Source organism: Perognathus longimembris, chromosome 18 (assembly GCF_023159225.1).
Source record: "Perognathus longimembris pacificus isolate PPM17 chromosome 18, ASM2315922v1, whole genome shotgun sequence".
Classification (NCBI taxonomy): Eukaryota; Metazoa; Chordata; class Mammalia; order Rodentia; family Heteromyidae; genus Perognathus; species Perognathus longimembris.
The window spans coordinates 38,077,892-38,149,980 of NC_063178.1; the positions used below are offsets into that span (position 1 = coordinate 38,077,892).

The following is a 72,089-nucleotide window of genomic DNA, read 5'->3' on the forward strand; positions in this document are numbered from 1 at the left end:
CACCAGGTTTCCAATATTCATTCACCTGAAAATGAAAGACACAAAAAAGGAAGGCCTCCATTGGCCTGTCCTACAGAACGGCCTATCTCCATCCTACTCCTCAGAGCTTGATGAACTGTCTTGGTGCCGGAGTATCCTGTTCTACCATGATGGAAGCCCCCTTTTGGCTGCCCCACCACGTGGATTCCCTCCAGGACCTGTGTCACCACGTGGACTGGTTAAGCTGTACCTTTGCCAGAACACCCCTCACCCCTGTGGATAGGCCTGTCCTAGGTTTTTCCTGTCCTTTCCTATTGGACTCTAACTGAGAAACCCAAGCAGTTTTTTTTTTTATTAAGTGACAAACCTTTACATCCAAATTTCTGACACTCAGCCCTGATTATTTTTTTTAATTAAAGAAACATTTTCAACTATAGTTCCTCAGCTGCACCTTTGCCCTATCAACACTCACTCCCGTGGGTAGAGACAGAGGCCTGTCTTAGGATTTTCCTGTCCTTTCCTATTGGTCTCTGACTGAGAAACCCAAGCAGTTTTTTTTAAAGTACAGAAACATTTTTTAACTATAGTTCCTCTTTAAAACAATGCAATAATCCTTTAGAGCATTTGGTAATGCCCAAACTTGATGAGCATTTGAAATTAACTTAAACTCACTCAATTTTACATCATACTAACAGTCCTGAACATGTTCACACTCACACATGCACACACACACACATATTCAAAAGATCTTAAAGCACGCAAAATAAACATCGGCCATACATTTTTCCATTGACAAGAGGTATTTTTACCAATCTTACTTCTGCAGCACCCAAATTTTAAGACAAAACTTTTAACAAATGATTTTAGCATTCTCCAGCCTCAATTTCCAGGGGTGGATAGTTTTAGCAAAATATTTTAGCACACCAAATAATTTTCTGCTAAAGAAGGCTGGGTGGGGGTCCCCCAGAGTTCTTTTTGCGGACACTCATACTCTGTGAGCTGTCACCTGTACATCTTTCCAATGAGATAAACATAAATCCAGGGGGTTAGAGGAATTTTGTCCCATTTTGTTCGTCACAGTCAGGAGATACAGAAAACAGGGAAGAACAGTCCAGACCAGTCCTGTAACATTACAGGCAATTTTTCCTTTTCTGCAACGCAATCTTTCTTAGTACCTGATTGCATTTACTTTTATTTTCTTTCCTAATTCACCAACGGACCTAGTCACCTCAGTATTCAATCTTGTCCTAGGCCCTTCTGCTTTCAATTTCACTTTCTCTTTTACATCAAAGTCCAACTCAGAGCATTTGACATAGACCAGATGAGCATACAAAAGTGGCAGGAGTAAAAGCAGTTTGACAAATCTGGAGAAGCAACACTGCTAAGAAAAGGAAGGGAGGAGAATTCCGCTGGGGACCTAAAGAGAAATAGAAGTTGGAGTCACTCCTGGAAGTCTTCTGTTTGCCACGTTCTCAGTTCAGGCCCGATCCCTAGGAGGAATTTCTCATGCCAGTGTGGAGGAGGTTAGACACACTTACACACAGACCACATACAAAACACTTAACATAAGCCCATATCACAGCACGGTAGCAAATTGTTCAAAACACAGGTAACAGGCTATGCACGGAACAGACTAAGCACAGATTTCTCCAAAAAATGCCTGTCTCCAAAAATGCCTGTGCTGAGGAACAATTTACTGAAGTCGCAGCGCATGTTAAATTGTTCAAAACGAGGTAACCAACTACACTCAGAGGAACAAACTACACATGGATCCAAAAAATGTTTGTCTCCAAAATGTCTGTACCAAGGAACAATTTACCCACATGGGGGTCTGGGGTTCTCTCCCACAGATCCCATTGGCAGCCCTATAGAGCGTCCACCAAGGCTCTTTTGCCAGCCTCACACACACACATGCACACATACACGTCGGCAATGCCTCACTCAACTTACCTGCCGGATTGTCATGAACCCTTGGTCGGGTATCTGGGTGGGCTTAAGGGGGTATCCAGTACAAGCCCCCACTGCAATGCTCAACTGTGGATCCCCCAAAAGACCACCAGAGACCAAGACCAATGCAAGCAGCAAAAAGGGTGTTTATTTCTGGCTAGCTCAGTCCTCCACACACTCAGTAAACTGATGACGTTAAGAGGCCCTGAGCCTAGGGCTTCCAGCTGTTTTATACATTCTTTGGGGAAGGCAGGGACTTACCATACATCATAGCATCTTTTAATTAGATACTGGAAACCACACCTGGGTGGGAGAGTTCTGGAATAACTCCAAAACTTGTTTTTCTTCTCTGCCAGTCAATCTTATGGGTGTTTATGGTTTCTCTGTGAACTCCCTGTTACAGGGCATTTTATGGTCTTTAATGGGAAGCAAGGGGTGTGGGGTAGGGCTTACAGTAAGGTCAGTCAGGTACAAAATGGGGTCTTAGTACAATGTGAAGTTACTCTGGTCCTTCACTGTTCCTCTACAGCCTTTCTATAGAGCTGTGCACTCATCTCCAGCCTATTTGTGTACTATGCAAATCTGTGCAATAAATATCTGTTCCTGGTTATCATGGCACTTTTGGATTTCCTGATAAAAAAAAAAAAGGGTTGTTCACCCTTATTAAGCTGGGCCAAATTTTAAGGTGCAGCAAATTTTGGAATATCATGCTAAAAAGGAAGAATCATGATGAAACCCTGATTCAAGTTGAAAGAGATGGAAAAAGGAGTCACAGAAAGGAAAAAATTGTCAAAGTGAAGCATCTAGAAAACAAAACCAAGCCAGATGCAGGGGTTCTTGGTGCAGATTTGAGAGAAGGATTATGGGTACTAAGCAGGTCCTAACACACTGCAGGACAAATTTCCCCACAACACCCAACACTACCTTCAGCTTCATTTTTATCCCCAGGACCAGAGATAAAGGAGGATGAAATGCTCTCAGGATGGTCCCCAACAGAACACTAAATGCCAGAATTTCCCACTTGAGTCCTACTGACCTGAGAAAGGAATATCTCCTCCTTTGCATTTTCTATGTGTATCAAGAGTAGTCCAGTTGACTTAACATATGGCTTTTTTGGTGCTCCAAATCTGTGTTGCTGAGGAGGGATAAGGTACAGAGGGCTGTGGACAGAGAGTTCTGGCTCAGGGCTTTGCCACATGAATCAGGCTCATAAGGAAGGCAATCTCAAATCACCCAGCTGACCAGAGACAGGCAAAGGTGGTGGTCCTGGGAGGGAGGTGGATCTTACCATACTACATTAAAAAATGCTGGGCACTAGTGTTGCTGTTTTCAAGCTGCTGCCGCTGCTTCTGTTACTAAAGGGAAAACTGTGGGGGTAAGGATAGTGTGCGAAAAATGTGAAAAGAAATTTGGTACTGTCATCACTCCTGATACATGGAAGGATGGTGCAAGGAATACCACAGAAAGTGGTGGAAGAAAACGGAATGAAAATAAAGCTTTGACTTCAAAGAAAGCAAGATTTGATCCATATGGAAAGAACAAATTCTCCACTTGCAGAATTTGTAAAAGTTCTGTAAACCAACCAGGTTCTCATTATTTCCAGGGCTGTGCCTACAAAAAGGCATCTGTGCAATGTGTGGCAAAAAGGTTTTGGATACCAAAAACTACAAGCAAACCTCTGTCTAATTTATTTATGGATATTGCAAGGTGAGGTGGAGATTATTGATGTTTTATTCTGAACTTGTCATTTAGACAAAATTCTTCTCTAACTCTCTTAGTTCTTAGAATCCACAGTCTTAATCATAATTTCACTGGATACTTAAATATTGAAAGCCATTATTGCAAAATAATTCTTAAGTAATTACTCCAGACACCGATCAAAGACTAGTTGAATTTCTGATTGCTTTTCGTTTGTTCTTGAAGCCAAACTGCCAGTTCCTTTCATGCATTAATAAGAACATAAAGAACATTGATTTGGCCAATGAATGTACTAGATTTCAGTAAGACATATATTATGCCTGTTACCTTTAATTCAAATTGTTATGAAAACCAGAGAAAAGTGTCCATCCATGTTCATGTGTAATGAAAATGAATCCACTCTCTGGGAAAACTCCTTAAAGCAGAAAGCTCTTTTTTTTTTCTTTTTAACCATTTCTTTCCCACACTCCCCTAGCCCCATTAAATAAAAAAAACAAACCAAAAAAAAAAATGCTGGGCATGAGTAGCTCACAGTTGACTTCCTAGCAACTCAGGAATCTAACATCGAATATCAAGTTCAAAGCTAGCCCAGGCAGAAATGTTCTACTCAGAAAAAGCTGGAAGTGGTGCTGCTGAGAGACCTAGGACTGAACAAGGGAAGCTCAGGAACATCACTCAGGACCAGGGTGCCAGCCTCAGAACTGGAAGACACACACACACACACACACACACACACACACACACACACACACACACACACACTAGAGAAAGGCTGCAATTTACCATGTCACCTTGTGAGTGCAAGGCATCTTGATCCATGTCTCCACTTCAATCTTTCTCCCCCATCTCTCCCAACCCACGTTCTCATGTGTGCTAGTTTCATTTCCGCATTTAAGCATCAAATATTAGGAATTCATTTGCCCACCCTCCTTCTGTCCATTCATTTACCCTGATTGCCCTTGACCTCCTTCCTCTCCCCCACACCACAAGTCCTGGTATAGTGTGTGTGAGTGTGTGACTGTCCTGGGTCTTGAACACAAGGCCTGTGCATTATTATTAAGCAATTATGCTTAAGGCTAGTATTCTACAACTTGAGACACAGCTCCGCTTCCAGCTTTTGTGTGCAGGATTATTGATCATGGAGTAACAGAGACTTTTCCTGCTGGGGCTGGCTTTGAACTGTGGTCCTCAAATCGCAGTCGGCTTTCTGAGCTGCAAGGATTTGAGGAGTGACAGTATGCCAAGGGATGATATACTTTGTTTTTCTTCAAATACCTCTGAACCATCAGAAAATTGGGACTAAGTACATAGTAAATAGAAAGAACCAAAAATATATGAAATGAAATTCCAATTGACCTGTCTCTAGCTACAATTTCTGACTGTGCCATTACTAGAAAAAGGAGTAAAAGTTGCTTATTTGTTGAAATGATTCCAACTATGTAAACTAATATCTAATGCAAGAGAAACCACTTGAACACATATGTAAGTTTCATCTTAGGAGGGCTTAATATTCCCAGGGCATTTTCTGTCCCTAATGCCATGCACACAATTTATATCAGGCCTTATCAAGATGTTGTAGCACTTGGGGACAAAGATGCAGCCCAGGAGCCCTGCACTGGAGGCCAAGATGGAGAATACCTCCACAGCCACCATGACCATACCCTTGGCACTGTGGTAGACAGGCAGGAAGGTGAGCCACACACTGAAGAACACCAGCATGCTGAAGGTCAGGAACTTGGCTTCATTGAAGGTGTCAGGCAGTTTTCTGGCCAGGAAAGCCACAGTGAAGCTGGCCAGGGCCAGGGAGCCCAGGTATGCCAAGACAGAGTAGAAGGCAATGAGGGAGCCCTTGTTACACAGGATGATGAGATGGCCATGTTCAGAGTGTATGTCTGTGTCAATGAAGGGAGGAGAGGTACCCAGCCAGATTCCACAGAGAGTCACCTGGATCAGAGTGCAGATGGGAATGATGAAGTTAGTAGCCCCTGACACCAGCAGCCACCTCATCCTTCTCCCTGGAGAAGTGATCTTGAAGGCCAGAACCACAGTTACTGTTTTGGCCAAAACAGCAGAAACAGCGACAGTGAATACAACCCCAAATGTGGTTTGCCATAGAATGCAGGTGATTTTGTTTGGACAGCCAATAAAGAGCAAGGAACAGAGGAAACAGAAGATGAGGAGAGGAGCAGGATGTAGCTGAGAGCCTGGTTATTCGCCTTGACAATGGGGGTGTTGTGATGTTTCACAAAGACCCCAAGAACAGCTGCTGTGAGTGTAGATAAACCAAGAGCCATGCAGGCCAAGGCCATCCCCAAGGGCTCGCCATAAGCCAGGAAGCTTGCAGCTCTTGGGAGGCACTGGTTTCTCTGTGTGTTGGCATACTGGTGATCTGGACACTTCACACACTGCTCCATGTCTGGTGAGGAAATGAAATAACCATTAGTTCCTTTCCAGTACTTAAAATGAAATTAGGAAATACTTACCTAGAAAATTTTTTTTGACATATTGATAATTACTAGCATCAACTTCATATGACGAAGTGTTACTAGACATATTTCATATTATTTTTATAATTTCATCATGTTCCTACACTTGGCTCCAAACTCTAGTTGGAACTATTAATTTACAATTAAAATCATTCATTTTCTTCTTTCCCATTCCTAATATCCTAACAATAATTTAGACATCTCTTCATACTTCCATAATATTTTTCAGCCTTTTTTGTACACAACTCAATGTGCTTATTTAAAATGGAGACTAAAAGATGTCCTCTGCTGTGAACTTACCTGTCCCATTAGCCATCTCATTCTCTGAGCAAGGGGTACAATCAAAGCAACAGGCAGCCTTTCCTTCCTGAATTGATTTCCTGAATCCAGGACCACAACTCTCACTGCAGACAGAATGAATTGGCTGAAGAACATAAGATACGTGTCAGAAACTGTTTAGGCTTTTCCTAACATTGCCAAAGTTTCCTTATTTAGACAACTTTGATTCCTTAGAGTAGTATATCAATACACATAAATCCAGTCAGTGAATTGAATGCTGCTATGGATTCCACATCCTGTCACCACGAAAGCTTTATGTGCTACTTCATTTAATTATTCCTCTCATGAAAGAGATTTAAGTAGCAGCTCAACTAATCAGTAAATGTAACCACTAGCAAAGGGAAGTAAGTAAACCTTTCAAATACATAAAGCAATTCCTTTGGTACTTCATTGGTGTTAGAACCCTACTAAGAAAAGCGCAATTTGTATTTTATGACAATATTCAAAATTCACATTTAGACACAAACTGAATTTTTATTGGAGGGTGCTGATTCTGGAGCTTGAACTCAGTGTTCTAGCAATGTCCTTGAGCTATTTTGTTTTCAAGATAAATGATCAGCTGCTTGATCCACAGCTCTAGCTTAGTTTTGAGGTGTTTTAGTGACAGATTCTCACAAAATTTTTCCCTGGTTGGGCTCTAAAATGAGCTATAATCGGAGATCTGAGAAAGTCAGCCTCCCAAGTAGAGAGGATTAGAAGCATCAGCCAGAACACAGGACCTCTTTTGTGGTGCTTTAATGAAGATAAGAGTCTCACAGGGATTCCTGCTGGGCCTGAATTCAAACTATGACATTCAGAACTGAATAGGTACTATTACAGGAGTCAGTGCTGGCATTCAATCAGGTATAAATTTGACTTACTTCTATGCTCTTAAAAATCATTACAATTACATGACAACTCACCTCTGTAGTTCCTATGGCCCACTCTACCAAATCTTCAGATAAGGATAGTTGATGACCATGTAGAGCAAATGGAGAAAAGTGTCCTATTTTCACCTTAAGATCAAGACCTTGTGGAAAATTCCAAATGTTCACAATGTCATACTCTGCCTCCAATTTTCTTTTGCTATCTAAAATCACCTGGTCTCCAGCAGGATTCTGAAATTGGGTGTTCTTCAGAAAAGGGTGCAGCTACAAGAGACACATCATCTTTTGTTGAAGTACATTCCAGTGGTTAGACAGAAAAGCTGAATTAAGAATAGCTCCTGAGAGGGTTGGGGCTCTCGATTCAGAACCGCTGCACCACTGATGAGTGTGAGCCCAGGCTTGAGCTTGCAATACAGACTCACATGTGATTACCAAAAAAAAAAAAAAAAAAAAAAAAAAAAAAATAGAAACGCTCCTGAATTTCTTTAATCTCTGATTCTGAATTCAAGTAAAGCAGACACCTGATAAAGCACTCCAGAAGAAAGTCTTTGGAGGCATAAGAATAATTTTCCTGAAAGCTGGTCACACAGCAAAGTGCTAGAAGGACTCTTTTCAAGAGAAATCTATTTCATTTAAATAAGCATAAATGCAGTGTTTCTCCAGTGGCTAAAGTTTTCCACAACAACTGATTCTATGGATGTCAATAGTTATAGCTTGAGCTTGTTCAAGTTTTAATACCTAAAGAAGAATGAATCTAGATTACTTATGAAAAATAGAGATGCTTGTGCTCAGCAGGTCATCCTTAGAAACTCATAGGGAAAAGGTGATTATACTCCTTTCACACCATTACCTATGTGTATGTGGAAGTTATTAGTTACTAGAAGAAAGTATAGAAGCATGGAATTGATTTCTTTCTTGCCTGGCCTGTTTTCCATAAGAAAACAGGAGCACATGTCTAGAAAATCTCACAGACATTTATAGAAATTTAATTTCTTTAGTTTGGGGAACATAACTAAAATATTTAATTTCATGTGGTAAGAAAGTCCTCTAGGAATTGACTGTGCTTATTGTGCTTGCCATTCGAAATAGAAGGCCCTACCTGTGCAGGGGAAGGCACAGTCTCTTTCCTGTTTTCTACTGTTTGTACTTCTGTTTGATGTAGCAGCATCTCATGGAGAGCCTGGACCACAGCATACACAGCGTTGTGTATATTGTAACTGTCTCCAGACATAGTCATGTCAAAAATGTGCCCAGGCAACCAATCCAAGGAGGCCTCATGAAGACAGTTCTCCCATGTTACACAGTCAGACTCAGAATCTGAGCAATTAAAAGAGAGAAACCACAGCCAAGCAAGGAAAAAGTCTTCTGGGTATTTGGAAGGGTTCACTGCCTTGACATAATCTATGAATCCAGAAACATGTGGGTGATGGTGTGAAAAAGCGAGAGGGACATGGAATGAACCTTGCATGAAATAGCTACTCCTCATGGGTAACTCCCACTGTGAGTTCAGGATACAAACTTTACCTTTTATTAAATACTGCTCAATACGCTCCATGAGATTTACTGTGTATTCCCTATCACCGTATATGATGAGGACATTTGCTGAAGATTTGTTAATCTGGTTATACCGTGCCATACTTGCAACTGATATGCCATAGATTGAGAGTGCTAGCTCGAAGGCTACACAAACTTTGTTCTTTTTTTTTTTTTTTTTTTTTTTTTTTGGCCAGTCCTGGGGCTTGGACTCAGGGCCTGAGCACTGTCTCTGTCTTCTTTTTGCTCAAGGCTAGCACTCTGCCACTTGAGCCACAGCGCCCCTTCTGGCCATTTTCTGTATATGTGGTGCTGGGGAATTGAACCCAGGGCCTCATGTATATGAGGCAGGCACTCTTGCCACTAGGCCATATCCCCAGCCCCCACAAACTTTGTTCTTTTCCATCTCTTCTTTCAGTAGATGAAGAATCCAAAAGCCATTCTCATCTAGAAAGGTTAAAAGTCCCACCCAGTTCCATCTGAAGTAAAGCAGTAAGGAGACCATGGCAGTGGCTATCAACGTGTCCTTTGCGGCTATCTGATAGAGAGTAGGGAACTTCCTGTGGTCATTCAGGGCCTGATCAAAAGGCCCAATGGTGAGCTGAAAGGCATGAAAATTGGTTGCTCCATGAATGAGAAGACTCCTATCCATCACAATCTCAGCCATGATGTATATTAAATAACCTGTCGAACTAGGTGACAGGATTTTCTTTTACTTTTTGAAATAACATTAAAAATTCTAATATATGTGCAACATGTCAATTTGTTATTAAATTGTCTCTTTATCACTGCTTCTAATATATACTCCTTTCTTTTACAATCCCAGCCATATATTCCTAGATCCATTTTCCCATATGTAACTTGAATAGTATGTTGTATTTTGCAACCCATCTATTTCCTATTCTTGGTCTTTTGAACATCTCTTTAACACCTGCACCCTTCAGGCAATATATGCTATATTTGTCTTGTATTCATTTGTATATTATTTATTATTTGATTAGAGAGATTTTAGCATGGAATTCCTCATTTATGTTTAACCTACTTTATAAATTAATCATATATATATAATTGATATGTGTTCTATCCTTATATAATATTTCATATTCATATGTTAGATTTAATATTTATATATGAGAAAACAATTGCCTCTTTTGTCTTCCAGAGCCTGACTTACTTCTTTCAACATAATATCTATCACTTACTGGTGGGAAGGGGTGCTTGTGTGTGCATTTGTGTGTGCGTGTGTGTGTGTGTGTGTGTGTGTGTGTGTGTGATTGTATAGGATTATTTACTGTCAGAGCCCCATGCACTTTCTTTGATTTTTCCTCAAGACTTGAACCACATGTTACTTCCTGATTTTTTCAGGGTAATTAGAGATATGTTTCTTAAGTAGCTAGGTTTACAGGTGTGAGACACCAACACCCAGCTCAGCATAAGCTTATACTTTGAAGTCATTTTCCATTTCCTGAACTAAAAAAAATTATTGATAATTTTTAAAACTCCAACTAGTCCCTTTTCATGCTTTAAATTTTTAATGCATTTCCAAATGATGGTAGCATAGATAGCCAATTTTCTTGAATACTTATTCTTTGATATCACAAAATTTGATAAAATCATGAATGCAGGCACTGTTTCTCATTTTCTTCTAAACACCTGAAATGGCATGAATTTAGACACTCCTCCCAACCTCACTTGTGGAAACCTGTAGAGGTCCAGCAATGTGCCTACCTGGGCAGATGTTACTCCTGATGGTCCTGTAAGTGCTCCTATAGACTTGCTGCCATGTATACATGCGTAGTTAGGAACCATGTAGCTCCAAAAAAAGCAAATGAAGGAATTTTTAAATAATGTTGTTAATCCATCTTCAACATTACAGATATCAAATCCCAGAGTCAAGTTATGTAAAAGAGCAGGAGTTTTGTTGATCTCTTCCATAGCAAAAGTCAAGGCGAAAACAAACTGATAGTTCTTGAAGGTAAGCCTGTGTAGTTAGCATAGAAATTTCAGAGTATTTGAAACTTATTGTTTTGGTGGACTGAGTCCTTGCTTTTCTGCCAAGAAATATGTAAAAACATCACTGATAATGGAGATGGAATGTGTATATAGTGTCTAATGCTTGCATATAAGATTAGATAAGGATATGTAGGTAATTTGTTATGAATGAGATTCAGAAAGTTACTTATGCCAAGAATAAGAGTTATTTGTTCTCTGTTACTTCATGCACCACAATGAAAACCTCTTGTACACAAAAGATGGAATAGGCTTTCATGAGACACCAAATATTCTTTTTTTGCCCAGCAGACAATATATTTTTTACTAATTTAGTATGTACAAGTTATTATTATTGTAGAGTTGATGTAAAGAGGGATTACACTTACAGAGTTCAGGTAATAAATAATGAGTACAATCCTTTTTGAACCATGTCTCGCCTTCTGTCGTTTTCTGCTGGTATTTTCCTTCTATCCCTACCCACAAGCTATACACTTCATTTTCCATCTACTGTCTAGTGGGCACCACTATTGTACTTGTTCACCTGTCTTCAACCTTTTATGTACACTGCATTATGCACTCAAATACAAACAGGACAAAAGGAAAAGAAAACAAAAATAGCAACAATGGCAACTGAAAATGTCTCCTTTCCTTGGAGTCATTTCATAGAGCAGTATTTTCTATGACCGTCTGCACATAGCTATTAAGGATTTGTCAACCACTCCTACACCTATACTCTTTTGGCCTTGGTATGTGAATGCCTAGAATTCCATATAATTATCAGAGACACCAAATATACTGTTGTGTTTTTCTTGGCGTAACCACCTCCACCTGTGGCAGGGCCAGGCCAACTAACAAATCCTCATTTGAAGAGAATTTTTCAGAAGCAAAGTGTCATTTAAGATTACATAGCAAGCTCTGCTCACAGACCCAATGTATTGAACAGCTTCCTTTGATATTAACCAGGACAAAAGGGCTCAAATATGAGATCAGGGAATTTTATTTTCTCATATCTAACAAAACAAAAGGGATTCATCCAACTCTGAGGACCTCATCTTGGAGAGAGGAGCCTCCAACATGGGGGATGAGGAGAGAATTGTAAGCAAGCTTTACATTGAAATGCCAGTTCTAAGGCCACCATTGTAAAATGCAATGATCACTACTCTCTTCCTAATATAGTTAGAGTGAGAAACTGGAGAGAAAAAATACAGGGGAGTTAGAATGAGCAAAGTAACTTTCTATCTGACCTGTCTGTGAATTTAAAGGTGTGTGTGTGTAAGCACATACATTCTTATGAAATTAAAAACATGTTGTTTTCAGAAGAAAACAATAGAGGAAGGATGGAAATCCAAATGATAGGATGAAGTGATTAAAAAGAAGTGGTTATATATGTCAAATTTCATATTGGAAGCCTATCATGTTAGTTATGTCTTCTCAGGGTGAGAAAATAGTGACCTTGAAAAAAATCTAATTGAACGTACACATATGGAGGATATGTTCATAAAGTTTTGTGAAAAGTTGACAACAGTATTACAAAAAGCAATTAATACCATTTGGGGGGTTCAGTTCTGCTGATGAAATGGATAGGAGGCCAGGGGAGAGGAAAAAGAGAGCATTCATCTAGTGTGCATCTAGAGTTCCCTCAGTGATTTAAAATCCTGAGAACAAAACAGGACAAGGAAGTAAGATGAGATGTTACTTACAGCTTGTCTTCATACTTGGAAGCATCGCTGTTACTGTGATCTGTTCCCAAAGTATAGAGAGGGAAAAACGCAACAATCATCACATCTCCATCCATGTGTGCTCGCTGCCTCATGGTGGAAAAGCAGCTAGTGCCGGCCAAGGAATTGACAGGGAGGAGAAACTGGAGAAAAACGAGTATGAAAATCCAAGGGCACATCCCTGAAGCATCTGCCAAGCTGAAATTCTGGCTGGAAGGGAGACCTACAGTGTCTGGTATGTATAGTTATATATCTTTGTCTAGGTACACATGTGTCTTTTTATTGACAGAGAGATACATTGTTGTCCATCTTTCCTTGTAGCCCCTTGTAAATCCCCAGAGACAATGTGTAAAACCCTTCCCTGAAGCTCTGCATCTGAGGCCTTGCATCCAGGAGAAAAATATTATTTGGAAAATGTGTTTGCCATTCTCCTTCTTCATCGCAGGTGCTGTGATTTCTCTCATATCACAGATAGTGAGGCCCCGGGGATGAAATTATTTTTAATATATTTAGTTCCACATCTGTGTTCAGAAACTTTTTACATGAAAGTTTGCATGAAAGTTTCATCCTTTTAGGATGAAGCAACTGGATTGCATCAGAGGCTGCATGGAAATGGCCAGAAAACAATCTGCGACAGTAAACTATCAAACAAAGTTCTTAGTACATTGTATCCATAGGGTCAGTTCACATCCCAAAGTCCATTCCAGCCACCAGATATTAATGGTGGATTCAAGCAGGTTTCAATAAGAATTCCATGTGCACAGCCCACCACATATGTACCGAGTTACTATTGCCCAAGGAAGCAGCAAAGCCGCCCAAAACAGCTATTTCACTTCAAAACGTCAAGGTCCATGCCAAAATTGAATTGCGCAATTCCATTCTGCACTTTTACCTTTTAACAGGTAATGGGTACTGAACTTTCTAACATAGATCAAGTTATTCCCCTCATATACTTGTCTGAAAACATGTAGTGATGGATGAAATTCCTCTTTATCATAAGGCTTAATCCATATTGAAACCAAGTCTATGTTTTCTGCTTGTTAAAATATATGAGATCCAAATTCCATGCAGATTTTAGTGACCCTGGAGAAGACAGCTACCTCAGGGCACTGAACACACCCTGAATGCCTGCAATGTTGGGTGTGTATTATGGTACACTTGTCCATTGTCATGCAGTGGCTATCACAAAATTCTTATCACAGTTTACAGGAAGGACTTGGCAGTATTAGAAATTTAAAAATGAAGGAGGAAATAAAACCATCTATGTCTCTATGCAATATAAATAGGAGTTCTGTAGCCCTTCCTTGCAGTTGTTACTCTTGTTTCTCCTACTTACCTGTGAGGTGTTTGGCAACAGAAAATCAAATCACTCTTTGAAGCTCTAAAATCATATTGTGCACATCCCCCTTGTGCCTGTTCTTACACAAAACTTAACCCAGAGGTCTTGGTTTGTTGCAAGAACATTTTTCAGCACTAGGAAATAAAGATGTGAAAGATTTCTGTGTTCTTTGTATGCTCAAGTTCATTTTGAAGATAATGAAGACCTTTTATTTAAAAAGGCTTTGTACTTAATATGACAGATATGAAACAATCATCAGTGATTACTTGAATAAAATGAATGTAACAGAGTAGCAATAATTAATCCTTCATGTAATTCAGAGCCCATAATCTATTTTGCAAAGAGCAGTATCACCCATGGTCACAAGGAAATTACTAATGGAAGGCAGAAAAATATGATGCTTCAATCTTAAAACACAAACATTACATTGTATGGATTTGGGGGCACTAGGAGAGAGAATGAATTCCTCCCTGAATCATGAACTTACCTGTCCCATTAGCCATCTCATTCTCTGAGGAAGGGGCGCAATCAAAGCAACAGGCAGCCTTTCCTTCCTGAGAGGATGTCCTGAATTCAGGACCACAACTCATATTGCAGAAAGTATGCGGAGGCTGAGGAAAATCAGATATGTGTCAGTCACAGTTCAGACTTTTATATGTTGAATTATTGAGGAGTGCGAGACCTTTAAAGGTTGGAGATTCATGGTGAGAAAGTAAGTCCTAGAGGCCAATTATGAAGTTTCCTTTAATTCATGTCATTAATCATTATCTCCCACTCCGTTGTTATTGAGGAGGAGTAGAAAGAATCCTCTGTGAAGCTTTAACAGGATGCTCGAAGGTAATACACTAGTCTCCCTTTTGTTAGGGTTATTTGAACCCCAAGCCTATCATATCTTTTTACATTTCCAGTGGTGATACTGTAAGAATTGTCTTGTGGCTCAGTTTCCTTCATTGATTCATCTCACCAATGATGCCTAAGTTGAAGGCAACTAGCCATTGAATGGAACTTCTACAATGGAACAAAATAAACCTTTAAACCATGTAAAGTGATTCCTCTAATACCTTGTCACCTCACAGAAACCTACTAAGAGATGCATTTTGTATCTTATGATGACATCTTCAATAAGTATGGTCCTAGAAATTGAACTCAAAGTATGAGCACCAAACTAGAGATTTATTTATTTATTTTTGTTCAAGATTAGCATCTACCATTTGAGCCAAATCTCAACTTTAGTTTCTTGGTAGGTAATGGAAATAAGTGTCTCCTAGACCTTTCTACCCTTCTGAGCTTTAAACTGGCCAGGATTGTTAGATGAGAGTCAGTCAGCTGCCCAAGTAGACAGGAATACAATTATGAGCCACCAGAGCCCAGCCCTGTTCAATTATTTTGTTTCTTTCCTATCCAACAGTAAATCAATACAATTTCTTAAGTTGTAAATTCTTAAATGTACAATACTTTGTTGTTAGTAAGCACACAGGGTGTGAATTTGTGTGTGTGTGTGTGTGTGTGTGTGTGTGTGTGTTCCAGTCCTAGTGTTGAACTGAGAGGCTAGGCTGTATATCTGAGCTTGATGCTTAAGGGAACACTCTAATTCTCCACTTCCATGTTTATTGATTGTTAATTGGAGATGACACTTACATGATTTCCTACTAGGACTGATTTGAGTACATGATATTCATATCTCAACCAGCTAAGTAGCTAGTATTACAGGAGAAAATTGGTGGCACCCAATAAGATACTAATTTTAAGGGTGAAGTTTGATTACTTATATGTCCTTAAAGTCATTACAAAGAGATCCAACACATCTATGTCAATTCTATGGCCCACTCTACCATATCTTCAGATCCTAAAGAAAGTTGATGGCCAGAAGGAGTATATGGAGAAAATTTTCCTACTTTCACTTTAAGATCAATACCTTCTGGAAAATTCCAAATGTTCACAATGTCATACTCTGCCTCCAATTTCCTTTTCTCTTTGCAAAATCACTCAATCTCCAGCAGGATTGTGAAATTGGATGTTCTTCAGAAAAGGATGCAGCTAAAAGAGATACACCATATTGTGGTGAAGTACATCCAGGGGTTAAGATGGAAAACCTAAACTAAGTGAAGCTCCTGATTGGCTTATATTTCTGATTCAGAATTCAAGAATAGCAGAGACACTTAATGAAGTATCCCAAAAGGAAAGATATGGAGGAATAATGATGTTTCTAAATCTTGGTCACTCAGCAAAGAAATGGCCTCTTTTTAAGAGAACAATTCCACGTAATCAGTTATAAACAAGACAATTGTCATCCCACTAGCTAGTTTTCTACATTTACTAATGTGATTGTCCCTAGTTTAAGTTTGTCACATTTTTCTATGTAAAGTAGAACAAAACTTAATCACTTATGAGACATACAGATAATACCATGCAGGAGGTCCTCATTTGCAATTATTTAAGAAATACAGAGGGAAATGGTGATTTTACAATATTCAAAATATTACCTATTTCTACGCTGAAGTTGTGTGTAAATAAAAGAATTTTTAGAAACACAGAGCACATTTTGTCCTTGTTCATGGCCAGCTTTTCCTGAAGAAGACGTGTACGGAGATCTCACATATAATTAAAGAAGCATAATTTGGGGGGTTTTGGAAAAATACCTGAAATGTTTAATTTCATACCATAAGAAAGTCCTCTATGCACTGATGTTCTTCTTGGTGTGTGCCATCCAAAACAGAAGGATTTACCTCTACAGGAGTAGGCAACATCCCTTTTCAATTTCCCATTATCTGTACTTCTGTTTGGTGAAGAAACATCTTAAGGAGAGCCTGGGCCACAGCGTACACACCGTTGTATATATTGTAACTGTCTGCAGACATAGTCATGTCAAAAATGTGGCAAGGCAACCAATCCAATTAGGCATCACGAGGACAGTTCTCCCATGTTACACAGTCAGACTCAGAATCTGAGCAATTAAAAGAGAGAAACCAAAGCCGAGCAAGGAAAAAGTTTTCTTGGTATTTGGAAGCATTCACTGCCTTGACAAAATCTGTGAATCCAGAAACATCTGGGTGGTGGTGTGAGAAAATGAGAGGTATATGGAATAAACCTCGCATAAAATATCTCCTTGTCATGATGAAATCCCTCTGTGACTACAAGATTCAAACTTTGCCTTTTATGAAATATTTCTCAATACTCACAACAACTATACGAGGGCTTCATTATCACCATATATGATGAGGACATTTGCTGAAGACTTATTAATCTGGTTATAAAGTCTCATTGCATTTAATAAATCTGATAGGGCATACTTTGGAAATTGGATCTCAAAGCCTATACATACTCTGTTCTTGGCCATCTGTCCTTTCAATGCAAGAAGAATGCACAAGCCATTCTCATCTTCTAAGATCAACAGTCCAACCCAGTTCCAGCTGAAGTGAAGCAGTAAGGAGACCATGGCAGTGGCCATAGATGTGTCCTTTGTAGCCATCTGGTAGAGAGCAGGGAACTTCATATGGTTGCTCAAGGCTTGATCAAAAGGCCCAAAGGTAAGCTAAAGGGGATGGAAATTGGATGCTCCATGAATAAGAAGATTTCTATGCAGTAGTCATGTACATTATTAAAGAATCGGTTGGATTGGTGGAAGGCAGATTCTTATTTTAGTTTTATGAAAAAATATCAAATTGGGTTTTTTTTAAAGAACATGACTGATAAGCCATTAATCTCCAAATATTCCCTTTGTCTCATCTAACATTTCCCTTCCAAAAAAATGAGACAATAGACATCCCATTACCTGATCCCTAACTCGTTGTTGTGATAAAATTTGATAGGTTTATAAATCCAGTCTCTTTCCATTTCTATTTTCTAGCGCCTGAAATGGCACCAAATGAGACATTTTTAAATATTCCCCTACTCCTAATACTCTCACCTGTGGAAAACTATAGAGGCCCAATAATGCCTCAAACTGGGCAGATGTTATTCCTGATGGTCCTGTAAGTACTGCTATATTCTTGTGGTGTGTCATACATGTGTAGTTTGGAGTGTTGTACTTCCCAAAGAGGCTAAGCAAGGGATTTTTAAATGCTGTCCAAGCTCCAAATTGAAGATTATAGATATCAAATCCCAGAGTCAAGTTATGCAAAATATCAGGGTTTTTGTTGATCTCTTCAATAGCAAAAATCAGGAACAAAACAAACTGGTACTTCTTGAAGATGAGCCAGTGTAATGAGCAAAGAAATTTAGGAGGAGTATTTCTAACCAAATGACTTTGATGGATTGAATATTTGCTTCTTTGCCAAGGAAGATATTCAAACACTACTCTCAGGATGCAATGGGGTTGTAGTATCTTATGCTTGAATATAGGATTAGGTAAGAACATGATGGGAATTTATCACGAACAAGATTCAAAAACTTACTTAAACTGATCAAGAATTTGCTTATTCTCCAATACCAAGTCCACCACAGCAATAACCTGTGGTCCATTAAACATAGAATAGGCTTTCATGAGACACCAAGTATTGTATTGCCATTCTCTTGGTGTAATCAACCCCACCTGTTTGAAAAATCCGGCATTTGAGTCATCTCATTGATGTTGTGTGGCTACAGGACAGGGAGAGTTAACTAAAGAAGGTTCAATTTAAGAGCATCTTTCCATAGCAAAGTGTCATTTAAGGAAGATCTTACATCCAACTCGGCTCACAGACCCAGTCATATAGAACAACTCTTCCTGCAACATCAACTAGAACAAGGGTTCAAAATGAGGTGAGAGAATTTTATTGTTATTTGTGTAACAAATGAAAGAAATGGTGGGAGAGCCAAATGAATGGTTTAAAATATTGCTAGCTCTTCATCTAACAAGGATTAATAACCTACTGTAAAGCAACTCTTAAAATTTAAATACTAGTAGGAAAGAAGTCCAATCAAAGTACAAACATATGAGCAGAATATTAAAAAATTAAAAATTACAAGTGGAAAATCAGTTCAGAAAAAAAAGATCAACAACCATTTGGGCAATCAGTACAATAGAAATCAAAGGTATAATGAATTACTTGTCACCCAAGACAGGAATTGAAGTTTTACTGGAACTGAAAATGAATTTAGGCAGTGAAGGAATGGAAAATATCAAGCTGTGAAGTCAGGGCCAGAGAAATTAAACTGTTATGCCAGATTTCCAGTCCCCAAAGACCACCAAGGAACCGATACCAATGCAATCGCACGAGAGTCTCTATTGCAAGCTCGAGCCTGGACTCCCAACCATCACTGACACAGCGGATCTGGATTGAGAGTCCCAACCCTCAGATGGCCGGGTTTTTATTGTGATTACAACAGGGGCAGGGTATTTCCAACTTGGCAGATACTTGATTAGATGGCATTTAGCAAGCAAGTCTTGTCCTATTTCTATTGGCTATCTACACTTTCAGTTACCTATTTTGGCTTTGATATCGGGAACTGGCCTCCATATCAGGAATTGACAACAGGTGGTCACATAGCACTGATGCAGGGGGTTAGTGCAGGGGGTAGAGCAAGTCACAAATGGGTTAAGCAAGCCATTTACAGTAGCAGAATATTGCGGTCAGGCTGACCTAGTACCAACTTTATTTTAACAATTGCAACCATGTTTTTCCATTACCACTAAGCAAGCTTGAGCGGGCTAAAACAATCCAGTACTCAATCATAAGTAAACCAACCTGACAGTTACCATGGCATTTCTATTACTATTATGGTTATTTCTATAGTCTATGACTATGATCAATTTTACTGTCCGTTACCATGGTTGTTATCCAGATATAGAGGTGAACAAGTGCTCCCTACATTTTTAAATGTCAAACTACAAGAAACTAGTCTCACAGGTGGGGTGCAGCCCTCTATCATGAAGTCATCACCAGAGTTTAGAAGCTGTTATAATTTTAACACAAAAACATATATTTAGTTACTCCTGTTTTCAGGTCAGCCCTAATTGTCTGTCTTTTTCTACTGGTTACTGAGGGGACCAACCATGGCCTCATTATCATACATTTCTTTTTTTTTTTTTTCATTACAATATGTTTATTTTGAGCACATGTACTTATATATTGTGTTGTTAAATCTGAAACAATGATGTTTATATTCTGGTAGAGACAGAGACAGCCAGCAAACCTTTTTATCCTTGCAAAATAGAAGCAATATACAAAAAAAAGAAAGAAAAAATAATAAGTACAATCTTAAAAGTTCTGTTGAGATACTTAGTAGGAAACAAACATAATATACCCAAATTTTTCAAATTACTTATCTCAGTTATTTTTATAGAAAAGGAAGATATATTTTAAGATATAACACTAAATTGCAAATTTTTAAAACAAAAATATCAATATATAAAATGTTCTTTTCCATGAAGTGTCTCTTTCACATTACCAATTATTGAATATATGGAAATTCTATTTACTTGTTTTAAGACAGATGAGAAAAAACTGGAAAATTCATAATTGTGAGTTATCATATTTTTCTGGCCTACTAAAGTTTCAGATTTAGTAAACTGCTAATTTTAATCTACCTATAATTATTATTCTTATTGAAATAATGATTTTATTCTTATTGAAATAATGATTTATATTTCTTTTTTTTTTCTCAAATTTTTATTATCAAACTGACGTACAGAGAGGTTACAGTATCATACGTTGGGCATTGGATACATTTCTTGTACTGTTTGTTGCCTTGTCCCTCATGTCCCCCTCCCTCCCCCCCTTTCCCTCTTCCCCCCTGGTGTTCAGTTCACTTACACCAAACAGTTTTGCAAGTATTGCTTTTGTAGTTATTTCTCTTTTTTTACCCTGTGTCTCTCGAATTTGGTATTCCCTTTGAATTTCCTACTTCCAATACCAGTAAACACGGTTTCCAATATACTCAGATAAGATTACAGAGATAGTGTAGGTACAAACATAGGACGGTGATACAAAACATTATCTATAATAGAAACTACACATACACATAGGACGTTGAAAGTGGTTACAACTGTGATATATCACTTGTTTCCATAACATGGAGTTCATTTCAATTAGCATCATCTTATGTGTTTCTAAGGGTATAGCTATTGGGCCTTGTGATGCTCTGCTATGGCTTGCCTAAACCTGTACTAATTATTCCCAATAAGGGAGGCCATAGAGTCCATGTTTCTTTGGGTCTGGCTCACTTCACTTAGTATAACTTTTTCCAAGTCCTTCCATTTCCTTACAAATGGAACAATGTCATTCTTTCTGATAGAGGCATAAAATTCCATTGTGTAAATGTACCACATTTTCCTGATCCATTCATCTATGGAGGGGCATCTGGGTTGGTTCCAGCTTCTCGCTATGACAAATTGTGCTGCGATGAACATTGTTGTGCTGGTGGCATTACTGTGATTTTGTATGTGGGCTTTTGGATAGATACCCAACAGTGGGGCTGCTGGGTCATAGGGGAGTTCTATATTGAGCCTTCTGAGGAATCTCCATACTGCTTGCCAGAGTGGCTGAACCAGTTTACATTCCCACCAACAATGAAGTAGGGTTCCCTTTTGGGCACATCCCCTCCAACAATTGTTATTATTACTTTTCTTGATATATGACATTCTTGCTGGGGTGAGATGGAATCTCAATGTTGTTTTGATTTGCATTTCCTTTATGGCCAGTGATGTAGAGCATTTTTTCATATGTCTATTGGCCATTCTCATTTCCTCATCAGAGAAGTTTCTTTGTAAGTTCTTTAGCCCACTTGATGAGGGGGCTATTGGTTCTTTGCAGTTTTGTTTTGGAAGAAGGTAATTTTTTTTAGTTCTGCATATATTTTAGAGATGAGGCCTTTGTCTGTTGAATGTCCGGTAAAGATCTTCTCCCAGTCTGTGGGCTTTCTGTTTATCTTGAGAGCTATGTCCTTTGCCGTGCAGAAGCTCTGGAGTTTGATGCAGTCCCATTTGTCCAACCTTTCTTTGATTTGTAGCCTTTCAGGGTCTTTGTTAAGGAAGTTCTGTCCTGTGCCAAGGAGCCGAAGTGTTTCTCCTACTCCTTCCTTTAGTGTCTTCAGGGTGCCTGTTTTGATTTCAAGGTCTTTAATCCATTTGGAATTGATTTTGGTGCAGGGTGATATATAAGGATCTAGTTTTAGTTTGTTGCATGTGTTGAGCCAGTTTTGCCAGCACCACTTGTTAAAGAGGCTATCTTTCTTCCATACTATTGTTTTAGCTCCTTTATCAAAGATTAAGTAGGCATAGTTCTGTGGGTTTAATTCTGGGTCTTCAATTCTATTCCATTGGTCTTCAGGCCTGTTCCGGTGCCAATACCAAGCTGTTTTTATTACTATAGCTTTATAATACAGCTTGAAGTTGGGTATTGTAATTCCTCCGGCACTGTTCTTTCTGCTTAGGAGTGTTTTTGCTATTCTAGGTCTTTTATTGTTCCATATGAATTTCTGGATTGCTTCCTCTATTTCATTAAACAATGGTGTTGGGATATTAATGGGTATTGCATTGAATTTGTAGATAGCCTTTGGCAATATTGCCATTTTGATTACATTAATCCTCCCAATCCAGGAGCATGGGAGGTTTTTCCATTTTCTTAGTTCTGACTTAATTTCATTTTTCAAGCTTTTAAAGTTCTCTTCAAAGAGGTCTTTCACTTCTTTGGTTAAGGTTATTCCTAGGTATTTTATGTTTTTGGGGGCTATTGCAAAAGGAGTTGCTTTCCTGATTTCAGCCTCGGTCTTCGGGTTGTTAGCATAGAGAAAGGCCGTTGATTTTTGAAGGTTTATTTTATATCCTGCAACTTTGCCAAAGTTTTGTATCAGCTCTAGTAGCTTGGGGGTAGAGTCTATGGGATTCTTTAGGTATAGGATCATGTCATCTGCAAAGAGAGAAAGTTTAACTTCATCTTTTCCTATTTGGATCCCCTTTATATTCTCTTCTTGCCTAATTGCTCTGGCTAGGAATTCTAGTACTATGTTGAAGAGCAGGGGAGAGAGTGGACATCCCTGCCTTGTTCCTGATTTTAAAGGGAATGGCTTTAGTTTTTCACCATTTAGAGTTATGCTTGCTGTTGGTTTGTCATAAACTGCCTTGATTATATTCAGGAATGTTCCCTGGAATCCCAGTTTTTCCAGGGCTTTTAGCATAAATGGGTGCTGGATTTTATCGAACGCTTTTTCCGCATCCAGCGATAAAACCATGTGGTTCTTTACCTTGCTCCGGTTGATGTGGTGGATTACATTAATTGACTTGCGTATATTAAACCAGCTTTGCATCCCTGGAATGAAGCCAGTTTGATCGTGGTGTATGATTTTTTTGATGACCTGTTGAAGTCGATTGGCCAGAATTTTGTTGAGAATTTTTGCATCTATGTTCATCAGGGAGATTGGTCTGTAGTCCTCTTTCCGTGATGAGTCTCTGCCTGGTTTTGGGATGAGGGTTATACTAGCTTCATAAAATGAGTCTGGCAGTGAACGTTCTCTTTCAATTTCATTGAAGAGTTTGAGAAATATTGGAGTGAGTTCTGTTTTGAAGGCCTTGTAGAATTCTGCGGTGAATCCATCTGGACCTGGGCTTTTCTTGGATGGGAGATCATTTATTGCTGTTTCTATTTCAATACTGGATATGGGTCTGTTTAGAAGGTTTAAGTCTTCATAGTTGAGTTTGGGGGTATCAATTTTTTCTAGGAAATCATCCATTTCTTCCAAGTTCTCGAATTTGTTGGCATAAAGGTTTGTAAAATAGTCCCTTATTATTTTCTGAATTTCGGTTATTTCTGTGGTGATGCTACCTGTTTCATCTCTTATCTTGTTTATTTGAGTGTGCTGCCTTCGTTCTTTGGTCAGGTTTGCCAGGGGTCTGTCTATCTTGTTGATTTTTTCAAAGAACCAACTCTTTGTTTTGTTGATTGTTTCGATGGTTTTTTTCGTCTCTAATTGATTTAATTCTGATTTGATTTTAATTATTTGCTTCCATCTATTGACTTGGGGTTTGGCTTGCTGTTCTCTCTCCAGAAAATTAAGGTGCTTCCTTAAATTACTGAGTTGCTGTTTCTCCAGTTTGTTGATGTATGTACTCAGAGATATAAATTTTCCTCTGAGTACTGCCTTTGCTGTGTCCCAAAGGAGCTGGTACTTTGTGCCCTCAACTTGGTTGAAGTCCATAAACATTTGAATTTCTGTTTTAATTTCTTCAATGATCCACTGATGGTTCAGCAGTGTGTTCTTTAGTCTCCATGAATTGTGGGATTTTCTGTGGTGGCTGAATGAGTTGAGCTCTAATTTTATTCCATTGTGGTCTGAAAGAATGCAGGGAATGATTTTGATACTTCTGAATTTGTACAGATTTTCTTTGTGCCCTAAGATGTGATCTATTTTGGAGAATGTTCCGTGTGCTGCCGAAAAGAACGTGTATTCTGTCCTTGCTGGGTGGAATATTCTGTAGATGTCGATTAAGTCTAGTTGGTCTATGCAATTGTTTAGTTCTGTGGTTTCTTTGTTCAGTTTTTGGCGTGTTGATCTGTCCAGAGGTGATAGTGGAGTGTTAAAGTCCCCCACTATCATTGTGTTTGGGTCTATGAATGTTTTTCGAGCCAGTAGTGTTTGTTTGATGAAGTTGGGTGCTCCTGCATTTGGCGTGTAGATATTTAGGATGGTTATTTCTTCCTGTTGGAGAGATCCTTTTACTAGTATGTAGTAACCTTCTTTGTCTCTTCTTACCTTTTTTAATTTGAAGTCAATTTTGTCTGATACTAGGATTGCAACTCCAGCCTGCTTATGGGGGCCATTTGCTTGATAGATTTGTTTCTAGCCTTTCACTTTTAGAAGATGTTTACTTTTGCTGGATAGATGTGTCTCTTGGAGGCAGCAGAAAGATGGATCTTGATTTTTCATCCAAGTTATGAGCCTATGTCGTTTGATTGGAGAATTAAGTCCATTAATGTTGACAGTTAGGATTGAGAGGTGATCGCTTGTTCCTTTCATTATCACTGTCTTGTTTAAAGCTGTGTCTTCCCATTTCTTGATCTAGTGTTTACTAATTAGGGTTCATTTCTCTGTCTGTGTTGGGATCTTGATTATTTTCCCTGTATAGTACATCTTTAAGGATTTTGTGTAAAGCTGGTTTGGTGGAGATATATTGTTTCAGTTTTTCCTTATTGTGGAAGACTTTTATTTGACCTTCGGCTATGAATGAGAGTTTGGCGGGGTACAGAATTCTTGGTTGGTAGTTGTTTTTATTTAGAGTTTGGTATACTTCATTCCAGGCTCTCCTTGCTTTCATGGTCTCTGCTGAGAAGTCTGGGGTAATTCTGATTGCTTTTCCTTTATATGTGATTGTTTTCTTTGCCCTAACAGCTTTGAGTATTTTTTCCTTGCACTCTGCTGAAGCTGTTTTGATCACAATGTGTCGGTGGGAAGTCCTATTCTGGTCTGGTCGATTTGGGGTTCTAAATGCTTCTTGTATCTGTATAGGCCTTTCCTTCTGGATGTTTGGGAAGTTCTCAGCTAATATTCTGTTAAATAGGTTGCCTATCCCATTAACCTCTTTCTCCAAGTTTTCCTCAATACCTATTATCCTTAAATTGGGCTTCCTGATTGTGTCTTGAATCTCCTGTAGCGATCTGTTTTGTTGCTTGGACTGGATTTGTATTGATTTTTGATCTTTCTCCATAGAATCTAAGGAATCTTCAGCTCCTGAGATTCGATCCTCTGCTTCAGTTAGTCGGGACTGTAGGCTAGCTACTTGATTTCGAATCTCTTTTCCTTCTGACTTGTCTTTCCTGATGATTTCCATGTCATTTCTTAGGTCCTGTATGGACTTCTTTACTTCATTAACTTCATTACTTTGGTTTTGAGTGTTGTCTCTCAAATCTTTAAGTTGGGTAGCTATCTTTTCATTTGACTCTTGAAGCTCACTTATCTTTCTATTTGTGGATGCCATGAAATTCTCCATTAATTTTTGCTTTGCCTCCTCACGCTCTAACATAATTGACTGAAGAGATTCAAACTTTTCATTTATCATGTTTATCAGTAAACTTTGTAGAGCATTTTGGGGGTTGTCTTCTATGTTTTTGATTGACTGCTCTGCTTCCTGCTTGTTTTGGGTGGGGGATAAGACTTCATTATTTGCCATCTTTCTTGTGTTTCTTCTGCCCATTTGGATTGGGAATGCCAGTCTACCAGCACCTGTGAGCACTGTTTAAGACCCAAAGCAGCCCTTACCAAGCACTGTTGTGTAAATCTTACAATTTCACAATTATATACAGATAACTTGTATACCTGTCTATAAAGTTAGATTTGGTGTTCCTAAAGAATACAATTTCAATATAACATCTGATCCTGTGCCCTGTATTCAGTAGTTACTTATTTATTGTTACAACCTTATACACAATTATTGTTTTTATATTAAATTCTTTTAGGACTGGCTTTCTCTATGAACCCCTTTGATTCACTCATATTAAGCTGGGATATCCTCTATCCAATAACCAGGAGTCAATGGAGCCTGGAGGTCCAGGCAGTAAGTCAGAGGGTAAGTTGGAGGTAGTAAAGAGAATAGAGTATAGTGTATTGGGGGGGTGGTGGTGATTTTGGTTTAGTTTCAGTGACGTGGAAATGTGGAGAAGAGTAGAATCAGTAGAAAGCACATTGATAAAATGACAGACACTGGAGAGTTAGCAGAAAAGGGTGTAGGTGTTATTTATAGGAAAGTAATTTTTAAAGGAAGAGGACACAACGAGAGAAATGAAGTAAAAATACTAGAAGACAGATACACAAAACAGAGAAAAATTATTTCAAGGAAGCATAAGTAAATAAAAAGGAAAATAACAGAAAAGGGACACCCAAGCAAATAAACAAACACAAAAAAAAACTTCATAAAACAAACCAGTACAAATGGAAAACAAACAAACAAAAAAAAAAAAACAAAAAAAAACAGCCAATGATGTTTCAGGTGTGAAAAAATTAAAAAGAAAATTTAAAAGAAAAGTTTTAAAAAAAATGTTTGAAAAGAAAAAGAAACCAGTCTCAGGTTTCCCTGCAGTGGACTGCAGTCTATTTTCCTGATTGGCTGGTTTGACTTGATTTCAGTTGGCAAGGGGTGGATCTGTTCTGACCTTCTCCCCTGTTGGTGCAATCGTGGGTCTCTGAGGTTCGCACAGCTTGCAGGCAGGCCTTGGGCGTCCTCTGTCGATGGGGACGTAGGCAGTCACAGGAACTGTGGCTCCTCTGTCTGCTGTGGGGCCGCTGCCATTGATGCCTGGACTTGACTAGACTGTGAACTCAGCAGAGCGTCGCGCCTCTGGCCTGTTTTGCTCCACTAAGAGTTGCTTGCCTGAGGGAGGCGGCCTCTTTGGCATAGGTAGCTATGGAATGCAGCTCCGTTTTGGGCTGGGAATTAGTTTCCTCTATGACGGGACCGTTTAGCTGTCCCCAGGAACTGTTTGTTCCTCCTTCTGTTGTTTCCGTGCCCCTGGTAGCTGCTCGCAGCTTTTGCTTTAAGTTTAGAAGTTCCGGCGGGCAGGGCGGGGCATCTCTGGATAATCCCCGGACTCGCCTCCCGCCAGGGCAGGGGGCGTTCTTCTGGGCGGAGCTGGTTCTCACTGATTCCGCCCCTCCTGCCCTTTTCAAAGATGGCTTTTTTGACCTCGCTTTCCCCAGGCCCGCTTCAGTTCCAGTCTGGTCTGACCCTATGCCAGTGGCAAAGATGGCGCTTTGCTCTGGCGTTGGGGACAGGGATGCCTTCCAGAAGCTGGACTGTAGGCACAAGCGAGAATAATTTTTTTTTTGCGGGGTACTCACGCTGTCTCTGCGATGTCAGGTCCTCCGTGCTTGGCTGCCGTCTGGAGTATTTCTCGCTTTAGCTGCGCGGAGTGCGGGGGGCTGTGCCTGGCACTGTGCCGGAGCTGGTGCTGGCGCTGCGGCGGAACGCTGCCCGGAGCTCAAAACTGTGTTTTCAGACCAGCAAAGTCGATTTTTCCTTCCTGTTCAGAATCCCTGTACTGTTAGAACTTACTTTGGCTGTCTTTCTCGGAGAAACAGTTTCTATGAGGTGAGAAAACTACGATATCGGAGGGAGCTCTGCAGGGCTCAGCTCCTCCTCCGCCGTCTTCCGCCGAAATCTGCCCTTATCATACATTTCTATGTCTTCCATGTCCAGGGGCTGATCCTGAGACCTGAGCATCATCAGCTGTACCATACTGTCACAATCTCTTACAAATGTAGTGAACCTGTTAAGAATACATAGACCAGCCATTAAAATAAATATTACCAACATCAAAGTTCCTGCTGCTGAGGTTATTAACAATTTCAGCCAAGGGGACCAGTTAAACAAAGAGTCATATCATCCCATGCTTTCAGCTTATCAATGGATGCATGTAAACCCTGATGTCCAAATCTACTTTGGCAGTGAGAAGTTTAAACTGGCTCCCGATGACTGTCAGGCCATCTTTGATCTTAACCCAAATGGTATGGGAGGGGATGTGGCAGCAACAGGCAGCAGTGTCTCCCAGTGGCTCCAGTAGAATGTCACACCTTCTACTGGGTTGCCTGCAACTTTCTGCATAGACTGTTTAAAGAAGTTTATCCTAAGGCCTGACTAGTGAAATCCCCTAATACTTTCCTGGTTGCCTTTTAGCAAATGTTGGTTAGACAATTTAGCTATTGCTTCAGAACCAAGCTTAGGGCATAAGGGAGGAGGCCTCCCAAACATTATTTTATAAGGTGTGATGCCCTTAAAGTATGGTATAAGAGGGCCGTCCAGTTTTCGCTTGTCTCAAGGGCTAATTTGGTTAAGGTCTCTTTTCCTCTCTACCTGACCTGAACTTTGGAGGTGACAGGCACAATGTAATTTCCAATTAATCCCCAATGATTTACCTAATAGCTGAGTTACCTGAGTGATGAAAAGAGGGACTACTGTCTGAGCCTATGGCTACCGGGAGTCCAAACCTGGGAAATATCTCATCTAGCAGCTTCTTTGCTACTGTCTGTGGTATTTCCCACTTGGTTTGGAAAGTTTCCATCCATCCTGAAAAAGTGTCTACAAAAGCTAGCACCTTAGACAAATTGAATGGGCACTTTCCAGTGGCCCTGAGACCCCCCAAAAGAGCCTGGTGATAAACCTTTAGCCACTCCCTACCTGCCAAGGAATTCAGTGGGGAAGAGGGCATCTATTGCCTGAGGCTTCTTTGAGAAGGAGGGGTTGAAGTGGGAGTACAATGGGGGAGAAGGGGGCTCCCTACTTTATCCTGCTTCATCTTTTAAAGGGAGCTGAAGGGCAAAGACCATTCGTCTTCTGTAACTTCTTCAGGCTGGCTGAGGGGCGTTGACCTTACCTAGCCAGGAACCTATAACCTTAGTCTACTTTACCGAGAAGTGGCAGGATTAGATGTCTATTAGGAGCTTTACTCCAAACTGGAAATTACATTCATCATTTAACTTTTAACAACTATACAGACTTTTTGGGGCTACATCAGTGTAGCCTTTTAACATTTCATTTTGCAAAAGCATTTTCCTGACTGGCTGGGGAAACGGATCTCTGAAAACCTAACAATGCCTAAATTACCTTTGTAGGCCTCAGGTAGGTCTTGATCGAGACACAATCTCAGGTCCACAAATTTCCTTTCCTGAACAGATATGCCAACTCATAATTTTCACTGCCAGTTAGGGCTTTGAGCAGATTCAGGGGTTTGGGATTTTAAACTGTCCCCCATTTGAAAATCTTAGCTTTACTACCCACTATCAGAGATGCCTACAAGTTCCTGCCCAGTAGACAGACATGGGTATTAGAAAGGCATGCTTACAAACTATTCTTCTAGGACCTCCCAGCTGTGATTAACTTTTTAAGGGCCAAGCACACATGACTGTAGGATCTGACACCATCTCTGCCATCCAAGCAGTGGCTTACTGCCTCTGGATTCTCCATCACTTTTGTCCCAGGAGTGACTTTTCCATTCTGAGATAAATGCACCTTTGGCATTTCTCTTGATCTGTCACTGGACTTGGACTCAGGGCCTGAGTGCTGTCCCTCAGCTCTCCAGTTCAAGGCTGGCACTCTGCCACTTTGAGCTCCACACAACTCTGTTACCAGCAGTATGCTGGCTTATTAGAGATGGAGACTCTCACAGGGACCTTTCTCTACCCAGGATGGCTTCGAACTGAAGTTTTCAGATCAATGAGTCTTAAAAAAGGCCACGTCACTCCAATTAAAGCAACAAGATGGTCCACACAGAAGTAGTTTTTAAGCATGATTTTACCTGGAACTTATTAAAGGCCAAAGTTACATTTGAAAAAATTGTAAGAATCATCTGTCCTTTACTGTAGTCCTACCTGGAAACTGTTTTAAATCTTGCAAGGCAAACTGGAATAGCAATTTAAACAATCATTTTGGCAGTCTTAATTGTTTTTGTCCAATTTAAAACAAACAACTTTAGGACAACTTTATTTTTAAATCTCATACCTAGAAATCCATTCCTGATTTTTTTTAAGTCTAACATTAACCTCTATTTTAACATTTACACTTTAGCTTTCAATTGTATTTGAAGAACTCTGAAATCTAGAGGCACTGGTCACAGTCTATTGCCTCAGGGTGGCTCATTTAGAAAGGGCTGGCTTTTTTTTTTTCTGCAATCTGAGTTACTGCCTAGAACACCTCTGAACTCAAATGACAGTTTTCCCTTAATGTAAGAATTACAAGTACCAGAATCACAAACAAAAGAATACAGACTTAGCATCTTTGTCCCTTTTTTAAAGATACATCCAAATTTCAACATAGCCTAGAAATCAAATTACATTGTACCGATAAACTTTTAACTCTCTTTTGAAAACTTAAAAAAAAAATTAAAACCTCACAAGGGGCAGTTTTAGATTTTAATAGCATCATTGTATCACCTATTTTACCATCAGATTTTTATGTCCACCTCTAAGGAAAAGATACAGGACAAAGAAAAGCCTCCATTTACCCATCCTATTCCTTGGGGCTTGATGAATTGCCTCTGTGCCAGCTTACTCTTTTTTTTTCACCATGTGTGGACTCCTCCCAGCGCCTGTCCCACCACATGGACTGGCTAAGGTGCACCTTTGCCAGATCACCCCTCACTCCTAAGGATAGACACACAGGCCTGTCCTAAGTTTTTCTGTTCTTTTTTTCCCCATCTTTAACAGAGAAACCCAAACAATTTTTTAACAGTGATAAACAAACATTAATATCCAAATTTCTGACATATAGCCCCGAATTTTAAGAGAGGAGAATAAAATTTACATTTCCAATGTCTTTTGCTAAACAAAATAACTTGATTACAGTGTAAATACCCTTATGCATTAAGATACCAGATTTTTAAAACTGCAAATTAAAGAATCCTTAGATATTTTTAACTGTTTTTTTTAACTATGCACTAATTCTTTAAAACATTTGATGAGGCCCAAATCTGATGACCTTTGAGTTTAAAATTAAACTCACTCATTTTTTACATTATACTGATAATTTTAATCTTGAACATGTCCACACTCACAGATGCACACACATACACAGGTAAAAGATCTTAAAGCATGCAAAATAAATATCGGTCGTACATTTTCCAGTTGCAAGAGGTATTTATGCCAATCTTACTCTTGCAATAACCATCCAAAGTTGAAGACAAAACTTTTAACAAATGACTTTAGCATTTTCCAGCCTCATTTACCAGGGCTTGTTAGTTTTAGCACACTAAATACTTTTCTGCTGAAGATAGCTGGAAGGGGGTTCCCTGGGCTAGGACTCAGCCCACCAAGTGCCTGACTTTTCACGTCCCTAAAATTGTCTGTCAAAAGAGAAAGAGGAGTTGTCTGAGTCTGTCCATCAGAAGAGAGAGAGTTATCTGAGTCTGTCCCATCTTATCATGAGTTTCAGAAAAGTAAATACAAAGAGACACACAAAAAGACACAAAGCCGATTCCCTACCAAACAGATTCCTTCTGCCCAGAGTGGAAAGAACAGAATGGGGAACATCGGACACACAAAAAGACACAATGAAGATTCCTCATGAAACAGATTCCTTCTGCCCAGAGAAGAAAGAACAGACTGGGGAATGTCAGCCTTATGCCGCTGTGTGGGTGCAACCCACTTCATTACTACCAATTATACAGAGTGAGGAGGGAAGCAGATTCCTCAAGAAAGAGATTCCGTTCTCCCAGAGGAGGAAGAACAGAATGAGGAAGGAACTTTATTCAGATGGAGGCCTGGAACGTCTTCCAAGACCCACGATTGATGACTCACCTGCACGTCCGCTTAAGTCTTATGCCAACCTTACAGATTATTACTGATTTGGACATAACAACAGACAAGACAAACAAAACAAGACAGACAAGACAAACAAACTCACTGATCAGTGCCAGACTCTCCGGTTCTGGTGTCCTAGGGTCTTGGGGGGTCCTGGATGAGCCCCCAAGATGTTATGCCAGATTTCCAGTCCCCAATGACCACCAAGTAGCCGATACTAATGCAAATGCACGAGAGTCTTTATTGCAAGCTTGAGCCTGGACTCCCAACTGTCACTGACACACCAGATCTGGATTGAGAGACCCGACCCTCAGATAGGCCGGGTTTTTATTGTGATTACAGCAGAGGCAGGGTATTTCCAACTTGGCAGATACTTGACTGGATGGCATTTAGCAAGCAAGTCTTGTCCTATTTCTATTGGCTATCTACACTTTCAGTTATCTATTTTGGCTTTGATATCGGGAACTGGCCTCCATATCAGGAATTGACAACAGGTGGTCGCATAGCACTGATGCAGGGGGTTAGTGCAGGGGGTAGAGCAAGTCACAAATAGGTTAAGCAAGCCATTTACAGTAGCAGAATATTGCGGTCAGGCTGACCTAGTACCAACTTTATTTTAACAATTGCAACCATGTTTTTCCATTACCACTAAGCAAGCTTGAGCGGGCTAAAACAATCCAGTACTCAATCATAAGTAAACCAACCCCACAGTTGCCGTGACATTTCTACTACTATTATGATTATTTTTATAGTCTATGACTATGATCAATTTTACTGTCCGTTACCATGGTTGTTATCCAGGTATAGAGGTGAACAAGTGCTCCCTACATTTTTAAATGTCAAACTATAAGAAACTACTCTCACGGGTGGGGGTGCAGCCCTCTATTAAGGAGTCATCATCAGAGTTTAGAAGCTGTTATAATTTTAACACTAAAACTTATATTTAGTTACTCCAGTTTTTAGGTCACCCTAACAAAACCTGAAAATTCATTTATTCATTGGAGAATGGCAGTGTTGGAAGAAAGGAACATGCATTTTTAAGTGACAGTATCAGGCATATAAAACTTGGAGATGCTTGAAACATGGTATTTAATTGATGCTTCCCTGTGGTAGAAGTTATATTAATTAATTTGTAATTAAAACTCATTTGGTTTATTTAATGTAAGGAAAGAGCCTTTAAGGTTAGTGCCTTAAAAGGTCCCATGTAGACAGAATGAGTATATATTTTAATTGCTTATTTTTACCTAGGTAAACATCTTGTCATAAATGACATGAGAGCTACAGGCTTCTCATTTCAGAGTTGAGTTTTAAAATATATTCATAAGTAAATTACTTACTCTCCTCTTTCATTCATGCCCATTTGTAAAACAAATATAGAAGAAATATAGAAGTATAGAAGAAACTAGCCAGTTCTTCTTGCAGAACTTCTAGAACACAGGGGTAGCTTCTGACAATCAATGATGAATTTCCTTAGTAGAAAATCAATATAAGAGTACATGTTTTAGTTCCAAGTGTACCATGTACTTGTATGGATATGTCATAATAAAACACATTCTTAATATAATTCACAGCAATTCACGAATAAAAACATTTTTAAATCCAAAATATAAAGTTTTGGTGATATTAACATAAAAATTAAAAATTGCAGATACCTCAAGAAATTAAAGCTACCTGGGCTAGTGCCTCATATTTCTAATCCTAGCTTGTCAGGAGGCTGAAACCCTAGGGTCATGAGTCAAAGGCAGTTGTGAAAGAAAAGTCCATGACACTCATATCTCCACTTATCCAACAGAAAGCCCTAAGTGAGGTGTGGCTCAAGAGGTAAACCATCATCCTTGAGAAAAAAGACCAACCAAGAGGTCAAAGCTAGCCAAACACTGGTGGCTCAAACCTGTAATCCTAGCTCCCTCAGAGAGTTAAATATGAACAGAAGAAATTATAGATAGGAGAGAGAAAAAAATGATGTCATGTTGGGGTTCAGCTTTGGCCTTGAGGGGGAAGGGCATTGGAGATACCACCCTTCCCCCAGCCCTGGGGGAATGCGGAAGCAGGCCACAATTCTCTGGGTCCAAACCAGAAGAACTGGCTTTGCGAACAGCCCCCAAACTTTCTCGCAAGCCCATGTGTCCCCTAGTCTCACGGGCTTTTCGCCCCTGGGGTGGCGCTATCCAAGTGATGTTAGCTCATGAGGGGGTCCTATGACAAGCTCGACAGCCTATCACCAGATCTCTGGTCAATGACCCCTTTTCTCCTCGCCATCTACTATATTACCTGCTAGCCCCTCACTTATTAAATCAGATTTGCTCTTGAAGTGTCTCCGAGATCCACGTACGCCTGGCTTTCTTCACAGGTAAGGAGGGAGGTAAAGCGATCTCATACGGCCGCGTGCACCTGAGGTCTTTACTTAGCCTCCCACTCCACTCTGGCCTTACCTGCGGGTCGGGTGACCAGGGGAGAGGGTGAGAAAGGGAGTGGTTAGAGGAGAGTAGAGCCTGAACCCCCGCGCCAGGGGAGGTGACCCAAGCCCGGCAATGTCAGACATCATATAAAATGGCAATAAATAGATCGGATGACTATAATCAAAGACTATGTGAGGTGGAACTGAAATATGAACCCGATAGTTGGCACAGGTACCATATTGTATGAGCATGGGGAAATATTCTAGGAATATCCGCGGATGATGAGTTGAGTCAAGTCTCTCACCTACTGATGATATCTGATTGCAGTGGTCCGTGTATCTACATGGACCCTCATAGATAAATATTGCTATCTATCATAAAGACTGTGCATAGAATTTTACCAACCCCAGACAATACTTCTTTTTATATCTGTAGGTCATTAAGAAATATTCACTGGGGGCTGGGGATATGGCCTAGTGGCAAGAGTGCCTGCCTCATATACATGAGGCCCTGGGTTCGATTCCCCAGCACCACATATACAGAAAATGGCCAGAAGGGGCGCTGTGGCTCAAGTGGCAGAGTGCTAGCCTTGAGCAAAAGGAAGCCAGGGACAGTGCTCAGGCCCTGAGTTTAAGGCCCAGGACTGGCCAAAAAAAAAAAAAAAAAAAGAAATATTTACTGGTTCACACTGCAATATGCACTGTGTCTATTGTAGCACACGAACACAGTACTCAAACATATATTGAGAAAATAAGAGAAACCCGGGTACAAGAAAACAGAAGATACAGGTGCCTGTATTGTAGTCTTAGCTACTCAGAAGGCTGAGATCTGGGGATCATGTTTTGAAGTCATCTTTGTCAGGGATGTCTGTGAGACTCCTATGAATATTTAACAACTAAACACTGCCAGATAGGGAGCTCTGGCCCAAGTGGTAGAGCAGTAGATTTGACCAAATTAGCTCACAGAGAGTGCTCAGGATGAGGACATCTATCTTCTATAGCAGGGAAACAGCTCCTAAATGTAGGCATCCAGCACAGTTACACTTGTCACATAGAAGCAATGACATTAAATTTTGTAATAGGTATCAAATAGGCTGCCAGCTATTTTCAGTTCTGTAGAGCTATTTTTCATTTCTTTGCTTTGTTTATGTTTTTTTTATATAGGCATTGATGAGTGACACCATCTGGTAAAGACAAAAATTCAAGGAAATGCATGTGCATAAGCAAAGCAGAATATATCATGAGCAGATAAACTTCTCCTATAAGGGATCTTTGATAATGCTTGGTAACTCTTGGATTGTGGAGCATATCTGACATGATATAAATTATTCAGACCTTAGATAGAAACAGTAAATACTATTCTCTCTCTCTCTCTACACACACACACACACACAGAGAGAGAGAGAAGGAAGGAAATAGAGGCAGACAGACACAGAGAGAAACAAAGAGTGAAATAGAGATCATAATGTTTGAATCTGAGTTTAGGCTTTGTCCTTCAGTGGCTAGAACTATACCACTTGAGCAATAGCTCCACTTCCAAATTTTAATGAGTTAATTGGAGATAAAAGTCTCACAAATTTTTATTGCTTGGCTGGCTTCAAACCTTGATCCTCAGATATCAATGTCCTGAGTAATTAGAGTTACAATCATGGGCCACCAATCTACAATAAGAATTATTATCAGTGTTCTCAAAATAGGTTACCAAAAATAATCTTCTCCGATCTCTGGCCTGTGGGGATGGAAGTGTTTCTGCAGGCTTTTATTACAGAACCCCTAACGTGGATTCCAGATTGCTGGTAATAACATTCATCCTCTGCAACGACACCTGAGATGAAGGAGATGCATGGATGTTGGAATAAAGTGATGAGTTTACAGCCCTGGTAAAGAGAAGCTAAATGAAAAGAAACCAGAATCCTCACCCCGTAGCAGGCTGAAAATTACTCAGCATGCAATATAAAAGTTGCGATATGAAACTGTACCCGCTTTGTATATCAGTTTGACAATAAAAATTTAAAAAGTAAAAGAACCCTCACATTGATTTTTTTAAAAAATAGTGAAACAGAACTGATTTGGGTGCAATAGGAATTGGGGTTCAAGGTACAGAAGACAGAGGAAATTCATGTGTTTCCCCAGGTTTCTCTCTGTCATTGCCCATCCTGAGAATAAAACAGTAAATGGAAATAAATTGATGAATGACTTACAGCATGTTCTCTTCAGGCCCAGAAGCATCGCAGCTACTGCCATTTATTCTCAAATTGTAGAGAGGAAAAAAACCAGCAAGGATCTGATAAGGATAGGAAACTGGAGAAGAATGAGTGTGAAAATCAAAGGGCACATCCCTGAAGCTTCTGCCATGTTGAAACTTGGGCTGGCATTGAAGCCCACAGTTTCAGATATGTATATTCATATGTCTTTGTGTATATGCACATGTCTTGTTATTGACAGAAATGTCACCTACAGCCTGCCTTTCATCAAAAGCGCTTGTGAATCCTCAGGAAGAATGGGTGAAGCTCTTCCCTGGTGCTCTGCATCTGAGGCCTTGCATCCAGGAGAAAAATACAAATTGGATAATATGTTTGCAGACTCTCCTCCCTCACCTCAGGTGCTGTGATTTTCTCCAGTACCACAGGGATGAAGTTTTGTTAGATATTTTTGGTTCAACATTTGTGTCAAGAAAATAATTGCATGAAAGCCATTTGGGATGATATGCAACTGCATTGCATCAGGGATGGCATGTCAAGTACACAGTGAAATGGCCAGGAAAAACAATCTATGCCCAGAAGATAATAATTATATGGATTATAGTATCGCAAGTGAAGTGAGCTACATTCAAAGAAATAGGTTGCATAGTTTCCCTCCTATTTTATAACTAAAGTATGCCTAGAAATCTACAAGTAGTAGTGCATGTATACATTCTACACAATAGATTGTAAAATGCAAAAAAGAACACACACACACTCACACACAGACGAGAGAAATCACACTCTAGACTCACACAGTGAGACTCATAGATGATATTCTTAGAAGAATATTACAATGGCTCAATAGCTCTGCGTATATGATCATATAAAATGATATGCAACCGAATGAAGTACAAGAAATGGAAAAGGAGGTTTTTGTTATTTGTTTGTTCTTTTTATTTTTTCAATTGATTTATTGTGAATGGGATGTTCAGAGGGGTTAGTTTCATATGTAAGGCAGTGTGTACATTTCTTATCCAACTTGTTACCTCCTCCGTCATTTTTCTCCCACCTTCTCCCTCTCACCAGTTCCCTCCCCCCCAAATTGTACAGTTGGTTTATAGCATATAGTTTTGTAAGTGTTGCTGTTGCATTCGTTCACCATTTATCCTTTGTCTCTCCATTTTGTCCACATACACTAGCAGGAATCTTCATGCTTTTCTTCTCATTATACTTTTGTCTGTTATTTGAACCAGATTTGGCATCTCTAGCTCCACAGAATCATTGTGTATATACACATGTCACAACTGATGCTGTCAGGGGGTCCCAGAACCACAAACACTGACCTTGTGACCTGGACACACATGAGCCTTTCTCAAGCTGTCCCAGATTTAGACTTCAACTTGCCTGGGTGACTCAGTTCTTCCAAAATTCCAAACCATCTATAACATGTTAGTTCACACACAGAAGATTCTGAACCAATTGTTCAAAAAGTGAGTGTCAGTTTTCCTATCCTGAGACACTTGTCTGCAGTGTAAGCAGAGGGTTTAGGGAAATCTGATGCTGAAGAGAAGCACATTTATTGCATAATGCCAGAACCAAGAATAAAAGTACTAAATTAGGCTGGCCCTTTGGAAAGTGCTGTCCCTCTCTGTGGGATCTTTTTTGTCCCTCTATTTTCCTTACAAGCACAATATTCTCTAGATCCAGCTTCACTTATTTGCGGAATGAGCCAAAAAAGACTTACTCATGAACAGGACACCAGATACTGTCTGGAAGGAATATCCCTAACCTAAATCTACATAGAGCAAAAATGGCTGAGACAGAGGGAGAGGCTCTCGCCACACATATGTAGGAAGGAGCTGGCTGTCATACATTGCCTTAGTTTGAACCAATTGTAAGGCCTACCCAGGAGATGCCTCCCACCTTGTTAAGTCTCCACCCAGTCACCTGGGTAACCAGCATACCTGGAGGCAGTTACCTCTCCCTTCCCTGAGGTCACATGCCAATCCACCTGGCCACACACACCTGCCCCTGCCCTAGATAAGGCAGGGCAGGGCAGGGGTTGCCCCATCTCTCTGGCCATACACGATCTCAGCCATAGCCCCCCAGTTCAGTAATAAACTCTCCCTCTTGCCTGAATACTATGTGGTGTTCTCCTTTATTGGCTACCTATTTAATAACTGTTACATATTCCTCCCATGCTTTTAATGGGTCTTTGCGGTCACAGTCACACCCGAGCAGGACACTGCTAGTCAGAGCAAGAGGAAATACTCTCAGACACATTTTCTGAAGCTGCAATGGTAAATGGTAAGAAGTCGCTTATATTCAAGCTCTCTTTGCTCGATCTCATTGTCTTTTTTCCTCACTGTCACTTCCTTTCTCTCTCTCTCCCTTTCATCTGCTTGATTGCTTGCTTATTTTACAAAACTCCAAATCATGCCATCCTGTAAATGTGCCTTGCTAATAAAGCGACCTCTATTCACAGGCTTTAGAAACTGAGGCTTGGCCACCAATGTGCTTTGTCAGCAAAGACATCTAAAAGTTGCCTTTTTTCTCTGCCATTGACCACATGGTAGATGTTGGATTTAACAGTCACCATTATGTCAACAGCTCAGACGACATTATGCCATGCCATATATTCTTTGTTTGTGTCACTCTGGGCCCCACTCCGGTCACCATGGCACCCCATTTGAGCTGAATTAGTTTATCAAAATACGGTGTTTCCATTTTGTAATCTGAAAGTTTTTGTTTGCTAGCAAAGCAATGTTTTTGTTTTTCTAACTGCCCATGTGGTTCTAAAATATTGGGCACAATGTCACTTGCTGCTGGAATTCCAAAAGTGCCTTTGGCCCAAATTCATTTTTGCACACTGTAAAGCCTACATACACAGTGTGTTTGTGTGCATTACACGTGTGTATTGAAGTACCAGACTTTGAAGTCAGGCCCCACTTTACCACGCGAACCCTACTTTACCATGCAAATTGAGATAAGCAGGCCCTGTGAGCAAACCCAGGACAAGCCCATTAGGGCCCAGTCAGTCTAGAACTCTAACCGCTGGGAATGCTTAACTCTGACTGCCCCCAGAGTGCCTTGAGCCCTGAGCCAATCAGATTTGTACCTGTGTCCTAATCTTGCTTGCTTGAACACCTGATTGCTGTAACTTTGCTTTTTCCTTTATAAGCCCTGTGTAATCACAGCTCTGGGCTCCCTCCTAACCTCCGCTGTGTCGGTAGGTAGGACGAGGCCCGAGTTGCAACTCACTTGAATAAAGCCTTGCCTTGCTTTTGCATTTCAGAACATCTGAGTCTCACTGGCCTTCTTGGCGGTTGTTTCGCGACTTGGCACAACATGTATATCTATCCGTAAAGAAATGTACTCACGGCCTTACATAGGAAACTGGAACCCCTTTGTACTTCACTTTGACAATAATGGAAAAAAAATCAGGGCTATTGCATGGGATCTGTATTTATGCCCATCCCTGTACACACAAACACCCATACCCACACAACACAGGAGTGTGACAAAGGCAATAAAAAAGTACCCCTCCCCCATTGATCTATAGTCAGGGGCAACAGATGGAGTCCCAGGAGAGGCCAGAGCCAGAAGACACAGAGAAAAGAGGCAGCTTTGTGAGCAAGGCTCCTTACCAGTATAATTTGGAGTTTTAAAGGAAGCAAGTAAGCAGGCAGATGAGGGAGAAAAAGGAAGAGAGGAAAAGAGAAAGAGAGAGAGAGCCTGAATGTAAGTAACTTCTGACCATTTACCATTGCTGTGGCAAAAACTGTGTTTGAGCTAGTATTTCGAGCAGGCCTCACTGCACTGTCAAGAGGTGTGCTAGCAGTTTCCTGGCTTGGGTATGACTGTGATGCAAAACCCAAAAAGCACGGGAGGGAGGCGCCTGGTGAGTGGATGAGAGCTTACCGGCAGAAGCGGCAGAAGTGGCGGACAGAGCTGCAGAGAACAGGAGCAGCAGCAGTTTCACTCACCAGGATAGACAAGTGGTGTGGATGTGGAGGTGGATGTGGAGGTCAGCAATGGTGTTGGTGAAAAGTCCCACATGGCGTCTCACAGCAGTTGAGTTCATGGAATAAGGACCATCAGGACTGGGGCTACTCCCAGAAAAGAAGAAAAATAGAGGGGAATTCCGCCTGTCCTGACTCTTAAGCACTATCTGAGTCATGGCACCATATATGTTAGGTTATTAAAGTAGGTAGCCAGTAAAGGAGAACACCATGCGGTATTCAGGCAGGAGAGAAAGTTTATTACCATACAGCTGGCCTGTGGCTGAGGTGATCCATGGCCGGAGAGAAGGGAGAGAGGAGAGAGTAGAGAGAAGGGAGAGAAGGGCAGGGGCAAGGCGTGTGGCCAGGTGGATTAGGATGTGACCTCAGGGCAAGGGAGGGTAACTGCCTCCAGGTCTGCTGCTTACCCAGGTAACTGAGGGAAGACTTAATGAGGTGGGGGCATCTGCATGTAGCCCTCAGGGAGAGGACCTTACATCATCCTTATTAAGCTGGGCCAAATTTTAAGCTACAGCAATTTTTTTACTATGATGATAAAAAGGAAGAATCACAATGAAACCCCCTGTTTCACGTTGAAAGAGAAGGAAAAAGGAGTGACAGAAAGGAAAAAATGGTCAGGTGAAGCAACTAGAAAATAAAATCAAGCCAGGAGCAACTGTTCTCAGTGCAGATTTGAGAGAGGGATTTTGGGTTCCAAGCAAGTTCTGTCTCAGATTGCAGAACAAATTGCCCGCCCCCCTCCAAACTACCTTCAGCTGCATGTTTGTCCCTAGGACCTGAGATAAAGGAGGATAGAATGATCTCAGGAAGGTCCCCAACACAACACTAAATGCTGTTGTGCCAAGTTGCAAGACCACCCCCAAGAAGACCACCAAGATTTAGACACTCCGAAATGCAAAAGCAAGGCAAGGCTTTATTTAACGAGCTGCCAACTCGGGCCTCGTCCTACCCACCGACACAGCGGAGGTTAGGAGGAAGCCCCGAGCTGTGATTACACAGGGCTTATAAAGGCAAAGAACAAGGTTACAACAATCAGCTGTGCAAGCAAGATTAGAACACAGGTACAAATCTGATTGGCTCAGGGTTCGATTCTAAAATGGGGTTCACGTGGTGGGGCCTGACTTCAAAGTCTGGCACCTCATTTCCCCCTTTTTCTTTTTGGTACCTTGGGAGCCAATCATGGCTCCATTCTGTCCATTTTAATGGCTTGCATGTCTAGGGGATGATATAGAGGTAAGGCATGGGCCAGTAGGGCCAAAAGTAGTATCTGAAAATAACTCTGGTCCCTCTGTTTTAAAGGGGGGCTGATGGGTGAAGATCATCCATCTTCTGTAATTTCTTCAGGCTGACTCAGGGGCGTTGACCTTACCTAGCCAGGAACCTATAACCTTAGTCTACTTTACCAAGGGACTGCAGGATTCACCTCACTTTGGAGTGAGCTGCCAAAATAACATTAACACTAGCCAGGGTAGTAAGGAAAGAAGGCAAAAAGAAAATTATAACAATATTCAGTCTAACTTTCTTTTCTTGAGGCGAAGGCGAAGCGGCTGAGTTGGGTGCTTGGAGACCTCCCATGTTCCACCACGGTAGTTGTCATCCAGGGCAAAGGGGTCAGCTGGCCTGGCGTGGAAGCAATGAACCCAAGTGGTGATGCCGTCTAGGGTTCCTTCCACCGTGGTTCTAAGGATTTCAGTCCCCTGGTCTGAATAAATGGGGGGTAGGGACAGAAGCAGAATCATATCTTTTAGAGTCCAATTCATTTTCTCTACCTGTCCTGCACTCTGGGGTCTATAAGCACAATGCAATTTCCAATCCGTCCCCAGTGCTGCAGCTATTCCCTGACTTACTTTTGAGACGAAAGCCTGCCCATTGTCTGACCCAATGGTGGATGGGAAGCCATACCTGGGTAGGATTTCTTCCAGGATCTTCTTAGCCACTACATTCACAGTCTCATGCTTTGTTGGATAGGCTTCAACCCATCCTGAAAAGGTGTCTACAAAAACTAGCAAATATTTGTAATTTCTGTGAAATCTACTTCCCAATACACACCTGGCCTATTCCCACAGAGGCGAGCTCCTTTAGTAATCTGTTGATTGGGGGCATTGGCAAGCTGACAGGCCTTTAACAGATCTCAATAAGGACACAATCTCAGGTCTACAAGCTTTCTTTACTAAACAGATGTATGAGCTTAAAATTCTCACTGCCAGTCAGGGCTTTGAGTAAATGCGGGGGGTGAGATTTTAATCTTATCCTCTCATTTGACAAACTTACCCTTACTAACCACTATCACAGATGACTGGCAAATTCCTGCCCAGTAGACAGACATGGGCATTGGAAAGGCATGCTTATGAACTATTCTTCTAGGACTTCCCGGCTTTAACTTTTGAAAGGCCAACAGTAGTGACTCTAGGATCTGACACCATCTCTGCCATCCAAGCAGTGGCTTACTGCCTCTGGATGCTCCATCACTTTTGTCCCAGGAGGAGTGACTTTCGACTTGGACTCAGGGCCTGAGTGCTGTCCCTCAGCTCTCCAGCTCAAGACTAGCACCGTACCACTTTTGAGCTCCACACCACTCCGTTCCCAGCACTCTGCTGGCTGATTAGAGACAAGTCTCTCACAGGGACCTTTCTTTGCCCGGGCTGGCTTCGAACCGCAGATTCAGATCAATGAGTCTTATAAGGGGCCACTTTACTCCAATTATAAGCAACAAGGTGGTCCACACAGGAGTAGTTTTTAAGCATGCTCTCTTACCTGGAACCTATTAAGGGTCAGTATTAGATCTTGACAAACTTGTAGGAATCACCTGTGCTTCTCTGTGGGCCTGCTGGAAACTGTTACAAAAAAAACCTACAAAGAAGCTGGAATGGCAATTAAACATTTTGGTAGCCATAATTCTCCTTTTCTCACTTTGCAATAATTATTTAGGACAATTTTACTTCCAAATTTCTTATCTAGAAATGTATTCTTGATTTCCAAAGCCTTTTTAACACTAACACAACACTTTAGCTTTTATCTGCATCGGAAAAACTGAAGCTCACAGGCAATCTGAAACCAGGTGCCGCCCTTTGCTTACGGGCTGCTTGTTTCAAAAGAGCCTCTTTTTTTTTTTTTTTTCTTCAGTCCCAGTTACTGCATGGCATGAAGACCTTTGAATTTAAACTTAGTTTTGCATCATACTGCAGTCTTGAACATGTTCACACTCACACATGCACACACACATACATTTTCAAAAGATCTTAAAGCGCGCTGAATAAGCATCGGCCGTACATTTTAAGACAAAAACCTTTAACAAATGATTTTAGCATTCTCCAGCTTCATTTTCCAGGGCTTGATAGTTTTAGTAAAACATTTTTAGTCTTAGTAAAACATTTTAGCGCACCAAACAATTTTCTGCTTAAGAAGGTTGGGTGGGGGTCCCCTAGAGTTCTTTTTTTGCGGACATTCTCACTGATTGACTGATTGTGGACTGTCACCTGTACATCTTTCCAGTGAGCTAAAGTCAAGTCCAGGGGAGTGGAAGGAACGTTCCCCATCATCCGTTTGTCAGTCAGGCACAGTGCAAGAAAAAAACACACAAAAATGAGCTATCTCCTTAACCTCCCTCCAGTGAGCTAGGATCAAGTCTAGGGGGCTAGATGGAGGTCCTCAAGATAGAACGTTATCCATAGCTCTGATCAGATGTTCAGTCTAAAAGGCTACAAGAAACAAACAATTAATACAAAAGGAGGAAAACACACAGGCCTAAGAAAAGCTACGAGTTGGAGATCTCCCAAGCTGGCCCACAACCTCCTACAAGGGTGCAGAAGGAATGGACCCGAGTTGGCCCACAACCTCCTGCAAGGGTGCAGAAGGAGTGGACCCGAGTTGGTCCACAACCACCTGCAAGGGTGCAGAAGGAGTGGACCCGAGTTACGAGTTGGAGATCTCCCAAGTTGGCCCACAACCTCCTGCCAGGGTACAGGAGGAGTGGACCCAAGTTGGCCCACAACCTCCTGCCAGATAAGCAGAAGGAGCAGACCCAAGTACAAGGTGGGCGGGTTGAGTCTCGTTTAGGAGGCCCTCCTGGTCAGTTCTGGCCAAAAACCAAACTGACTCGTGCCCTACAAGTATAAGCAAAAGCAAAACAGACAGACAAATTACAGGACAAGACAAATGAACAGCGCTGTTTTCTTACCTTCGGAGTCTAGGATCTCGGGGTCTCTGGGGCTATCCCGGACGAGCCCCCAAATGTTGTGCCAAGTTGCAAGACCACCCCCAAGAAGACCACCAAGATTTAGACACTCCGAAATGCAAAAGCAAGGCAAGGCTTTATTTAACGAGCTGCCAACTCGGGCCTCGTCCTACCCACCGACACAGCGGAGGTTAGGAGGAAGCCCGAGCTGTGATTACACAGGGCTTATAAAGGCAAAGAACAAGGTTACAACAATCAGCTGTGCAAGCAAGATTAGAACACAGGTACAAATCTGATTGGCTCAGGGTTCGATTCTAAAATGGGGTTCACGTGGTGGGGCCTGACTTCAAAGTCTGGCACCTCAATGCCAGAATTTCCCACTTGAGTCCTACTGACCTGAGAAAGGAATCTCTGCTCCTGTGCCTTTTTTGCCTGTATCAAGTGTAGTGTAGTCGGCTTAACATATGGCTTTTTGGTGCCCCAAATCTGTGTTGCTATGGAGAGATAAGGTACAGAGGTTAGGGGCACAGGGAGTTCTGGCTCAGGGCTTTGCCCTCATGAATCAGGCTCATAAGGAAGGCACCCTCAGTACACCCAGCTGGCCAGAGACATGTAAAGGTGGTGAACCTGGGAGGGATGGGGGTCTTGCCATACTACATTAAAAAAAATGCTGGGCACGAGTAGCTCACAATTGTTTTCCTCCCTACTAAGTAAGCAAACATCGAAGATCAAGTTCAAAGCCAGCCCAGACAGAAATGTTCTACTCAGAAAAAGCTGGAAGTAGTTCTGTTGCTCAAGTGGTAGAGACCTAGACTGGAACAAGAGAAGCTCAGGGACATCACTCAGGTGCCAGCCTCAGTGCTGGAACACACACACACACAGACACACACACACACACACACACACACACACACACACACACAGATCTACAAATCTACAGAGAGACTCCAATTCACCATGTCACCTTGTGGGTACAAGATGTCTTGATCCATGTCATCACTTCTATCTTTCTCCCCCATCTCTCCCAACCCATCATCTCATGTGTGCTAGTTCCATTTCCACATTTAGGCACCGAGTATTAGGAATTCATTTGCCCACCCTCCTTCTCTCCAATCATTTACCCCTATTCTCCTTGACCTCCTACCTCTCCACCACACCACAAGTCCTGGTATTGTGTGTGTGTGTGTGTGTGTGTGTGCGTGTGTGTGTGTCCCTGTCATGGGGCTGGAACACAAGGACTGTGCATTATCATTAAGCAATTATGCTTAAGGCTAGTGTTCTACCTCTTGAGACACAGCTCCACTTCCAGATTTTTGGTGGGGGTTTATTGGACATGGAGTCTTAGAGACCTTTCCTGCTGGGGCTGGCTTTGAACTGTGGTCCACAAATCTCAGTCGGCCTCCTGAGCAGCAAGGATTAGAGGAGTGACAGTGTGCCAAGGGCTGATGTACTTTTTTTTCTCTGAAAAATCAGAAAACTGGAACTAAATGCATAGTAAATAGAAAAAATGAAAAATATATGAAATGAAATTCAAATTGACCTGTCTCTAGCTACAACGTGTGATGACACCATTAGTAGAAAAATGAGTAAAAACTGCTTATTTATTGAAATGATTCCAACTATGTAAACTAATATCTAATGTCAAAAACATACCCATTTGAACAAATATGTAAGTTTCCTCTTAGAAGGGCTTAATTTGCCCAGAGCATTTTTTTGTCCCGACAGCCATGCAGACAATTTCTATCTGGCCTTATCAAGATGATGTAGCACTTGGGGACAAAGATGCAGCCCAGGAGCCCTGCACTGGAGGCCAAGATGGAGAAGACCTCCACAGCCACCATGACCTTACCCTTGGCACTGTGGTAGACAGGCAGGAAGGTGAGCCACACACAGCAAAACACTATCATGCTGAAGGTCAGGAACTTGGCTTCATTGAAAGTGTCAGGTAGGTTCCTGGCCAGGAAAGCCACAGTGAAGCTGGCTAGGGTCAGGGAGCCCAGGTATCCCAAGACACAGTAGAAGGCAGTGAGGGAGCCCTTGTTACACAGGATGATGAGGTGGCCATGTTCAGAGTGTATGTCTGTGTCAATGAAGGGAGGAGAGGTACCCAGCCAGATTCCACAGAGAGTCACCTGGATCAGAGTGCAGATGGGAATGATAAAGTTAGGAGCTCCTGATATCAGCAGCCACCTCATCCTTCTCCCTGGAGAAGTGACCTTGAAGGCCAGAACCACAGTTACTGTTTTGGCCAAAACAGCAGAAATGGCTACAGTGAACACAACTCCAAATATGGTTTGCTGTAGAATGCAGGCGATTGTGTTGGGACGGCCAATAAAGAGCAAGGAACATAAAAAACAGAAGATGAGGGAGAGGAGCAGGACGTAACTGAGAGCCTGGTTATTCGCCTTGACAATGGGGGTGTTGTGATGTTTCACAAAGACCCCAAGAACAGCTGCTGTGAGTGTAGATAAACCAAGAGCCATGCAGGCCAAGGCCATCCCCAAGGGCTCCCCATAAGCAAGGAAGTTTGCAGCTCTTAGGAGGCACTGGTTTCTCTGTGTGTTGGCAAACTGATGATCTGGACACTTCACACACTGCTCCATGTCTGGTGAGGAAGACAAATTACCATTAGTCCCTTTTCACTACATAAAATAAAATTAGGAAATTCCTACAAAGAAAAAAATTCTGCCATATTGATAATTACTACCATCAACTTCATATGACCAAGTATTACTAGACATATTTAGCCTTATTTGTATAACTTCATCATGTTCCTACACTTGGCTCCACAAGTCTAGTTGAAACTACTAACTTGGAATGAAATTCATTCATACCCTTCCTTGCCATTCCTTATGTCCCAACAATAATTTTAGACATCTCTTCCTGCTTCCATAGTAATTTTTAGCCTTTTGTGCAAAACTCAATGTCCTTATTTAAAATTAAAACTAAAAGATGTTGCATTTTTTTCTGTCCTTGGGTCATATTGAAGTGCCAGACTTTGAAGTCAGGCTTCACTTTACCAAGGGAACCCCACTTTACCACACGAACCCGAGTTAAGCAGGCCATGTGAGCAAACCCAGGACAACATTATTAGGGCCCAGCCAGCCGGTCAAGAGCTCTAACTGCTGAGAATGCTTAACTCTAACCACCCCTAGAATGCCTTGAGTCCTGTGCCTCGAGCCCTGAGCCAATGAGATTTGTACCCATGTCCTAATCTTGCTTGCTTGAACACCTGATGGCTGTAACTTTGTTTTTTTGCCTTTATAAGCCTTGTGTAATTGCAGCTCGGGGCTTCCTCCTAACCTCCACTGTGTCGGTGGGTAGGACAAGGCCCGAGTTGCAGCTTGCCTGAATAAAGTCTTGCCTTGCTTTTGCATTTTGGAACATCTGAGACTCGGTGGCCTTCTTGGTGGCCGTTTTGCGACTTGGCATAACATTTCAGGTTTCATCTGGGATAGCCCCAGAGACACCCAAGACCCCAGACTCTGAAGGTAAGGAAACAGCACTGTTCATTTGTCTTGTCTTGTAATTTGTCTGTTTGTCTGTTTTGCTTTTGCTTATTTCTTGGAGGGGTTGTCAAAGTGGACGCGCTTACTCCTGGGGAGACTGAGGGATGCCCCAGACTCTCCACCCTTGAAGGGGGACCAAATCCTGCCTTGAACTTGAGTCCACTCCTTCTGCACCCTTGCAGGAGGTTGTGGGCCAACTTGGGTATGCTCCTTCTGCACCCTTGCAGGAGGTTGTGGGCCGACTTGTGTCCACTCCTTCTGCACCCTTGCAGGAGGTTGTGGGCTGACTTGAGTCCACTCCTTCTGCACCCTTGCAGGAGGTTGTGGGCCAACTTGGGAGATCTCCATCTCCAACTCATATCTTTTCTTGTTCTCAGGCCTGTGTGTTTTCCTCCTTTTGTATTAATTGTTTTGTTTTGTGTAGCCTTTTGAACTAAACATCTGATCAGAGCTATGGGTAATGTTTTATCTTGGGAACCTCCATCTAGCCTCCTAGACTTGATCCTAGCTCACTGGAGGGAGGTTAAGGAGATAGCTCAGAACCAGAGTGTGGCCCTTAAGAAGGAAAAATAGATCCCCCTGTGCAAGTCAGAATGGCCCACCTTTAAGGGAACTAATTGGCCACCTGAGGGGAGCTTTGACATAGGTAAGATCAGTACTTTGCAACACCTAATCTACACCCCTCGTTCAGGCCATTCAGACAAGAGAGAAACCAAGAAGGAAGAGAAGAAATTGTATTCACCTGTCCTCCAGGGAGGAAGCATGGAGGAGGAAGTTTTTCCCCCTCCATACTCCCCACCCCAGTTAACTCTACAAGAAGAGGACTCTGAGGAAAATGTTTCAGCTGTGCCCACTGCTCTGGAGGGTCCCTCCCAGCCCTGGCACCGGCAGCCCAGGGCATGGAGGCATTGGCCCGAGTTCTGACCCACAGCCACTGATGGGCAAACACGGGGCCAGCCCAAGCCACCCGCAGGTGGCAGGCAGTGACCCCACCATGCAGCACTGTCATCTCTGTGTTGTTTGTAAGTGTGACAGTCTCTTTTGTGTCAAACCTGCATAGCTCATTGGAAAGATGTACAGGTGACGGTTCACAATCAGAGTGTGAGTGTCCACAAAATCAACTCTGGGGGACGCCCACCCAGCCTTCTTAAGCAGAAAATTATTTGGTGTGCTAAAATGTTTTACTAAGACTAAAATATTTACTAAGCCTATCAAGCCCTAGAAAAATGAGGCTGGAGAATGCTAAAATTATTTGTTAAAGGTTTTGTCTTAAAATTTGCGTGTTGCAGGATTAAGATTGGCAAAAACATTTCTTGCCAATGGAAAATGTACGGCCAATGCTCATTTTGCGCGCTTTAAGATCTTTTGAATATGTATGTGTCTGTGCATGTGTGAATGTGAACATGTTCAAGACTGTAGTATGATGTAAAATTGAGTGAGTTTAAGTTTAAATTCAAATGGTCATCAAGTTTGGGCATTACCAAATGCTTTAAAGAATTATTGCATTGTTTTAAAGAGGAACTATAGTTAAAAAATATTTAATCAAAAAAATCAGCACTAAGTGTCAGAAATTTGGATGAAAAGGTTTATCACTATTAAAAAAAAAACTGCGTGGGTTTCTGAGTTCAAAGACTAATAGGAAAAGACAGGAAAAACCGAGGATGGGCCTGTGTGTCTATCCACAGGAGTGAGGGGTCACCTGGTAAAGGTGCAGCTTAGTCAGTCCACGTGGTGGCACAGGCCCTGGAAACCTTGTAGACCTTAGATTGTGTCCTTATAGAGATCTGTTAAAGGCCTGCAAAGGTAATGTAGGCATTTTTTTAGGTCATCAGAAATCAGTTCCCCAGCCTGTCAGGAAAAAGCTTTTACAAACTAGAATGTTAAAAGGCACAAATTTGTAAACCTGTAGTCACCTATCTGGGCTTCATATTAAAAGAGGGCAAGCGTTGGCTGTCGGGTGCACATAAAGAGACTGTGCTAAAAATCCCTGTGCCTAAGTCAGCCAGACAAGTCAGAGTTCCTGGGAACAGCAGGCTTTTGCCGGCTGTGGATACCTGGGTTCACTGAGATGACCAAGCTCCTATATGAAACCACCAAAAACCTACCAGAGTTTCATTGGACTGAGCAGATGTAAAAAGCCTTTGAGGCAATCAAGAAAAACCTTCTGGAAGCCCCTGCCTTAGGCCTATCTGACATGAATACCAAGAGAGGGGGCTACTGACATCTGAAGCAAAGGCCATTAGAAACAAGGAGGAGATTTTAAGCCTCATCCAGGCCCTATGGGAACCTGCAAAGATTGCCATTATGCACTGTCTGGGTCATCAAAAGGGACTTGATTTGATGACTAGAGGGAATGATCTGGCTGACCAGGCAGCCAAGGAAGCAGCCTTCCAGCCCAGACCAGAAGTATTAACTCTAGTAGACCCAGGGCCATGATCTTTGCCTCTTGTGCTCCAGTGTTCCCAAGAAGACTTGGAGTGGATAAAGAAAACCCACAAAACCCTGTACAGAGAAGGAAACAATGATTGGTGAAAAACTTGTGAAGGGAAACTTATCTTGCCACAAGGGCTGGGTAAGGGGATCCTTAAGAGAATCTACCGAGCTTCTCACATGGGAACCTGAAGAATGCAGGACTTGCTCTGACATTCCAAAGTAAAAATTAGACAAGGAGATCAACTTATTGAAGATATTGTTAAAAATTGCAAGGCCCCCAATCAAGAAGTTATTAAAGGAGCTCGCCTCTGTGGAGATAGGATAGGCCAGGCGTGTATTGGGAAGTAGATTTCACAGAAATTAAAACCTGGAGAATTTGGATACAAATATTTACTAGTTTTTGTAGACATCTTTTCAGGATGGGTTGAAGCTTATCCAACAAAGCATGAGACTGCAAATTTAGTGGCTAAGAAGATCCTGGAAGAAATCCTACCCAGAATGTCTTCCCATCCACCATTGGGTCAGACAACAGACCGGCCTTCATCTCAAAAGTAAGTCAGGGAATGACCGCTGCACTGGGCACGGATTGTAAATTGCATTGTGCTTCTAGACCCCAGAGTTCAGGACAGGTAGAGAGAATGAATCAGACTCTAAAAGAGACCTTAACTAAATTGGCCTTAGAGACTGGCGCAGACTGGTTGTCACTCCTTCCTTTTGCTCTGCTTGCAGCTTGTGCACAAGATATGTGACCCCAACTTAAGGCATTATATGATTCTGCTTCTGTCCCTACCCTCCATTTATTCAGACCAGGGGACTAGGTGTTTGTCCGGAGGTATAACCCCAAATCCTTAGAACGACAGAGCAAGGGACCCTACGTGGTGCTACTGACTACTTCCACCACCGTCAAGGTAGATGGCATCGCCACTTGGGTCCATCACTCCCATGCCAGGACAGCTGACCCCTTTGTCCTGGACGAAGACTAACGTGATGGAACATGGGAGTTCTCCAAGCACCCAACTCAGCTGCTTCGCCTTTGCCTCAAGAAAAGAAAGTTAGACTGAATATTGTTATAATTTTCTTTTTGCCTTCTTTCCTTGCTACTCAGGATAATGTTGATGCTATTTTGGCAGCTCACTCCAAAGTGGAGTGACCCCCTTATTTTAGCAACTAGCAAGAGTCCTGTAAAGTCCCATGCAAGAAGGCATTGGTAGTTTTGGGCTTGCTCAGAAGAGCACAGCTGAGAAGTTTATGCATTATTTTGTTGCTGACATTTGGTTCTTAAATACTATACAGCTAATGGTAAGTCTGTATAGCTGAAAGTTAATTTCCAGTTTGAAGTAATCCTGCAGTGCCTTGATAAAGTAGACTAAAGTTATAGGTTCCTGGCTAGGTAAGGTCAGTGTCCGTCAGTCATCCTGAAGAAGCTACAGAAGATGGATGATCTTTACCCATCAGCTCCCCCTTTAAAACCAAGGGACCAGAGTTGTTTTTGGTTACTACTTTGGGCCCTATTGGCTCATGCCTTATCTCTATATCATCCCCTAGATATGCAAGCCATTTAAATGGACAATGGAGCCATGATTGACTCCCAAGGTACCAAAGAGAAAAGGGGGAAAGGAAGTGGCAGACTTTGAAGTCAGGCCCCACTTTACCACGCGAACCCCACTTTACCAGGTGAGCCTGAGATAAGCATGCCCTGTGAGCAAACCTAGGACAAGCTTCTTAGGGCCCAGCCAGTCAAGAACTCTAACCGCTGGGAATGCTTAACTCTAACTGCCCCCAGAATTCCTCGAGCCCTGTGCCTGGAGTCCTGAGCCAATGAGATTTGTACCCGTGTCCTAATCTTGCTTGCTTGAATACCTGATTGCTGTAACTTTGTTTTTTGTCTTGCTTGAACACCTGATGGCTGGAACTTTGTTTTTTGCCTTTATAAGCCCTGTGTAATTGCAGTTTGGGGCTTCCTCCTAACCTCCGCTGTGTCTGTGAGTAGGACAAGGCCTGAGTTGCTGCTCGCTTGAATAAAGCCTTGCCTTGCTTTTGCATTTCAGAACGTCTGAGTCTAGGTGGCCTTCTTGGTGGTCGTTTTGCGACTTGGCATAACAATATAGATAGGAGCACCATGGTCCTTCCTTGTATTTGTGATATTTGCTTCTCCTACTCACCTGTAAAGCCCCAGAGAACAGAATATATAATCATTCTTTGAAGTTATAGAGTCAGGCCTTTCAAAAATTTGAACCAAACTAGATAATTACCTCTGCTTTAATACCTGTTCTGGAGAAGTAGGAAATAAAGATCTGTTTTCCTTATAATGTAAAACAAATTTGCAAAACATGGAGGCCGCATTCTTAATAGGATTTTGTATTTTGTATGATAGAAAATACGCTAACATTACTGAGTATTTAAATAAACATGCATAAGTTATACTAGAATAAGTTATCTTATACACAATTCAGAGCTCATGGCTGTTTTTTCTTTTCAAGAAGCAGTATCATCCATTGCTGTAATTAAACTACTAAGTGAATGAAGGAAGATTTTGACAATTCAATATATAACATTGGTAGTACTTTTCATGGCTCGTGGGGCACTAGTAGAGAACCTGTATATCTCCCTCCACCGTGAACTTACCTGTCCCATTAGCCATCTCATTCTCTGAGCAAGAGGAACAATCAAAGCAACAGGATGCCTTTCCCTCCTGAAGAGATTTCCTGAATCCAGGACCACAACTCTCACTACAGACAGAATGAACAGGCTGAGGAACATCAGATATGTGTCAGAAACTGTTTAGGCTTTTCCTAACATTCCCAAAGTTCCATTGTTTGAACGACTTTGATTCCTTACTATAGCATATCAATACACATAAATCCAGTCAGTGAATTGAATGCTGCTATTGATTCCACATCCTGTCACCACAAAAGCTTTATGTGCTACCTCATTCAATGATTCCTCAAATGAGAGAGATCTAAGTAGCAGCTCAACTAATCATTAAATGAAACCACCAACAAAGGGAACTAAGTAAACCTTTCAAATACATAAAGCAATTCCTTTGGTACTTGTCGGTGTCAGAACCCTGCTAAGAAACATGCAATTTGTATATTATGATAATATTCAAATTTCACATTTAGAAACAAACAGAATTTTTCTTGGAAGGTGCTGATCCTGGAGCTTGAACTTAGTGTCCAAGCAATGTCCTTGAGCTATTTTGTTTTCTAGATTAGTGATCGGCCACAGCTCTAGTTTAGTTTGGGGGTATTTTAGTGACATAGATTCTCACAGATTTTTTGACAGGTGGGGCTCTAAAATGAGCAGTAATCTGAGTATGTCAGCCTCCCAATTAGAGAGGATTAGAAGCATCAGCCAGCACCCAGAACCTCTTTTGTGGTGGTTAAATGTAGATAAGTGTCTCACAGGTATTCCTGCTGTGCCTTACTTCAAACCATGAAATTCAGAACTGAGCAGCTAGTATTACAGGAGTCAGTGCCAGCATTGAACCAGGTACACATCTTACTTACTTATATGCTCTTAAAATCATTAGAATTAAACAACAACTCACCTCTGTATTTCCTATGGCCCACTCTACCAAATCGTCAGATAAAGATAGTTGATGATCATGTAGAGCAAATGGAGAAAACTTTCCTATTTTCACCTTAAGATCAAGACCATCTGGAAAATTCCAAATGTTCACAATGTCATATTCTACCTCCAATTTTCTTTTGTCATCTAAAATCACCTGATCTCCAGGAGGATTCTGAAATTGGGTGTTCTTCAGAAAAGGGTGCAGCTACAAGAGACACATCATCTTATGTTGAAGTATATCCCAGTGGTTAGACAGAAAAGCTGAATTAAGAAAAACTCCTGAGAGGGTTAGGACTCTCGATTCAGACCTGCTGAATCAGTGACTAGCATGAGCCCAGGCTTGAGCTTGCAATAAAGACTCTCATGTGATTACAAAAAAAAAGAAAAAAAGAAAAAAAAATAGAAAGGCTCCTGAGTGTCTATAATCTCTGATTAAGAATTCAAGAAAAGAACGGACATGTGATAAAGCACTCCAGAAGAAAGTCTTTGGAGGAATAAGAATGATTTTCCTAAAAGCTGGTCACACAGAAAAGTGCTAGAAGGCCTCTTTTCAAGAGAAACCTATTTCATTTAAATAAGCATAAATGCAGCAATTCTCAGGTGGCTAAGTTTTCCAAAACAACTAATTCTATGGGTGTCAATAGTTATAGCTTGAGCTTGTTCAAGTTTTAATACCTAAAGGAGAATGAATCTAGGTTACTTATGAACAATAGAGATACTTGTACTCAGTTGGTGATCCTTAGAAACTCATAGGTAAAAGGTGATTATATTCTTTTCACAACTTTACCTATGTGTATGTGGAGGTTATTAGTTACTAGAAGAAGGTATAGAAGCATGGAATTGATTTCTTTCTTACTACTGGCCTGTTTTCCATAAGAGCACAGGAGCACATGTCTAGAAAACCTCACAGACATTTATAGAAATGTGTTTAGTTTGGGGAACATAACTAAAATGTTTAATTTTATGTGGTAAGAAAGTCCTCTAGGAATTGACTGTGCTTATTGTGGGTGCCATTCGAAATAGAAGGCTTTACCTGTGCAGGGGAAGCCACTGTCTCTTTCCTGTTTTCTATTGTCTGTACATCTGTGTGATGAAGAGCCATCTCATGGAGAGCCTGGGCCACAGCATACACAGCGTTGTATATGTTGTAACTGTCCACAGACATAGTCATGTCAAAAATGTGCCCAGGCAACCAATCCAAGGAGGCCTCATGAGGACAGTTCTCCCATGTTACACAGTCAGACTCAGAATCTGAGCAATTAAAAGAGAGAAACCACAGCCGAGCAAGGAAAAAGTCTTCTGGGTATTTGGAAGGGTTCACTGCCTTGACAAAATCTGTGAATCCAGAAACATCTGGGTGATGGTGTGAAAAAGCAAGAGGGACATGGAATGAACCTCGCATGAAATAGCTCCTTCTCATGGATAATTCCCACTGTGAGTTCAGGATACAAACTTTACCTTTTATAAAATACTGCTCAATAAACACCATTAAATCTAGTGTGTATTCCTTATCACCGTATATGATGAGGACGTTTGCTGAAGATTTGTTAATCTGGTTATACAGGGCCATGATTTCAAATGGTAGGCCATAATTTTGGATTGCTAGCTCAAAGGCTACACAAACTCTGTTTTTGTCCATCTCTTCTTTCAGTAGAGGAAGAATCCACAAGCCATTCTCATCGCGAAAGGTTAACAGTCCCACCCAGTTCCATCTGAAGTAAAGCAGTAAGGAGACCATGGCAGTGGCTATCGATGTGTCCTTTGAGGCCATCTGATAGAGAGCAGGGAACTTCCTGTGGTCATTCAAGGCCTGATCAAAAGGCCCAATGGTGAGCTAAAAGGCATGAAAATTGGATGCTCCATGAATGAAAAGATTTCTATCCATCACAATCTCAGCCTTGATGTATAATAAATAACCTGTCAAACTAGGTGACAGGATTTTCTTTTACTTTTTGAAAAAAAATTTAATATATGTGCAACATATCAATTTGTTATTAAATTATCTCTTTATCTTTCTCACTACTTCCAATAAAACCTCCTTTCTATTACAATCCCAGCCATATATTCCTAGCTCCCTTTTCCCATATGTACCTTGAATAGTATGTTGTATTTTCCCACCTGTTTATTTCATATTCATTTGGTCCTTTGCACATCTCCTTAACACCCGCACACTTCAGGAAATATATGCTATATTTGTCTGGTGTTCATTTGTATCTTGTTTGTTATTTGATTAGAGAGATTGTAGCATGGAATTTCACATGTAGGTTTCACCTACGTTATTATTAATCATATCTATATATATATGCATATATGTATAAGTGATATGTGTTATATCCTTATATCATATTTAATATTCATATATTAGATTTAATGTTTATATAGGAGAGAACAAATGCCTCCTCTCTCTTCCAGGGCCTCACTTTCTTCATTCAACATAATATGTTTCACTTTCTGGTAGGAAGCTGCGTGAGTGTGTGTGTGTGTGTGTGTGTGTGTGTGTGTGTGTGTGTGTGTGTGTGTGTGTGTGTGTGTGTGTTTGTACAGGACTATTAACTGTCAGAGCCCCATGCACTTTCTTGGATTTTTCCTCAAGACTTGAACCACACATTACTTCCTGATTTTTGTAGGGTAATTACATATATGTTTCCTAAGTAGCTAGGATTGCATGTGTGAGACACCAGCACCCAGATCAGCATATCTTTACACTTTAAAGTCATTTTCCATTTCCTGTATTTAAAAAAAATTATTGATAATTTAAAAAATTCCAAATAGTCCCCTTTTATGCTCTCAATTTTTAATCCTTTTCCAAATGATGGGAGCATAGATAACCTACTTTCTTGAATACTTACTCTTTGATACCACAAAGTTTTATAGGATCATGAATGCAATCACTATTTCTCATTCTCTTCTAAACAACTGAAATGGCACCAAATTAGACACTCCTCCATACCTCACCTGTGGAAACCTGTAGAGGTCCAGCAATGTGCCTATCTGGGCAGATGTTACTCCAGATGGTCCTGTAAGTGCTCCTATAGACTTGCTGCCACTTATACACGAGTAGTTTGGAACCGTGTAGTTCCCAAAAAAGCAAATGAAGGGATTTTTCAATGATGTTGGCAATCCATCTTCAACATTACAGATATCAAATCCCAGAGTCAGGTTATGTAAAAGAGCAGGAGTTTTGTTGATCTCTTCCATAGCAAAAGTCAAGGCCAAAACAAACTGATAGTTCTTGAAGTTAAGCCTGTATAATTAGCATAGAAATTTCAGAGTATTTCAAAACTTATTATTTTGATGGACTGAATCCTTGCTTTTCTGCCAAGGAATATGTTAAAACATTACCCATAATGGAGATGGAATGTGATATAGTGTCTAATGCTTGCATATAAGATTAGATAAGGATATTCAGGTAATTTGTTATGAATGAGATTCAGAAAGTTACTTATGCCAAGAATGCGAGGTTATTTGTTCCCTGCTACTTCATGCACCAGAGCAAAAACCTAGTGCACTAAAGATGGAATAGGCTTTCATGAGACACCAAATATTCTTTTTTTGCCCAACATAGCATATAATTTAGTGATTTACTTTTTTTTTATTATTGTGGAGTTAATATAAATAGGGATTACAGTTACATAGGTCAGGTACATTCTTTTTGAACCATGTCTCCCCTTCTGTCATTTTCTCCTGGTATTTTCCTTCTGTCCCTACTCACAAGATATACATTTCATTTTCCATTTACTGTCTAGTGGGAACCACTATTGTACTTGTCCACCTTTCTTCAAACTTTTATGTACACTGCATTATGCACTCAAATACAAACAGGACAAAAGGAAAAGAAAACAAAAACAGCAACAATGACAACTGAAAATGTCTCCTTTCCTTGGAGCACATTTCATAGAGTATTATTTTCTATGACCATCTGCACATAGCTATTAAGGATTTGTCAACCACTCCTATGCCTATACTCTTTTGGCCTCAGTGTGTGAATACCTAGAATCCTATATCATTTTCAGAGACACCAAATATTCTGTTGTGTTTTACTTGGAGTAACCACCTCCACCTATGGCAGGGCCAGGCCAACTAACCAATCCTCAGTTGAAGAGCATTTTTCAGAAGCAAAGTTTCATTTAAGTTTCCATAGCAGGCTCTGCTCACAGACCCAACATATTGAAGAGCTTCCTGTGACATTAACCTGGACAAAAGTGCTCACATATGCGATCAAGGAATTTTATTTTGTCTTATCTAACAAAACAAAAGGGATGCATCCATCTTTGAGGACTTCTTCTTGAAGAGTGGAACCTCCAACATGGGGGATGAGAAGAGAATTGTAAGCAGCTTTATATTGAAATGCCAGGTCTAAGGCCACCATTGTAAAATACAATGATCACTACTCTCTTCCTAATATAGTTAGATTGAGAAACTGGAAAGCAAAAATACAGGGGCGTAAAAACAACCAAAATACCTTTCTTTCTATGTGTCATTTCTGTGACTGTAAAGGTGTGTGTGTGTGTGTGTGTGTGTGTGTGTGTGTGTGAACCCACACATTCTTATAAAATTAAAACTTGCTGTTTCAAAAAGAAAACAATAGAGGAAGGATGGAAATCCAAATGATAGATGAAGTGATTAAAAATTGTTTGCATATGTGAAATTTCATAATGGAAGCCTATCATGTCTTCTAAGGATGAGAAAATAGTGAGCTTGAAGAAAATCTAATTGAATGTACACATATGGAGGACTTAATCTGAATGAAAGAATGAAGATATGTTGATAAAGTTTTGTCAAAAGTTGACAACAGTATTACAAACAGCAAATAATAGCATTTGGGGGGTTCAGTTTTGCTGATGAAAGAGATAGGAGGCCAGGAGAGAGGAAACAGGGGCCATTCATCTAGTGTGCATCTAGAGTTCCCTCAGTGATTTAAAATCCTTAGAACAAAGCAGGACATGGAAATAAGATGAGGTGTTACTTACCGCTTGTCTTCATACTTGGAAGCATCGCTGTTACTGCGACCTGTTCCCAAAGTGTAGAGGGGGAAACATGCAACAATCATCACATCTCCATCCATGTGTGCTCGCTGCTTCATGGTGGAAAAGCAGCTAGTGCCGGCCAAGGAATTGACAGGGAGGGGAAACTGGAGAAAAATGAATATGAAAATCAAAAGGCACATCCCTGAAGAATCTGCCAAGCTGAAATTCTGGCTGGAAGTGAGACCCACAGTGTCCAGTATGTATAGTCATATATCTTTGTATAGGTGCACATGTATCTTTTTATTGACAGAGAGATACACTGTTGTCCATCTTTCCTTGTAGCCTCTTGAGAATCCCCAGTGACAATGTGTAAAACCCTTCTCTGAGGATCTGCATCTGAGGCCTTGCATCCAGGAGAAAAATATTATTTGGAAAATGTGTTTGCCATTCTCCTTCATCACAGGTGCTGTGATTTCTCTCAGATCACAGATAGTGAGGCCCTGGGGATGAAGTTATTTTTGATATATTTGGTTTCACATCTGTGTCCAGAAACTTTTTGCATGAATGCCATTTGGGATGAAGCAACTGGATTGCATCAGAGGCTGCATGGAAATGGCCAGAAAACAATCTACATCAGTGAGCTATCAAACAAAGATCCTAATACATTTTATCCACAGGATCAGTTCACACACCCAAAGTCCATTACAGCCACCAGATATTACTGGTGGATTCAAGCAGGTTTCAATAAGAATTCCATGTGCACAGCCCACCACAAACACACCTAGTTCTATTGCCCAAGGAAGCAGCAAAGCTGCCAAAACCAGTCAAGGTCCATGCCAAAACTGAGGTGCACATTTTCATTCTGCACTTTTATCTTCTAACAGGTCATGTGTACTGAACTTTCTAACATAGATCAAGTTATTCTCCTGATACGCTTGTCTGAAAACATGTAGTGATGGATGAAATTCCTCTTTATCATAAGGCTTAATCCTTATTGAAACCTGTTTTGTAAAATATATTAGACCCAAATTCCATGCAGACTTTAATGACCCTGGAGAAGACAGGTATCTCAGGGCAGTGAACACACTGCATGCCTGTAGTGTTGGGTGTGTATTATGGTACACTTGTCCATTGTCATGTAGTGGCTATCACAAAATACTTATCACAGTATACAGGAAGGACTTGGAAGTATAAGAAATAAAAATGAAGGAGAAAAAAAAAAACCCTTTCTAATGCGATTGATAGTGGTGATTATACCTGACTATTCATTACATTATACAGCATTTTATCACATAATTTATAGATTCTTGGTAGCATATAGAGAGATGTCTTCTTGAGATGTGAACATGTATGTATGCAATGAGCCTGGACCTCACAATGTAAAAGCTGTGAATAATATCACAAATATATGTCTTGTGGAACAGACATACAGATTTCCCTAATGGGTCCATGAAATTCAATTCCTGTGATTTCTGTGTAAGATCTCTTTTTCTTCATTCTTGGCAGCGCTTGTAATTAGTCTTCTTGTTGATAAATACTGCCACTGGTCTTAGCTAAAATTCAGTGTCATTTGACTTTGCATTTTCTTTCTGCCAAAGATGTTTAGTATATCTTTGTATACTTTTTTGAAATCTTTGTATACTTTTGTGAGCCATGTATGCTTCTAGTTTTGAGAAATGTCTTTAAGTTTATTTTCCAATTTGTTAGTTGCCCAGTTTATTCCTTAGGAGTTTATGTTTATGTGCTTCCAGCATATTCTGATTACTAATCCCTTACTATGTGTTTAGTATGCAAAATCTGTGGGCCATATATTCAGTCTGGTGACACTTTACTTCATGTACCAAGGGATTTGAGTTTGATATAATCCCCTTTGTCAATTCTGGCTCTTATTTGATGCCTATACAATTTTTTTCCTTGTTGTTGCCATTTTTGCTGTAGTGATTTACCTTAAGCTTTAGCCCATTAATATTTTGTGGCTCGAACACCGAGGTGAAAAGAAACCCTACGGTCATTCGCAGTTAAGGTTTCCTGGACACAATATGTAGGAAAAGATGGCCACAAGTATGATCACAGAGAAAGAAACTCTGTGAGGGAAGCCATTCAATTAGCACATGCACAGGCCTTGTGTGTCCCCTTGTGGGGCCTTTGCAGCCCGAGGAAAGCTGGCTGGCTCATAAACCAGAAGAGCCTCTGTAGCCAGCCTTTGCTCCCAGGAGTATGAGAACAGTAATTCAGTGCATGAGTAGACCCAGAAAATGTGGCATATGAACATGATGGGAGTCTACACTTCCATCACAAAGAAAGATATTGTACCATTTGGGAGAAAATGGGACGACTTGGACAAAAAAAATAATTAAACAACGTAAGCCAGACGCAAGTAAATCCCAGGTTGCATGGCTTACCTCATTAGCTGTAATGATAATTATGCCTGTAAATTTACAAATAAACACACTAGATGGTAAAAATCAAAGAAAAACACTTCCACATCCTTAACAATACAGGACTGTAGATAAGAGATTCACAATGGCTCATTTGCTATGTGCATGAGAGAAAGAAGACCTATTCAGGAAGGGAGCACCAGATTCTATCTGGAAGGAATAGCCTTAACCTAGATACACACACACAGAGCAAGGATGCTGAGAGAAGAAGGAGAGACTCTAGCCACACAGGATTGTCTGGCAAGGAGCTGGTTGTCCTTACACATTGAAGAGAATAAGTGCATAATGGCATTGCCCAGGCACTGAGCATAGCACACATAAGCGCTCACACACACACACACACACACACACACACACACACACACACACACACTAGGCTAGGGCTCTCTCTATCTCTCTCCCTCTCAGTATGCATGTATATATAGAGAGATTAGTTGTGACAAAACATATGTGTGTGTGTATATATATGTATATATATGGAGATAGAATATATGTATGTGCATATATCTATATATACATACATATGTGTATATATATTTATACATGGTTGGTGAAAGAAGACAGCCATGTGATTCAGGCAGAAAGTAGTTTATTTGGTCGGGCCATATTTCAGGGCTCTACGCCAGAGTAGGGTCTAGCGTGTAGCAGTCTGACTGCTCATGGAGAGACATTCCACAGGGGAAGAAAAGAAAGAATTATGGCTGAAGTGAAGGAGGAAGGGACCTCAGAAAAGGAGGAAGTGGCCTCTGAGCCTGGAGGACCTCCACTGTCCTGCAGGTGAGCAGTGACCAGTCACCTTGGTTACAGGTTCTGGGTAGAAGACCAGGTGCAATCTTGAATGGAGAGGGAACAAAGGGGAAGGGTGTCTATATGTAATTATACACGGAGAGAAAACGAAAAGAAAGGCCAATATTCCTGGTTGGACCTAATGTGTGTGTGTGTGTGTGTGTGTGTGTATAGATAAAGAATATGAAGGGGACACACACACACACACACACACACACACACACACACACACAGAACCAAATAGAAATAATCCTTTCCACTGATAATTTTCTACAAGGCCAGTGTGCCTTGGGCCTCTCTACTTTTTGAACTCAATTCAGCTTTTGGTCTACTGAAGTCTTTGGCCTCCAAGTTGTTGTTGGTTTTTTTTTTAGTTATTTTCCTACAATTATTTCCTTGATTTTTTTTCTAGAGACAGGGAGAATGAGGGGAAAACCAGCGAATTATCTTCCTTTGAAATTGTACTCATGTTCTGAGGCACCATGTATAATCACTTCTTTTTCTAAGCTAAAGAGGAGTCACTGCTTTCCTTCCTCATTGGGTCAACCGTGAAATGTTTAAACTTGTTATCATTTTCCTCTGTGATCACTTGTTACTGTTTTCCTCTGTGATCTCTTCCGCATTGTCTTCTTCACTGGGTGTGAGGCTCCACATTGTCTCCTCTATTCTAATGAGATATTCAGCTATTTCCAAATATAGGGTTGGGAGGGATAGTCTGGCAATTCCCCCCTCTACATAGTTCACAATAATGGTTTGTGATTTATCCTCAAAACACTTTTTAAAAGCATCTGAGTAGAATTTTACTATGTGATATGGGGTAATATATTGGGAATCAAAAGAGGTCCTTTCTAAGAAGCAAGTATAAATTGTTATGCCAAAGTAGCAGGACCCCCACCAAGAAGACCAATGAGAGCCAGACGTTCTGAAATGCAAAAGCAAGGCTTTTATTCAGGCAAGCTGCAGCTTGGGCCTTGTCCCATTCACCGAGGCAGCGGAGATAGGGAGGAGGACCCTGGGCTGAAATCTTACAGGGTTTATAAAGGCAAAAACCACAAAGTTACAATAACCAAGTGTTTACAGATCTGATTGGCTCTGGGGTAAAAACATTCCAGGATGGACAGAGAGTTTCCCGGCTGTCTGGGTTATGACGAGCTGTCCTGCTAGATGGAGTAATTGGAGGTCTGGGTTTGCTCACAGTGCCCGTTTATCTTGGGCTTGCATGGTCATTTCCTGGAGTTTGTGCAGGCCCAAGCACAGTTAGCATAATGTGGAGCCTCACTTCAAGATAGCTTTGTTCAAGAAATTTAGACTTTAGCAGTCTCAGCAGAAACAAGTCAGTTCCTGGAATTCGGGTGGGCTCTGGGTTACTCATAGTTTAAACAATCAACAAAATGAGGGCTGAAATGGAGTCATTTTGGCTTTTCATAAATCAGAGGGTGTGATTTAAGAGACCCATAACATGAGAAGTTTAATGTGACATAGTAGCAAAATAGTCATGAGACATCAAGACTTAAGTACAGCATCGAATTAGATTTTGTACTTTTACTTTAACTAATAACATTTATTATTTTAAACAGAGATATGTTAATATGAGTATATGAGATTTGAGATACTGTCTCAAGTCTCCACTAGAACAATATTCACAAAACAATTTCATCAAAATCTCTGCATTTCCTTAAGTTATTCCACTTCATCAACATAAAAGCAATTTAAGTAGAAATAATTAAACCCAAAATTCCCCCCAAAGATGAATAAATTCTAGATAAAACTCCTCCCTCTCTGAGTCATTAATTGCTTAGGAAATAAAAATAAAACACAAGTATTCTATCCATTGAGTAAATAAATATTGTATTTACACAAATGTGGTAAGGCTTAGAGCAAACTCATACAATACTGGTGGGTCACTAACATAAGAATTAACTTTCAAGAAAATAAAAGCTGTGCTATTGAAAAGGCAGACTTTGGATAGCACTCTGTCACTTAGCCAAAGAAGAGTGTGATATTCTACTGGAACTAAATTAAAAGGTGTGGCTGATGGGCTGGGAATATGTCCTCGTGGCAAGGTGCTTGCCTCATATACATGAAGCCCTGGGTTCGATTCCCCAGCACCACATGTATAAAAAACAGCCAGAGGTGGCGCTGTGGCTCAAGTGGCAGAGTGCTAGCCTTCAGCAAAAAGAAACCAGGGACAGTGCTCAGGCACTGAGTCCAAGGCCCAGGACTGGCAAAAAAAAAAAAAAAAAAAAAAGGTGTGGCTAAATTATTGTATCTAGCAGCACTTTGATGAAACACAAAAACTTCTGGGGCACAGGTAAAAACGGGAAGAAATAGCCAGGCCACCACCCAGCGGCTCACGCCTTTAAGCCTATCTCCTCAGGAGCCTGAGACCTGAGGATTTCAATTCAAAGCCAGAATGGGCTGAATAGTCTTTGAGACTCTTATCTCTAGTTAAACACCAAGCGAATGTGTGGCCCACGTAGTAGAGTACTAACCATGAGCAAGTTCTCAAAAACAATCTCAGGAATAGTAAACAGGCCTTGAATTCAAGCTGCAAGACTGGAACTAAAAAAAAAAAAAAAGAAAGAAAAGAAATTATAGGAAGAGCCCTGTGCACTTTGTGTCTAGGCATTCACAAAGAGTGAGACCAGTGGAAGATATTCTTAGGAGAGGAACACAAAGGCACAATAGCTATGTGCATCCTATCACATAAAATGCTGTTTACTGAAATGAATTAAAGTAAATGGAAACAAAGTTTTGGGGGTTTTTGATTGCTGTTTGTGTCTTCTTTCCCTTGGATCTTGTTCATTCATTTATTTTCTTTAGGAGTGTAAGTGGGGGCACAGACATGGATGGACCAAGGGTGAAGAAATGAAGTGGTAGAACTGACTGGAAACTATGCTGAAAAGGAAGGATAAAAAATATTGGGTGGGGATGGGAGGGAAAAAGTGGGACAGAGAGATTCATGGGGTGACATTGTCCAAAAAGAAGTGTACTGGGCTAGGAATATGACCTAGTGGCAAAGTGCTCACCTTATATATAAAAAGCTGAATGGATCAAAAAATATGTTACCTATACACAATGGAATACAACATAGCAATTAGAATTGGTGAAATATTGGTATTCACAGGGAAATTGTCAGAACTTGAACTAATAATGTTGAGCGAGACAAGCCTAGAACAAAAAAACTAAGGGGCATGATCTTAATATATGACTGTTAAGGTGCGGGGAGAGGCAGACAGTAGAGAAAAGGTCTGAGAAACCAAAAACTTCTTGTCAAATGGTATTTCCCACAGGTTTGGGTCAGCGATCCTACATTATGTAACTAAAACCAAACAACTACTCAACATATAAAGGTCAAAAATAGACCTCTCAGTGGATCACAATAGCTCAATAGCTATGTATATATGATCATATAAGGCAAGGATAAGCAAATTCTATTGTTGACGTTACATTTAAAGTCCTAGGTGAATTTCCTTTGGCGTAGGCCACGTAGATACTGTATATGTTTTTGGTACACTGTGTACTGTATATATGTCTACCTGATCAAGGGAAAGGAAAGAAAAATAGGGTGTAAAATATCACAAGAAATGTACACACTGCCCTATTATGCAACTGTACCCCTTTTGCACAACACTGTGTCAACAATTTTTTTAATTAATTAAAAAGAAAAACATTCCTTCTGAGGGAAGCAGACAGCAAAAGAAAAGGGAAACTCATGGGCCATCAGACTTTTGTCAGCATGGTAGCACATATGGTCCGTGTGTAGAGCACGTTGTGTGGAGACAAGTCAGGGAATGGGTAGAGATGTGGGGAGCTCCAGGGGCAAGAAACGGGGGGGTGGTGGGGAGCACCAGGGGCAAGAGGATCTGTAGGTGATGGAAATGTCTCTTACCATGTTTATTGTGGTATTTTCTTCTGTGACACATGTCATCTAATTGACACTTTATAGAGTTGATTGTATGTTGATTGCACCTCAGTGAAGCTGTTAAATAAAGAGTAGATGAGTGAGAAAAAAGAAAACAAAAAGACTTTGAAGTTGGCAATACCATGTGGCAGTAAAGACAAGATAATTTTGGTTATCATAAAACAAACACTTGTTGATATAGTAAAACATATCTGTTTAGTGCTTTCTTTCACTGTCTTTCAAGTAAGCCATGTCCTTGCATGTTCCTTGACATAACAACATAGCCAGATATCAGGATGAACAACACTGTCCACTCCCTACAGGAGTAAAGTCATACATGAGGTCATAATGGCCCTGGTAGGTGTAGGTCAATAGTCATGTGGTCCTATCAGGTATTTATGGTCCCAGTGGGCATGAGGTCAAAACAGGTGTGGAATTTCTAATGGGCATGAGGTCAAAATGGGTGTAAGTTTCTAATGTGCACGTGGCCCAATGGGTTTGTAGTCCCATTGGGTATTAGGTGCTAATAGGTATATGGTATGTGGTCAAAATTGCCATGAATCTTACTAGGTAATATCATTGTGGGTGTCAGGTCCAAATGAGGGTGTAGGTATGTTATCCTAATGAGAGAGACTCTTATGTGTGTGAGGTCACAATGTGTGTTATGTATTAGTTGATGTGAAGCAACAATGGGCGCAAGGTCACTATGGGTATGACATCCTAAGGGGTGGGAGGTCCTAATATGTATGAAGTCACAGTGAATGTAGGATCACCATGGGTGTGAAGTATGAATGTGGAATGTGATCAAAATGGGCATGAAGACACAATGGATCTGAAATCCTATGATTGTCAAGTCATTGTGGGTGTGAAGACATAATGGATGGAAGGTAGAAATAAGTGTGAGGTCACATTGAGTGTGATGTCACAAAGTGTGTTTTATAATGGGTGTATTCCTAATGGATATGTAGTTCACAATGGGAAAGATGACAAAATAGGTGTGACATTCTGAGATTGGAAGAACCAATGATAGTGAGGTCCTATTGATTGTAGTGTCTCATTGGGTTTGTGGTCACAATGAGCATGACGTACAAATGGATGTGAAACCCTGATGGGATATGACGTCAAAATATGCGTGAGGTAACAATGATCACAGCAAAGTCTGAATTGAATCTATGTGGTCACAATGTTCAAGAGGTCACAATGGACCTGAGGTCTTACTGGAAAGAAGTGACATTGAGTCTGTGGTCTCAATGGGTACGATTGTCAAATAAGGAGGAAGTCAAAATGTGAAGTGCCCAGAGGGTATGAGGTCCTTGTAGGTGTGAGGTCAGAGTTGGCGTGAGATCTTAATAGTGGCATGAAGTTCTAATTGCTGTTAAATACAAATGAGTCTGAGGTCACAAGGAGTATAAGCCTCCCCCCCCCCCAACCATGGCCATGAGTAAAATGGGTTTGAGGTCTTAATGAAAACAGTGAAGTGACAATGTGCATGGTATCCAAATGGCCATGAAGTCCTAAAAGGCATACAAGGTGTCTCAGAGTGGGTGTCAAATAAAAGGGAAGGTGTGAGGTCAGAATACATGTGATGTTGTTATAGGCATTAGGTCGTAATGTGTGCACAATAAGTATGAGATTACAATATGTGTGAGATCCAAAATGCTGCTATTTCACAATATTATTGTAAGGTGTGAAAATGGAGAAGCCACATTTTGAGAGATAAAATCTTGGAGTCTTTATTAAAGGGCTAGCAACTGCAAGGTGTACTCCTGTCTTAAAGACCAACAGTCACAAAACACACTTAACATGCTCAGAAAACTGAGCCATGAAGGCCAGAGAGGAGAGAAATAATAATTCAGCTCCAGTGGAGAATTGAACTGGGAGAAGAGCCAAGTGACAGGACATGAGCATCGAGACATGTAGCGTGATGTAATGGTCCTTGAGCTGGTAGTGGCTTAAATAGGGTCAGGTCAGGGGTAGGGTAACACAAAACTTCCAGTATCAGGCTCTGGACTGACTGACAGGTTTAGTGACCTATGAAGTATGCCCATCATCTGAGGGGAGAGACTTCACCTTCTCCCACCATGAAAACATGATGCCAGAACTTCAATGGACATGCTCAAGTACCAGCAGACCTTTTCCATCTAGAGAAGATCGGCCCCAACCTGCCATATTGGGTATACTTAGAGGCCATTCAGAGGTGGGAGATTCAAGCCATTTAGGAAGTTAAGGCAGAATCAATGCATTCTCTACATGCAAAGCTTTTCAAAGGCTATGACATCTGCACTTCTCTGAAGATGAGCCCTCCTAGCTCACCTTGATGTGGGCACCTACATTAAAACAATTGCCTCTCTCAACTCTAGGCTTTGAATCATTGAGTGGAGAATTCCCTCCACCCAGCAAGAGGCACTAGGATGGCTGCAAGAAGTGACTTATAATCAGCCTCCCTACCTCATTAGCAGGTCCTGACAAATGTGAGGTCACACTGGGTGTGAGTTCACAGTGCATTGACGTCGTAATCATTGTGATGTGACAGTGAGTACATGTCTAATGGGTGTGAGGGGACAGTGAATGTGAGGACATAGTAAGTTTTAGTTCACAGTAGGCCATGGTCCTACCTGATATGAGGTCACTATTGATGTGAAGCCAAATGGGCATGAAGTTATAATGAGTGAGAGGTCACAATCAGTATGAATACTTAATAGAGCTATGAAATCTTAGTTGGTGTTAGGTTATAATCTGCATGTCACAATGAGAAACTTTTCCCAGTCATGATGAGGTCACATTAGGTATAGTAATTGTGAAGTTCTAATGAGAGTGTGCAGTCACAATTGCTGTAAGGCACACACTTTGAGATCTCAAAGGGTGTGAGCCACAGCGTGTGCAGTGCTCAAGTTTCTGACGTCCTAACGGCTGTGAGGTAGCAATGGGTCTGAGGTCACAATGGGCATGAGCTTCTAATAGGGTTATAAAGCTACTGTATTTAGGGCTGTGAGATCACTAATGGTATGAAGTCATAATGCATATTAGGGTCTAGTAAATGTTAAGACAGAGATTACAGTGGTATGATACCAACATGAGCATGAGTACAAATGAGTACGAAGTTCTAATAGGAGTAAAAACTCAGTGGGGAGTGGTCACAATAAGTGAGATGTCAATATGGGTACTAGGCCTAATGGTGTAAGGTGCAATGACTATGGGGTCTAATGTCTGTGAATTCTCAAGGGGTGTGTGAAGTCACAATGGGGGAGGTTACATTGGTCATTAGTCAGAGTGGTATGAACCCATAATGGGCATAAAGTCACAATGAGTTAAGTTCTTATGAGTGTGAGACACCAATGAATTGTGAGGCCTTAATGAAAGTGGCGAATGTCATATGGGCAATGTCCGAATGCTGTTAGAACCTGTTTGGCAAGAGGTTGCAATGGTCATGAAAATAGGTGTGAGAATTGAATAGGCACAAATCCTGACAGTTGTGAGGTCACAAATTGTATCATGAAACAATAAGTGTGAGTTTGTAATTGGTGTAGGCTCAAAGGAGTATGAAGACCTAATGAGGGTTGTCAAAATGGATGTTAGCTTGCAAAGAGTATAAACTCTTAGTTTGTATGTGAGATTCAATAATCATGAGGTCCGGGCTGGGGATATGGCCTAGTGGCAAGAGTGCCTGCCTCATATACATGAGGCCCTGGGTTCGATTCCCCAGCACCACATATACAGAAAATGGCCAGAAATGGCGCTGTGGCTCAAGTGGCAGAGTGCTAGCCTTGAGCAAAAAGAAGCCAGTGACAGTGCTCAGGCCCAGAGTCCAAGCCCTAGGACTGGCCAAAAAAAAATAATAATCATGAGGTCCTAATAAGTTTTAAATTATGTGATGTGATAGTGGGCATGAAGACCTAATGAACATGAAGTGACAGTAAGTATAGAGTCATACTGGCGGCATGAGTTCCTAATAAGTTGTTTGTGATGACAGTATTTGGGGAGCCTAATGTTTGTGAGATGTTAATGTCATGATTTCACAAATTAATGTGACATCAGACTAGGAAAGTGAAAGGGAATACCAAAATCGAGAGACATAGGATAAAAAGACAAACGACTACAAAAGCAGTACTTGAAAAACTGTTGTAAACTCATGGGGGCAGAGGGAAAGGGGGATGGAGGAAAGGAGAATAAGGAAAGAGGAAACAAAGCATAGAAGAAATATATCCAATGCCTAACATATGACACTGTAACCTTACTGTTCATCACTTTTGACAATAAATAAGAGAAAAAAAAGTGTGATATCACACTGGGTAGAAGTTCACACCAACCATGAGATCCTAATGAGTGTAATGAGTGTAATGGATGTAAGACCGAATGGGATATGAAGACAAAATATGCGTAAGGTCACAGTGATCACAACAAAGTCCTAATTGGAGCTATGTGGTCACAATTTTCATGAGGTCACAATGGATCTGACATCTTATTGATATGAAGTGACATTGGGTCTGTTGTCAAAATGGGTATGATTGTCTAATAGGCAGGAGGTCAAAATGTGAAGTTCCTAGAAAGTATGAGGTCCTTGCAGGTGTGAGGTCAGAGTGGGCGTGAGATCTTAATAGTGGCATGAATTTCTAATGGATGCTAAATACAAATGAGTCTGAGGTCAAAATGAGTATGAGCCACACAGCACCCCCTCACCATTGCCGTGAGGTAAAATGGGTTTGAGGTCTAAATGAGAAGAGTGAGGTTACAATGGGCATGATGTCAAAATGGCCATGAAGTCCTAATAGGCATACAAGGGGTGTCAGAGTGGGTGTCAAATCCAAAGGGAAGGTATGAGGTCGGAATACATGAGATCTTATTATAGGCATGAGGTCCTTATGTTTATGCACAATGAGCATGAGATTACATTGAGTGTTAGATCTTAAATGCTGTGATATCACCATAATATTGTAAGGTGAGAAAATAGAGAAGTCCGATTTTGAGAGATAAAATCTTGGAGTCTTTATTAAAAGGCTCGCAACTGCGTGGTGGACTCCTGTCTCAAAGACCAACAGTCACAAAACACACTTAACATGGTCTGGATCCTGAGCCATGAAGGCCAAAGAGGAGAGAAAGACTAATTCAGCTCCAGTGGAGAACTGAACTGGGAGAAGAGCCATGAGGAAGGACAAAATCATGGAGACATGTAGCATGGTGTAATGGTCCCTGAGCTTGTGGGGGCTAAAATAGGGTCAGGTCAGGGGACAGGGTCACAGGAAACTTCCAGTCTCAGGCTTTGGACTGATGGGTTTAGTAACCTATCAAGTATGCCCATCATCTGAAGGGAGGGACTTCACCTTCCCCCACCATGAAAACATGATGCCAGATCTTAAATGCACATGCTCAAGTACCAGCAAAACTTTTTCTTCTAGGGAAGACAGGCTCCAAACTTCCATATCAGGTATACTTAGAGGCCACACAGAGGTGGGTCATTAAAGCCATTTAGGAAGGTAAGGCAGAATCAGAGCATTCTCTACATGCAAAGTTTCCTAAGGATATGACATCTGCACTCCTCTGAAGCAGAGGCCTCAGAGCTCACCCTGGACTGGGCACCTGCATTCAATGAATAGCCTCTCTCACCTCTAG

At 41.0% G+C, this 72,089-nt stretch overlaps 1 protein-coding gene and 1 pseudogene across 1 annotated transcript; both read right to left on the bottom strand.

The window, feature by feature from the left end:
- Positions 1-5,118: 5,118 nt before the first annotated feature.
- On the bottom strand, positions 5,119-45,891 carry LOC125366955 (annotated as a pseudogene).
- A 672-nt stretch (positions 45,892-46,563) lies between these two features.
- On the bottom strand, positions 46,564-59,452 carry LOC125366956 (vomeronasal type-2 receptor 116-like). The gene is made up of 6 exons (XM_048367635.1): positions 59,358-59,452; positions 57,338-57,512; positions 55,421-56,188; positions 54,365-54,592; positions 53,440-53,563; positions 46,564-47,477 (listed from the first exon to the last, which is right to left on the bottom strand). The coding sequence occupies exons 1-6, from the start codon at positions 59,450-59,452 to the stop codon at positions 46,564-46,566; spliced, it is 2,304 nt and encodes a 767-aa protein (XP_048223592.1).
- Between the last annotated feature and the right edge of the window lie 12,637 nt (positions 59,453-72,089).

Bases quoted from the DNA above. Each gene is read 5' to 3' on its own strand.
- LOC125366956 (XM_048367635.1), bottom strand. From the start codon at position 59,452: ATGGATGGAGATGTGATGATTGTTGCATGTTTCCCCCTCTACACTTTG. The intron at 53,564-54,364 runs GTGAGTTGTTGT...GATGTTCCTCAG, and splicing joins GGGCCATAGGAAATACAGAG to CCTGTTCATTCTGTCTGTAG. The intron at 47,478-53,439 runs GTAAGTTCACGG...CTTCCTCACCAG, and splicing joins TGAGATGGCTAATGGGACAG to ACATGGAGCAGTGTGTGAAG.